This window comes from Hylobates moloch, unplaced genomic scaffold, assembly GCF_009828535.3.
Source record: "Hylobates moloch isolate HMO894 unplaced genomic scaffold, HMol_V3 SCAFFOLD_6, whole genome shotgun sequence".
Taxonomy (NCBI): domain Eukaryota; kingdom Metazoa; phylum Chordata; class Mammalia; order Primates; family Hylobatidae; genus Hylobates; species Hylobates moloch.
Genome location: NW_026652281.1, coordinates 13,248,268 through 13,320,356, shown reverse-complemented (window position 1 = coordinate 13,320,356; position 72,089 = coordinate 13,248,268).

Here is a 72,089-nt window from a genome sequence, read left to right as displayed (position 1 = left end):
TAATGCATTTGGATAAGTGTGATGATAGATACTGGGCTAAAAAGTTAAACTGGATGAATTTATTTAACTTTCTATTTCGTATACTTGGATTTAAAATTATTTCCACTCTGGAATTCTATTATAATCAAGTTGCAGTATCACAGGAATATCTGTATGATGCTTATAATCCATAAGATCCTGCAAAATTTGGAGAAAGTCCTGAGAAACAAACAAAATTGACCAATCTAGCGAAATTTGCCAAGTCTACCATGAACTAAATGCCAACACCTATGGTAGCGAACTCTCTCCCTCTTTCTCTTCTCTCCCATCTCAGCACCTAAGAATATTGTCTCAAAAAAAAAAAAAAAAGGAATGAAGTCACCACTGTAGTCCTTTGTAATCTGATATCAAAATTTTATGTTCTCATTCACTTTGTGCCAGCTTTAAATGTAACTGCAAGGGAACATTATACATCTGCCTGCATGAAAAAATGACCCTGTCTCCTTTTAATGCATTCCAAAGCTTTCTCACCTAAGAGTTATTTCTTTATTATTAATTCTGAGTCTCTGGTTGCCAATCATGCCATGGGAATGGGAAATAATAAGGCAGTATGTCCTCTTGCCCTGAATATCTTCTTATATGAGGCAGGCTGTGTTCTTTCAGCCATTCTTCCCCCCCCCCCCCCCCCCATTCCACTCTGGAGAACATTGCATTGAAATAGAAAATATGTGTTGCTTACATTATACCTCATCTCATTTCCAGAACCAGACACCCCTACTAGCTCCCAAAAGTTTTTGAGACAGCTCAGAAAATGTGAATAGAAGTGGAGAAAAAGCTGGAGAAAAAGAGATGCAATGATTCAGAGCCTGCATATTGCAGGTGCTAAGCTAGACACTTTGTAATGTGTTTACTTTCATTTGTATTCTCTAATATTAAGAGGATTATGATTTTAGTATCATTTCATAGATGACTCAGCTGTGACTCAGAATTTAAATAATTTCCGCAGTTCACATTGCAATTGACAAAGTCAGGATTCACAAACCAGATCACCAGTCCCAGCAATTAACTCTTTCTGCTCTGCCGCACTGTCTCAGTAAGTCCCATTTCTCCATTGTCTGCCCTTGTTTGTGGCTTACCAGCTAATCGATTAAGAACCCAAAGTTTCTTTCACAGAGTTTCACCATTTAGAATTACTGGTAACGAACTGAAATCCATTTAACATAGCATACTTTGAACAATGATGTCCAAGCTTTGTGTTTCAGAACCTTGACATTGGCCCAATAGCAAATACATATATAAAAATGTATATATACAAATATGTATAAATATATATATACATAAACACCTTAGAAAAATCAAAACAAGTTTGCTAATTTGCTGATTTCAATTCCCCGTAAAGCTTTCAGAAAAATAACATAAATAATTACAAAGTCATAACTCAACAGCATTTAATTCATTTTATAAATACAGTACTCTGAGAAACATGTAAAATGTTCTCCGTCCCTATTTATATTCTCCTGCTCTCAAGAGAAAATAAATAAACACGGTGTTCTGATTAAATTTCATGTTTTCTCTCCTTCCTTTCTGCTCTGTGCCATGCCTTGCAAGGCCAACATGTCCAGTGTATAACTCCCAGGCTTTCTTATCCTCCGACTACCAAGTAGATTTAGCAGGAACATAAAGTGTTTGAGAAGGAAAAGTCAAGGGATCATCTCCATTCCTGTTCCTTCCCTGCCAGATTATAACTTTGGCAGTAACTGCATTCCTTTATCTACAGCCCCTGACTTGGTGTGGTGGCTCACCCTCTGCTCCAGCTTCTTTCTCACTCCAGTAACAGCTTCCCCTCCACAGATCTTCAGGCCTGACGGAGGTAGCTTTCTGCAGTTCTTTCTGCAGTTACTAGTCCCTTTGGTGATTCAACAGCATATCATTAAACTCTCTTCAATGGACTCATTGTGATAACTGTATCCTGCGGAAAGCCCTGATTGAGCAATGAGTACCAGAGGTGGTCCCAAAGCACACCTTCCAAGTAAGATAACAGAATAGAGATGTCATATATTTCATCAATGCAGAGAATTCCTCTTCGAAGGGGAAAATACACCTTGGAAATCTTTGGCCTGCAGGGCCATCACTGTTACTCAATCCAAGATTGTTGGTAGTGTGAGGTGAAGGTCAGGTAGAGGGCAAGATTGGTGCTTAGTTACCAAAGCAACAGTGATATTCACCAAGATAATGAGGTGGGGAAACTATCCCTGACTGCCCTGGGAAATGTGCACTTGGAGGAAGATGCTTGCAAAGCATTGACTCATTAATTCATAGCATTCATAATTGCAACCTTGTCAGTCTTACAGTCTGATGTTCAGCCATGTCTGTCCTCTAGAGCCAAATGTGCAACTTGCGGGTCTCCTATGCAAAGGTAAAGCCTTAGTTAAAAGAAGTAGAATCCTGACACTTGTGATATGGAATTAGGTAAAGCATACTTGAGGTTGAGTGCTCAGAAAGTTCAAATCCCTCTTTCACCATCAGAAGCAAATGAAGGAATAGAATATTAAATTTGAGCTACATTTATTTATCTGCATGTGCAGATTCCACCAAATCTTGGGATTTGGTACTTAATAAGTTGACTCGAGCACCTGGAAAAGCTGTTAGCAGCCACCATGATTGATATTTAATTTTTTCATCAATGGACATCCACATTAAAGGTGAAAATATGAAATTTCCAAGGTAAATTGTGAATGAATGAGGCCAACAGCTTGGGGGAATTGACCTAATATATGCAAACTGCTCAGCCACCCCTCACTGTACTCTGGAAGGGACAGGATATGACTTCCAAAAGGGGTATAAATATTTCGTTATGAGGTTAACACCACTATCTTCTACAAGTTTTTCTGAGGCTACCCTCAATAATCAAAGGAACAGATGGCCTACTTCTTTGGCCATAAGGTGTGCTCTTTCTGTAGCTACCTGGGTGTTTGCTCAATTGTCCCGTATATGAAATGGTCTTGGTAGCAAGAATAAGCCTTTGCATGAGCCCAATAACATGAATTTCTCCTCTCCACACCCCAATCTGGCTACTGCTAAAGCTAAATGTCAATCTCCCAACAGCAGAAGTCAACACTAAAGTGTGATATGGCATCACTCTCCAGATGTGGCAGCCAGTTACTGTATTAGTCCATTTACATACTGCTATGGAGAAATACCCGCGACGAGGCAATTTATAAAGAGAAAGAGGTTTAATGGACTCAGTTTCACATGGCTGGGGAGGCCTCACAATCATGGCAGAAGGCAAAGGAGTAGCAAAGGCACATCTTACATGGCAGCAGGCAAGAGACCTTGTGCAGGGGAACTGCCCTTTATAAAATCATCAGCTCTTATGAGACTTATTCACTATCATGAGAACAGCATGGGAAAAACCCACCCCCATGATTCAATTGCCTCCAACCAGTTCCCTCCCATGACGCTTGAAGATTATGGGAGCTACAATTCAAGATGAGATTTGGGTGGGGACACAGCCAAACCGTAACAGTTAGAGGCAGGGTGGGGCTAACTTAGAGGCATGGGGGCTAACTTCTTCATGAAAACATATAACTTCTTCTCAAAAAAAAAAAAAAAAAAATATTGAGTCTGGATATGGATTTTCTTCCCTATTCACAAAGATTCTGCTAAAACCATAACATGTCTTCTTTATCATCACGATATACCAAGCAATATTGCCTCTGCCCAAGGGACTTATTTTATGGTGAAGGTAGTACAGCAACAGGCTCACCCCACTTGTCTCAATTTGTGCCTTATCAGCACAAAGTAAGATAAGGCACAAAGTAAGACCAGTGTATTTAATAGAATGATGTAATAGCTACTGAAGACTCAGCCACAATGCAATTAATGGGCCATAACCTGCAAGGCTGGTTGGCTTTCGTACAGAATGCAAAGTGGTGTTAAACCAGCAGCTCTTATATGATATCCTTGGTCGGGAAACTAATGGTTAAAATGGATATGAAAAATTTCACCCTTATCCCAGGTAACTTTCTGATGCAATTTATATTTCTTGCTCCCAAAAATGCTAGCTTTGAGTGTCTGAAGAGGGCAGGTTGTATTTCTGTTGACCTATGACTTAATTCATGTCCCTTGAAATAAAGCAGTAGTTAGTGAGGATTTTGTGTTTCCCCCACATTGGGGATGTCAGTTTTTTGGTTTTGTTCTGTTTTAAATGAAGTACAACAAGCAAAAGGCAATAATAGATTTAGAATGGAAATATGGGGGAACTGAGCTGGGAATTCTGTTTGCCTTCCCAGATGCAATCTATTCTTTCCGAGTGTGTCTGGGGGCAGAGAATAGACATTGGGCTCCCTTTCCCTTTGGCTTCAGTTTGGTCCTGACAATCCGAAGGTGAGAAGAGAGGGTGGTTGGGATATTTATTTTCCTGGCTCCCTGGCAACTAGGCTGTAGTTTCGCTGTGGCTGTCCACCTTCAGCCATAGCTCCTGTTACATAACACTCTTGCTATTGCTGAAGCTCATACAGCATTCCAGACTAGCTCCTTCTTGCCCTCAGGCCTTGGAATGGTGAAAAGCTCTCCACTGTGACCAGACTCTGAGAGATCCACCATTACCACTGCTTGCTTTTTAGCTTATCTGTACACCTGGTCTCTCCATTAAACTCTGTTCAATTCACTTAGAATGTGCCATCTATTTCCTACCAGGAGGCTGACTGATACAGTTGTTGAGTCTGTGAATAGCAAGTCAGCTGTAAACAGTGTGATCCAAGACCTTGGGAATAACGTACTTTCAGTAAGATATTACTACAAAATATTTCCTTTATGAGCTAAAAAATGTTTATATCTTTGTATGAGAGAAGGCTTTATTTCTCCTAATTAAAGAGGCTAATGTTTGATACTGTAATTTTATAATTATATGTTTATAATTCTTTGATCAATAAAAATGTTGGCTAATCATCTCCATGGTGGTTTGTACTAATGATACAGCAGTGAAGAAGATCCCTGCTCCTATAGAGTTTCCATTTTGGCAAGAAAATTTCAAAAATTAATGAACAAATAAGTACAGAGGATTTCTGGTGCTAGGAAAGGAATGAGTTGGGAGATGCCAGGAAGAGTAGTAACAGGAGGAGGCTACTCTAGCTCTGCAGGACAGGAGAGGTGTGGGAGCGGATTGGGTAGTCTCCCTCATATTCCCTTGTCTGCTTTAGTTCAGGTGTGTGTATCCCCATGTAATCCATGAAAATGGCTCCTCAGAGTCCCAGGAGGAAAATGTTGATGGCTTTAATCCAGTCATGGTTATGCCATGCCCTGTACATTGAATCAGCCAGGCCTGGGCATGAGACACAACCCTATCCAAGAAGAGGTACAGCGAAACCTGCAGGGCCTCTTCGTGGAAGTGTTTTGTTTTCCTAATAAAAAAAGATACACAGAGGTAAACGCCTCTTCTTCTCTGTGTGATTGTCACCATAAACACTGGAGATGCTTGAAATTGTAGCAAACAACTTCCAATCAATCACAAAGTGACAAGATTGTGTGTCCAGCTACATGCTGAGGATAGCAGAGCAGAAAGATGAACAGGGCCAGGTCCTGGATTGCACTTCTGGGCTGATAAACCTGGGACTTCCTTCTCCTTTAGTTAAGCCACCCTTAGTTAGCTTAGAAGCCTTTAAGATGGGTAAGACCTCAAGGGAGCTGTCAAATTTAAGTGGAGACCTGAAAGATGAGAAGAAGCCAGCAGTTGAAGAAGGAATGGACAGCATTCCAGAGGGAGGAAAAGATAGGGATAAAGACCTGATGGCTGGAAAGGACAGTGTCACAAGATGCTAAATAGCAACAACTTAAACATATGCATGAATTGTGTCTATCAGAAGTAGCCCTAGCTTTTACTTATCTTCACATTTTATTTTCTAAGATCCCTTCTCTAATATTTGTTATAATGTATGTTTGGAAGGTGTTTTAGGTAATTGGAAACTGAATACAAAACAGTATGGAAAGAAATCCCCCAAATTTCATGACTGCCCCAAGTTCAAATAGTATGTCCTGTTCTTTCCACTATATTTTACAGAACTGGAATCCCAGTGTTTGTTAGGAAAATATAATCATGAAAATATTTATTCATTTTAGACACCAAACCCAATATCTGAGATCAATCTGACCCACTGGGTCATAGTCCAATAAATATAAGCCATATTTGGCTGGGCTCAGTGGCTCATACCTATAATCCCAACACTCGGGGGTGCTGAGGCAGGCAGATCACTTGAGGTCAGGAGTTCAGGACCATCCTGGCCAACATGTTGAAACCCCGTCTCTACTAAAAACACAGAAATCAGCCCGGTGTGGTGGCGCACACCTGTAATTGCAGCTACTCAGGAGGCTGAGGCTGGAGAATCGCTTAAACTGGGAGGCAGAGGTTGCAGTGAGCCGAGATCATACCACTGCCCTCCAGCCTTGGGGACAGAGGGAGACTGTGTCTCTAAAAATAAAAAATATATTTTTTAATTAAAAAAATTATAGCATATTCAAGATGGTCAAAACTGGAAGCACAGCTGAGATCTCTGATTTTATCATTTACAATTGTCTAGATCATCATAAAATATGGCATATATAATGTATATGTTGTATATAGATATATGCCATATTTTATGATCATTTAGGCAATTGTAAAAGATAAATGAAATCAGACATCTCAGCTATGCTTCCAGTTTTGACCATCTTGACTATGCTATTATATAATTTTCCCTATCTATTTCCATAGTGCCCATGGGGTTGGCTGAATGCATGAAGACAGCCTTCCAGGTAGTCAGTAAATGCACTTACATAATCCTTTATGAATTGCCAACATAATCTCTCTAATAACTACTAAGCTTCAAAATTGTTGACCTGTTTGTGGTTTGTGACATTAAAGGATGTAGGGTCTTTAATAGTAAAACAAGCAGAAAATTTTCAAACTCTAACCTTTCAAGTTTTTAACAGTTTCCTGATTTGGTCCAAGACCACCATATTCAAAAACATTAGAAAAAAATTACCATTTTCAATAACAAATTTCAATAGAATGAATTTTGAAGCAAGACCTATGATCTTAAGACTGTGACATGTATTCTGTGGGGTTTTCTTTTTTTGGGGCGTGGGGTGGCGTTTTCTTGCTTTTCCCTCTTCTACTTTTCCCTTTATTTTGTACTTTGGTAATTCCAGGAAAGGTACTTTGCCATTAGTCCACAGTGACTCAAGCCTTCTAAAGTTTATTGTAAGTCCAATGCGATTCTGCAGTTGCACTGTGGGTATCTTCTTTATGCATTTCAGCTAAAGAATTATACAAACTATTTCCCCCTCGCCCGTACTTGCAGTAAAAACTTGATAAGGCACTGTTTAAATCAGGTTTGATAGAAAAAGAGCTATAAACACATTAGAACAGTTTTAAACAAACTATTTCAAAATGTACAAAAGCCGTATAAGTGCCAAGTTATAGCACTGCACACCATATTCTGCAGCTAAGAGCCTAAGAGTCTCTCCATTAAAAATCCTATTTTCAGTGCTTTATAGCACTTGTATAAAAATCCCATCTGAACCAAGATTAAGGATATAAGGCCTCAGTGAAAGAGCAAGATATTGTGGTTTGTTTAAAGCTTTCAAAAATTTTTAAAACTGTTCAGTTAATATAGACCAATAATCTACAGATTATATTCACTTTGGTTTCGTCTTTTTATTGTAGAAAATATTAAAAATGTATGTTTTGGTGATGCAAGTGGTCAAGACTATAAATAATAATGAAATGTATCTTACTTCTATCATATTATTTCTTACTCCAAATCGCTAGTTATGAATTAGTTTGTTAGGGATTAAAAGAAGGTATTGCTTTTGAAAATATCTTACCTAGCAGTTCAGGATATTTATGGCATATCATTTCAGTAAATGGGTAATGTATGCAATAAATGCATTTTCCTAGATTTTTGCTAGTTAAATAATAAAAATCTCTAATTATTCATGTTCAACTGGTGCCAAATGGTGAAGCTTTTAAAAGCCTGCTTATTAAGACCACTCTCAGATGTTTAATTTATACAATTTAATATTGTATTATATAATGTAAATAAAGATGTTTATATAATTTATGTATATAATCCATTACATTATGTTTTTACTCACAAAGAAATGGTAAATAGAAAAACGTGGGCTATCACCCATGTTTGAGAGATTGCCCTGGGGAGTCCCTCATTCCCTGTGGTTCCATGTGAATAGCATAGTCACTTCAGACACCATAGGGTTTCAGTTTTCTGTGTCCTGTAAGAATTGGTGCCCACTGGATTTTTTTTTAACTTAATCATGATAGGAAGATCTATCATGAGATCAAACCTCTGAACAAAATTTTCAGTGTATAATACATTCTTATTGACTATAGATACAGTATTGTACAGAAGAGCTCTAGAGCTTACCTATTGTATTTAACTGAAACTTTATAGTGTTGATTAGTAACTCTCCATGTATACCTTTCCCAGTCCTGGAAAACCACCATGCCACTTTCTGATTCTATGAATTTGACTCTTTCGGATATTTCATGTAAGTGGAATCATGCAGTGTGTGTCTTTCTGTGACTAGCTTCACGTAGCATAATGTCCCCAAGTTTCATCCACATTGTTACATAGTGTAGAATTTCCTTCTTTTTTTTGTTAAGGCTGAACAGTATTTCATTGCACATTTATATCACACTTTCTTCATCTGTCAGTGGACATTTAGATTATTTCAACATTTTAGCCATTATCAATAGAAGTGCTCTTAACACAGGAGCGCTAATATCTCTTCTAATATCTCTTCTAGGTCCTGATTTCAATAATTTTGGTTAAATACCCAGAAGTGGGCTTACTGGAATACATGATAGTTCTAGTTTTAATTTTTTATAAACCTCCATACTGTTTTCCATAGAAGCTGCACCATTTTGCATGTTAACCAACAGCATAGTTTCAATTTCTCTACATCCTCACCAATACTTCTCGTGTGTGTGTGTGTGTGTGTGTGTGTGTGTGTGTGTGTGTGTCTGAATAGCCATCCTGACAGGTGTAAGATGACATCTCACTGTGGTTTTGATTTGCATTTCCGTGATGATTTAATATACCTGCTGGCTATTTGTATGCCTTCTTTGGAGAAATGTCTATTCAAGTCCTTAGGCCATTCTTTAAAATCAGCTGATTAGGTCTTTTGATAGTGAGTTGTAGGAGTTCCTTATGTATTTGAGATTAACCCCTTATGAGATACATGGCTTGCAAATATTTTCTTCCATTCTGTATGTTGCCTTTTTTTTACTGTATTGTTTCCTTTGCTGTGCAAAAGTTTTTAGTTTGATGTATTCCACATGTTTGTTTCATGTTGCCTGTGCTTTAATAATGGTATTTCTTTTCTCTCACTAATTTGAATCAATTACTTTTACTATCATAATTACGATGTGTTAAAATTGTATATAGTGTTTCGATCTTAAAAATTGTGAAGGGACAGGAAGAAAGTTACTATGATCCCTTCTCAGAGGGAAGAGGCAAGATTCAGGTCTCCTGATGACTCAAGAATCTTCTAGAATGTCTCTTCTGGCCAGAACAGGTCGATGAAGGCAGAACCGGCATCAGGCACAGTGCAGGCAACGTGGGAACCACTGTGGCCACCTAGGGGCAGCACCAGATGGTATTAAGCCCAGGAATAAAGGTTCCAGGCCTTCAGGAAAGCCCAGGTGATCCTGGAGCCCCTCAGATACACATAGGAAAGACTTACAATATATTCCTATATCTGGCCAGGGATCCACTTTCTACACTGAGCTTGGCCCTAGGTCAGTGGTTGTGAACTTTACCTCCCAGATGAGTAAGATGGTGTTTGCTGCTGCCAAACCAAATGTCCGTGCTTTTGACATAAAACATGAGTCTTGCCCAACAACTGGGCTTGGCCTGACCTTGCTCACCTCCACCTGTGCATGATTTTAATTTTTTCCCATAAATGAGCACTATCTCTGCAAAAGATTGGAAGAAGATTCTGGTGATGATGTGTGGGCAGTCCAGTTTCCATTCCTGAGAAGTGTCAACCTTGAAGAAGACAGGTTCTCACAAAATTGCCTAGGGACCAAGTTCTCTTGCCAAAATTCTGGATGCTGCCTGAAAACTGCTCGTGTAACCAGAATAGCAGATACAGTGGGCACAGAATGGACAGGGGAAGCAGGACCAGTCATCATGAGTCAGCTGGCTTTCCTGTGAGCAGACACTGTGTGGGGCACAGGGAGACCATGAGAGCAAGGCAGTCTCTGTTCCTGCCCTCAAAAACAGCAAACAAAAACAGAAATTTCAATATGTAAAGTCTGCATTAGGGTATAATGAGAGTTTGATAGAGAATCAAAACAAGGACACATGACATAATCTCAAGGAGTTGGGCAGGTAGAAGGGAATGAAATGTTTGCAGGGAGAGTCATTCTGAAGGAACAGATATTTAGGAAAATACTGAAAGAATGCCCACACACTTTAGAGCTTTCCAACCAAAAATAATTAGAAATAAGCTTTCACTTCCAGCCCAACCCCACTATAGATCATTTCTCTGGTTACTATGAAAAGTCAGCTGTAATTAATTAGTGCCTTGAGTTGTTCTCAACTTGTTTTCTGAGTAAAAAAAATGTTGTCTCCATAATTAATTGATACCTCTCTGAGGGTGGTCACCATCCTGGTCATCTTTTGCACTCCCCGGCGTTTAGCAATGCTAAAAATAGAGAATTTAATTAATAAGCTCTCATTACATGAATGATTGAATCACATTTTAAAAAAGTAATGTTTGCTAATATTTTGTAAATGTCAAGTACTTTGTCTTCCTAAGACAAGAGAATCTCTACAAATGGGCGTAACTTGCGTACTGCTTTTTAGGCCCATTTATCATTTTTATGCTTTCTTTAAAAGTGTTTGAATAATGGATATAATCTTACACTTGGAACTCTAGATCATCACCCAATTCTACCAGAAACATTCTTTTGACTAGTGGAGATTTTTAGACAACTAGATTTCCCGGAGGGCTGTTGTTAAACAGTCACTGTATCAATGAGAATTACTATGATTCATATTAAAATGGTAAAGCACGCAGACTGGGCTCACATGTATTCAACACAGTGATGTCTTCTGGGCTTCTTGTCCAAGCCACCACTAAGCACAACCCTCTTTGAACGCCCTTTTGTTTCCAAACTAGCAAATATTTTTCAACAGTAGATGTTAGTCAATAGCATAGACTAATAATGTGAGCCTATGCTAAAAACAGCCAAATCAATATAAATAAAATTTATTTAGTAGCAGAAAATTGCTTCTATGCAATTATCTTGTACTCTGTTTTAACATTAAGGGAAAATTTTACAATTAGAAACACCTGTTGACGGATTCCTAACTCTGTCAGTGACAACAGATGCTGCTAAATTACTGTTCTATTCTTGTTTGTGTTTCCTAAAGTAATTATGGCTGCTTAAAAACATGACCCTAAAATAAAATGCAGACCCATATGAGAAAGCATATTCTCTGAAATAGTATAAATTAAAATACAAAATAATTATTTGATACACAGAATGGTTTGATTTGTCATTTCTTCCTAGACGTTTACTTTAGTGGCTTGATGTGGCAAGAGGTAAAACTGACACATTTTATTATGAGTGAAAATATTTTCTTTTCAGCTTTACACAAGTGCCTGAAATCTATTTTATTTGAATATTTATAATGGGTATATTTATCATATAACAAGTATATTTATAATATATATTTATCATAACTCCTGATGTGGTTTGGATCTGTGTCCCCACCCAAATCTCATATTCAATTGTAATCCCCGATGTTGGAGCTGGGCCTGGTGGAATGTGATTGGATCATGGGGGTGGTTTCTCATGAATTGTTTAGCACCATCTGCCTAGTGCCGTTCTTGTGGTAGAGTTCTCATGAGATCTGGTTGTTTGAAAGTACATAGCACCTCCCAGCCATGTGAAGTGCTGGCTACCCTTTGCCTTCCACCCTGATTAGGAGCTTCCTGAGGCCTCCGCAGAAGCAGAAGCCGTTGTGCTTCCTGTATAGCCTGTGGAACTGTGAGCCAAATAAACCTCTGTTTTTGTTTGTAAATTACCCAATCTCAGCTATTTCTTTACAGCAGTGTGAGAATAGACTAATACAACCCCATACCATGTTATATGGCTCACTGGGAAATGACCAAAATGTGGGCTATTATCCTCTTTATCTCATAACTGAACTTAGAAAACTATGGGTAAGTTATTTAACTTATCTCTTAGTACCTCATCTGTAAAATCAGAACACCACCAGTTAGGCCAGCTGGGCTGGGACTATAATCCACATTTCTCCCTAAGCCAGCTTTTCCTTAAGCTTTGCCAAAAGCAGATGCTAGGGAGAGACTGCAAGGCTGGGGGAGAAAGGAGGGACCCACTTCTTTCTTATCGCTTCCTGTTATTTCCCCCGGCAAGCCTGTCTCCTTCCTATTCATGTGAACATCAATCACCCTAGCCTTGCTGCTTCACCCTGGTAGAGGCAGTTCATTCCTACATCAGCAACTAAATCCAGTGTGGAGTTTTTCCAGTGTTTGCAGGGTCAGCTTCATCTTAGCCCTCTCCATCAGAGACACTCACATCTAAAAGTAATACCTAGCCTCAAGCCTCAGGAGTCCTGTGGAATTCATGCTTTGCTACCGGAGACATGAGCATCAGCTGAGCAGTGACTCTTCCTTGGAGGCCTGAGTTTCAGCCCCAAGAGTCTGTCCTTCATGCCTCCTATTTTAATAATTTTAAACTCAGTCCGAATGGTGATAACTGCTTTCTGAAATTACTGTGATAGCTTAGTTTTCTCTGGTGGCATTTTTAGTTATTTAGCAAACAATTTGTTACGGCGAGTTAAACAATCTCTAGATCAAAATTTCTGGTGTTACTTTTGTTTCCTAATTGGACTCTGACTGACATAACACTAATATCTACATCACATCGCTGCTATAAAGATCGCCTTCATTCCTTTACTATTCAGAGTCTGAATACTATGGTGGGGCATCTTCCTTGTGCCAGGTACTGTCTTTGGGCAGCAGACACAGAATAATGATTAAGACACAGAAGATTATGATGAATCAATTTAAACAGTATTGTATACCATATAGAGCTCAGAAATTTAGAGAACCTTCTGGTTTTAACAATGGTTGGAACACTTATAATCAAGTCTACTGAAAATAAAGCGTATTATACATGGTAGCATGGCCAAGAAATTTTAGAGTCTAGCCTTGGAAACTTTGAAGGCAAGAGATAGAAGTGAAGAAAGGTTCTAACAATTATCTAGCACCCTAAAACACTGCTACGAATTAGCCTTCCTTTGCAGGGCAGTGAAGTTCTTATCTTTATTTGCAGAGGCTGCTTCTGGCCTTTAGTTTAGCTCCTTGAAGTGACACAGAAGAGGAGATGAAGTGGAAGGAGTTCCAAGAAGTTAAAAAAGAAAAAGAAAAAAGACTCAGAGCAATGGAAGGGCAGAGTAATGAGGCAACAACTCAATGTATTTTTATCTATTGTTCAACTAAGTGCAATTGTGACATCTAAAAATAAGTGATGCAGAAAAAGAAAAATAATTACAGGGAAGATAATATATAATAATTACTGAAAAGATTATGCTTTAAATAATGAGGTAGGAGTAAAGGAGGAATAACTTGAGCTGATTATAGAGACTCAGTTTCTGACATTGAGGTGAGAAGAGTGTTATTTCAAATTCACGGTGCTTTAAAAAAAGAGAGAAAACGTGTAATTATTATCTGCCAACAATGTGGAGTAAAATGACGCAGAGGTGTTTGTCTGTTTTTAATTTATGAAGTTCTATATGTTTCACAAGTTATCCAACCTGTGCGTTTCTGTTTAAAGTACTGAGAAAATTCCTAGTCTTGGAAACGTCTATGTTCTTTTTCTGATAGACACTGGTAAGTGCCACACACACACACACACACACACAAATTGCTAAACTTTAGGGGTATCTATGGATACCACTTTTGCTATTTAACTATCATAAAACAAATCTCGAATGAAAATATATTGTAAGTATGAAATGTAATCTCTGGTTTAAAATGTAAACTTTGAGGTATGATGAATGTTAACATGACGTGAATATGGTCACAATCAAGTAACAAAAGCCAATATATTTCGTGGTCGTCTATGTTACTTTGTAATTTTTCATTAAAAAATTACCAATATTACAAGTGATTAGAAAAAGTATTTTTTTTCTGATATTCTCACTCTCAGCAATAAATGTACTCCAAAATATGTTCCCATATTCCTATTTATTTAACTCTATATTTTTTTTTTTTTTTTGAGATGGAGTCTTGCTCTGTCACCCAGGCTGCAGTGCAGTGGCGCCATCTCGGCTCACTGCAAGCTCTGCCTCCCGGGGTTCATGCCATTCTCGTGCATCAGCCTCCCAAGTAGCTGGGATTACAGGCACCGACCGCCACACCCAGCTATTTTTTGGTTTTTTTTTTTTGTATTTTTTGTACACACAGGATTTCACCATGTTAGCCAGGATGGTCTCTATCTCCTGACCTCGTGATCTGCCTGCCTCAGCCTCCCAAAGTGCTGGGATTACAGGCGTGAGCCACCGCGCCCGGCCCTTTTGTTTTTTAAGGGTCTATAAGTTAATCATCCTTGTTGGTCTTCACTATAGACATTGATTGTCTTTATGTATGAAATAACCTTTTAGAAATATGTCTTCAGAGCTCCCTGTCATGTTCAGCATACAAGGTCCTCTTCGTTACCAAGAGAAAGGAGTTCACTTCTGGATTGAGTGAAATATCAGGTCATTGTATTTGATTGACAACACAATTTCTCAGAGATTTTGAAGCATGTTTGCTTTTTTGCTGTTTCTTGCACCTCAGTCAGATTTTGTCCATTCTTTGAAAGGTCCTGGATCTGAGGTTATATATCTTCCTTGATAACTAGAAGCTGAAAAAGAAACTTTCAGAAACACAGTAAAATATAATTATGATGTCACTTTTTGATGTTTAAGTTTTATGCTTATATTTTTAAATAAAACCTCTGTATAAAGTATAAAGTAGTTTAGAAAACATTTTTAACCACAGAATTACCATGTAGAACAAAAACAAACCTGACTCTGGAGTTATAGTCATACCAGAATGACTCATCTAAACATTTATCAGAGATTTGGGGATAATTAGGCAAGAACAATTTTGTTTGGTTAGAAACCTTTCAGGGTGATGGTTAGTTCTCTGGTCCAGCTTCAGCTAAGCTAGAACCATAAAGCCTTTAATTTCATGAAATATGGGAGCCTATTTTCTTGCCTGGCTAATTTTTAAATTTTTTGGAGAGGCATGGTCTCACTATGTTGCCAGGCTGGTCTCAAACTTCTGGCTTCAAGCAATTTTCCCGCCTTATCCTCTAATGGTGGAATTACAGGCATGAGCCACATTGCCCAGCTAAAGCCTCTAAGTGGTGAGTTGCTGTTTGGCCTGAGAGTAATTTGGAGGCTGTGGCTGAGTCAACTCCTCTTGTTGGCTGAGCTGATGTCACTTTTGATCTTCATTGTTCCATAATTCCTCATGAAAGTCTTCTGAAGCTTAGTACAGCACTGAGAACCATCCACGGATTATATCAGCATGAAGTTATAGAAGTATAAGAGAACTTAGGAAGCTAACTGTTCCACCTTTTGAGAGGAAAATTCCTCTTGTACGTTATGAGAAGAAAATGATGCCTGGAGCTCTTAAATTAATTATTAAAGCTCTGCAGCATGTTATAACTATGAATAATAACAATAGTACGTATTGAATATTTGATACACATCAGTCACTAAGGGCTGCCCATACAAGATGTAATCTTCACCCTAGCCATGTGAAATAGGTATTATCATTATCTTCATTTTATAGAAAAGGAAACTGAAGTAAAGATGAATAGTGTAATTTATTGTAGGTCTCACATCTAGAATGTGGAAAGATTAGAACTCAGATGCCTGGGTCTCAGAGATTCTGCTCTTCAGCACTGCCATATACTTATTCATAGCTGGTTAAACAAGTAAGAGCTGGAGGAAAGTGTCAGGGACTCAGGAATGAATAAATCTCTGTCTCTGTACCCCTGAACGTCACAATTTAGCACAGGGCTTGGCAAACTTTGTCTCTCAGGGCCCAGATAGTAAATATTATAGGTTTTGTGAGCCAATACAATCTCTGTGGCAACTACTCAACGTTGCCATTTTACCATGAAACCAGCCAGAGACAGTACATGAATAAATGAACATGGCTGTGCTCCAATAAAACTTTATTTACAAAAACAGGCTAGTGGCCAATTTAGTTTGCAACATGTCATCAAATAGAATAATTACATAAATATATAATTTATATAACTGAGACATAAGTCCTGAGGGTGACATTTATAAATGGCAGAATCATAGAGGAGTGATAGATCCTGCCTGAGATATTTAGACACAGGAAGTAACATTTAAGCAAATACATTGAAGAATTAGTAGTAATATTAGAAGTAACATTAGAAGTAACACTAGGTAGGCAAGATGGAAAGGACATTTGCAGCAGAGATGACAGCATAAGTAAAACCTTGGAGGCATGACGTTCAGGAAACAGGGAATTTAACAAGATAAAGTACAGGTATGTGCTGAGGCATAGTGGGAGAAAAAAGACAGGTATATTAATAGATGGGGAAAAGGGGATAGTGTATGATAGCCCTAAAGCAGTGCTAAGAAACTTTATTTTAGATGGTACAAAAGGGAACGCATTAAAAAGTCTTCAAAAAAGAAAGCATTATTAGACTTATGCATTTAAAAAATTAATAACTTATTCAGCATTTTCTTCAAACGGAAAAATGTGATAAAACTTATTTTAAGAGTGCCTTCTTTTTATTGGACATATCCAAGTTTTAAAATACAGTTTAACTTCAAGAAATACACAGCAGAAAGAAAGAAAGAAAAATGATAAGGACAGTGTCAGCTTTTGTAACTTGTGATAATATTATAACTTTTTTACAATGCCCTAAAGCTATACTTTTAGTTTAATTAATCTTCACTTTTGGATTCGTACATAGTTTTTATGTTATGAATAAGAAATTTGTGTAATAATTTTTCCTCTCTTCTAGTGCAAATAAAAACATTTAATAAAAATGTTATCATTACAAGAAGGCTTTAAAAATATATTTTATACCCCAATATTGTTTTTTGGGAGGAATGTGTAGAACATCATGTTTATGTTTTGTTCTGGGTCCAAATGCAGTTGGCAGTAAGACTCTAGTAGATGAGGGATGTGGGCAGAAGAGCAGTGTCCTTGAAGTTAGGACATGTGACACCTCTTCAGACCCTACCACCGATTAGCTGCTTCACCTTGAATTTACTAATCGTCAAACTAGAAAGTAGATTACATGCTGTAACGATACATGAGAGTATTTCTAAAAACAGAGATAGCTTTGGTGAGTACATAACAATCGGCAGACCCAACTGTACTTTTATAGTTTCAACTCTTTGATTTTTCCAGTGACACCCCATATATCAAAATGAAAACTTGGGAATGAAAATAGGAGTCTTCTGCAAATTGGTGCTCTAATAATTGGAAAAGATTAATGTCTCTGAAACTTGTAAAATGGTCAATAGAACCTTGACCTTGGATTCCCCATGATTCTTAATCACCTTGGATTCCCCATGATTCTTAATATAGAACAATTTACTAATGTTTTCAAAAGAACTAACATAAAATCACAGTGGAAGATTAAAAAAAAAAAACTTTGTGGTTAAAATAGTCGTTCCTTCAGATCATAAGCCATGGTTTAGGTTTACTTCAACTTAAATCCAGCAACTCTCTTTGGTACCTAGGTCTTGGCATTTGACAGAGACAGCACTGCCTAGAAGTGAACAAAGCAATATTAATTAGATACAATCATTTTCATAATAGGTTTCCCCACCTGAACCATAAACAGATTATTAATTGTTCTGGAATGATCCCTCATGTTTCTGAGGACAGATACGGTGATTGGAGAAAAAGAAATTCTTAGTCTATTAAAATAGTTAATTATATTGACAGATTTGCTTAATGTTGAATCAACCTTGCATTCCCGAGTTAGAACTTACTTTTCATTACGAATCATCCCTTTCATATATTCCTGGATTCAAACTGCTACCATTTCACCAGGGATTTATATAGCTATGTTTAGAAAAGATAGTAGTCTACAATTTTCTTGTAATGTCTTTGATACCAGGGTATTGCTGGCATCATGAATCAAGTTGCGGAACTTTCCCTCCTTTTGTTGCTGAGAGAGAATTTGTACGATTGGTATTATTTCTAACTTAAATGTTTAATAGAATTTAACCAGTGAGACTACATGGGTTCACAATGTGCATGTGCCTGTCCATGTGTGTGTTTGAAGGTTCTTTGTAATAAGTTCAATTTATTGTGTATGGTAGGGGTGGGGGCATTGTTCGGAGTTTCACTTTGTATCAGTTGGATAAGTAAATTCTGACTTTTATGAATGTGTCTATAGGTTTTCAGATTTATTGGTATTGAAATATATTCTCATTATATGTAGTACTATCTCTTCTTGAGTCCTTTATATTGATAGTCTGTGTCTTTCATGCAAACCATACAACAATTAAGGCCAAAGATATCCATTGAATGTAAGGAGTTAACTTATGATATATGCATTAGAGTGACAATAGCTATGGAACATTTTGGGGGCAATTGAGAAAATAGTCCCTACACATTTTCTGTAGTATTGTATTATCTCATGGACTATGATTAGCAAAGGGTCCTTTAGGAGTTAAAATATTTTCCCTTAATCACGGTCTGCTCTTCATATAAACTATAAAGATGCTCTAACAACAGAGTTTCATTTATCCCCTGTCATTTGTGTTATTGTATTATTTGTGTCCAGCAACATTATCATCTTCTTAATAAGGTGGTATTACTTGATTTAAACATTTACGTTCCTTTTTGAAAAATTAAGAGAATAAAAAAACTTTATATTTGATCATATTTATAATTTCCAGTGTTTTTCATTCCTTCCTGCAACTGTTAGCTTCCATCTGCTGTAACTTTCCTTTACCCAGAAGACCATTAGTATTTCTTGTAGAGCTGATCCAACTGTAGAAAATTCCCTCGGTTTTTATTTATGTAAAAATGTCTTCATTTCATCTAGGTTTTTGAAGATCTTCGGAATGTATACAATTTAGATGGACTGTTATTTTCTTTCCGCATTTTTAAAATGTCACATTGCATTCCGGCATTTTTTTTTTTTTTGAAGAGAAATCAGTTATCATTTGTATTTTTGTTCCCTTCATGTAATGTGTCATTTTTCTTTCACTGCTTTTAACATTTCCTCTTCATCTTTGGTTTATAGCAGTTTGACTGTAATGTGCTTAGCTGTGCTTGTCTTTATATTCACACTCCTTGGTGTTTGCTGAGCATAATGGATTTATAATTTTGTGTTTTTCACCAAATTTTATAAATTTACAGTCATTACTTCCTCAAATAATTTTTGTGCCATTTTTTTCCTCCCTCTCTGGGACTCAAATTACACAAATGTTACATTACTTCATGTGGTCCATGAGTCACCGAGACACTGTTCATTTCTTTAATCTTCCTTCTCTCTTCTCTTCAGAGTAGACAATTTCTATGTTCGCTCTCCAAATTCACGGACCTACTCTTCTGCTTTTTTTCAGTTTGCTAAGTCCACCAACTACAATTTCTATCTCACTGTATTTTACTTTTCAGTTCTAGAATTGCTGTTTGATTCTATTTACAGTTTGTAATTGTCAGCTTACATTCTTTTAGTCCTTCATGAATGGCCGTAATTTCCTTTAGGTCCTTGAAAATATAATACATGTTTTAAGGTTTTTGTTCGCTAATTAAAATGTTGGAGTCATCTTTGGATGGGTCTTTATGTACAATTTTTCCCTTAGCTCACGGTCATATTTTCCTATTTTTTCATAGATCTAGTATTTGTTTTTATTATAGCTGCATTATTATGAATGATATGTTATGATGGCTCTGAAACTTATCTTCCCTTGATGTGTTAATTTTTAGTAAATGTTTAAGTTGACTGGCCTAAAAATTTTAACTCTGTCTCCCTGAGATGAATAGCAGCTAAAAATCTGTTTTTTGAGCAGTTTCTCTTTAGTGGCCACTTTGACATCTTTCCTATACATGCAAAGTCCAAGGCAGCCAAAGACTTAGGGATCTATGTGCAGATTTGAGGGAGCTTCTCTTTCTGTGTTTTCTTTTCGTAGGTTTCTCACCTTACAGTCTAGCCACTCAGGAAGCCCTGAACTCCATTTCTCTGACTTTCTAAGCCAGTAGGTCTGTGTTTTTCTGCTTGAAGCCTGGGTCCCATATAAAACATAATAGGTACAGCAAATTTTATACAGGGTGTTTCTCTTTTTTTTCAAAAAATATTTATAGTTTCTGACTGCATTGGACCATTTTCTAGTGCATTCAAATATTACTTTCTTATATTGGTTCAGAGTTATAATTGCTGTCTGCTGGAAGTTTAGTCTAATGAAAGCACTTGCCATTAATAGAAGTCATTCATATACTTTTTATTCCCAACTCTCATGTGAAGAAATTGAAAGACGTAGATCCCATTTTTATGGCTATTAACGTAATACCTCGAACATAGTAGGGTTCAGAGGATATCTGTTGAATAAATTTAGGTCCTCACACACAATCTTTCTTTTCCTTCAATTTTCTGATTAAAAATATAAGAGACAATTTCTACCTTAAATTCCGTTATACTGCTTACCCTCTACTCTATTTCATTTCACATGCCTGCATTATTTTAACAGCCTCCCTGTTCTTTCTCTAAACCGTCAGGTCTCCAATGTCTCTTTCACAATGATTAATTTACCTATGCACATACCACAAAGATAATGATTTCCAACTTCACTCTAAATAATAATAAAATCTTTGGTAACTATCAATACCAGAATAAGAAATCTAAATTTAAAAGTTAGCAAATTGGCCGGGGATGGTAGCTCACACCTGTAATCTCAGCACTTTTGGGAGGTTGAGGCGGGTGGATCACTTGAAGTCAGGAGTTCAAGACCAGCCCGACCAAAATAGTGAAACCACGTCTCTACTAAAAATACAAAATTAGCCGGGTGTGGTGGCAGGTGCCTATAATCCCAGCTACTGTGGAGGCTGGGGCAGGAGAATCACTTAAACTGGAGAAGCTGAGGTTGCAGTGAGCCAAGATTGTGCCATTGTGCTGTAGCCTAGGCAACAAGAGTGAAACTCTGTCAAAAAAAAAAAAAAAACTTAGCAAGTCATTTATCACCTTCCAAATTCTGATTCCGAATAAACATTTCATTCTTTTCATGTCTCACAGAACCTGAATTCAAGCCACATCATCCTACTTCATTCACTAGGCCCTGCATCCTCCCCACTCAACATCTTCCCTCATTATTTCTACTTGCCAAGTGTGCTAACCTTTTCCAGTTAAAAAATAACATTTCCCCTGTAAAGCCTTAGAATTGCTCAGACTAAGACGAATGAGCACTTTGAGCCGTGATTATGCTCCTTTATCATATTGTTTTGTCTTGTATTTCAGAAGGATTATCCTCTCACCTTTATAAACACTTTGTAGAAAGAAAGTATGTTTCGTTAATTTGTGTTTCAAGTATAGAGCCAATTGTGTCGCACTGATAATTCCCTGATGCAACTTCAAAGCGGCACTACTCACATACTTGTACCCCAGGTGGTTCCATCCATAGAGCAAAATGTAAATACCCTTTCCAAGTTGGAGAACTCAGCTGGTTCTTCATGTTGCCTGCTCAGCAACTGCCTACAGAATACGATTAAAACTACTTAAACTGTATTTTAATAAAGTTGAAAGGGACGTGATGACCTCCCTCCACGTACCTCATCTATCGTACTCTCGAGTCCTACATAGCTAGTAGATATTCTATACATTATCACTGTGCTCTGTACCATCTCATGGTTTATCAAGTTCACAGATCAAGTATGAAAGTTCAGAAAGTTTCACTACTGGTTTATGTCACTTTCATGTGGTGGCATCAGTGTTGCTAAAGGAGGATCTGTTTCCTGTCTGGATTTTGTCCTACCTACACATGCAGCTGAGCATATTTACCCAGCTATTAAACCTAGAGAGAAAAATAACCTAGTATTGGAATGAATTTTTATTTTTTCAACCATATTGAGGTATAATTGTCAAAAATTAAACAGACTCGAGGTGTGCAATGTGATGTTTTGATATAGGTATATAAAAATGATTACTGGCCAGGTGCACTGGCTCACACCTGTAATCTCAGCACTTTGGGAGGCCGAGGCAGGTGGATCACTTGGGGTCAGGAGTTCGAGATCAATCTGGCCAATATGGCAAAACCCCATCTCTACTCAAAATACAAAAATTAGCTGGGCATGGTGGCATGCACCTGTAACCCCATCTACTCGGGAGGCTGAGGCAGGAGAATTGCTTGAACCCAGGAGGCGGAGGTTGCAGCGAGCCGAGATCACACCACTGCACTCCAGCCTCGGCAACAGAGCAAGACTGTGCCTAAAAAAAAAAAAAAGATTACCACAATTGAGCTAATTGGCAAATGTGTCACCTCATATGCATCACCTCATCTGTGTGACACGCAAAGTATGCATCACACATACCTACATTTTTGTGTGTGACGAGAATACTTAATATCTAGCCTCTTAGCAAATTTCAAGAATGTAATACATTAACTATAGTCACCAGGCTATACCTTAGATCTCCAGAATGTATCCATTTTATAACTGCAAGTTTGTATCCTTTGAGCAAGGTCTCCCCATTTCCTCCAGCTCTTGATCCTTGGTAACTATTGTTCAACTCTGTTTCTATGAGTATGATCTTTTTTAGATTCCCCATATAAGTGAGATTTTCTGTTTCCAGTTTATTTCACTTAGCATAATGTCCTGAAACTTTATGCATCTTGTTGCAAATGCCAGGATTTCCTTCTTTTTTAAGGCAAAATATTTTATTGTATGTATAAGCCAAATTTCCCACATATCACTGAGATCCTGATTTCAGTTCCTCTAGATATCTACCCAGAAGTGGGATGACTGGATCACATGACAGTATACATATTGCAGAATCTTGATACTGTTTTCCATAATGGCTGTGTCAGAGGCACGTGAACCAGAGCAACTCCATCTTGAACAGGAGCTGGGTAAAGTGAGGCTGAGACCCAGTGGGCTGCATTCCCAGATAGTTAAGGCATTCTAAGTCACGGAATGAGGCAGGAGGTCAGCACAAGATACAGGTCGTAAAGACCTTGCTGATAAAAACAGGTTGCAGTAAAGAAGCCGGGTAAAACCCACAAAAACCAAGATGACCACGAGAGGGACCTCTGATCATCCTCACTAACACCCACCAGCACCATGACAGTTTACAAATGCCATGGCAACGTCAGGAAGTTACCCTATATGGTCTAAACAGGGGAGGCATGAATAATCCACCCCTTGCTTACCATGTAATCAAGAAATAACCATAAAAGTGGGCCACCAGCAGCCCTCGGGGCTGCTCTGCCTATGGAGTAGCCATTCTTTTATTCTTTTACTTTCCTAATAAAAGTGCTTTCACTTTACTGAATTCTTTCTTGCCCTGAATTCTTTCTTTCCCTGAATTCTTCATTGGATGAGATCCAAGAACCTGCTCTTGGGGTCTGGATCAGGGCCCCTTTTCTGTAACAGCTGTACCAGTTTACAATGAGGGAAATTATAAAAGTAAAAAAGGTAGAAATGTGAAAAAAATTAGGCTTCCTTGAGAAAAAAAAAAAAAAGACATCATCACACCCTTCATCCTTCTGTCTGCAACAATAGAGACTAGAAAAATAAAAAGTGTCAAAATATATGTTCTCAGCCTCGTTGGCCATGAAAGTGGCCATGAACTTAGTTGTTTCCCACAGGGTAAAGAATGATGACTCATCTTCCTCATAAAAGCGGGAGCTGCTGTGCCTCTACCCGCCTCTTTCAACTTTGAAGGCAGCTATAGTATTTGCAGCGGCAACACCTATTCTGCAAACAAAGACATCACCAAACAAATCTTACAAACGTCAGATTTTACATGGTTGAACTGCTGAACAAACTCCAGTATCTGCTTACCTTTGAAACTTTCTTTTCAAAGTATTATTGTATTTATTTATTACTTTTCTTTTCTTTTTACTTTAAGTTCTGGGATACATGTGCAGAACGTGCAGGTTTGTTACATAGGTATATATGTGCCATGGTGTTTTGCTGCACCTACCAGCCCGTTACCTACGTTTTAAGCCCTGCATGCATTAGGTATTTGTCCTAATGCTCTCCCTCCCTCCCCTTGCCTCCCACCCTCCAATAGGCCCCCATGTGTGATGTTCCCCTCCCTGTCTCCATGTGTTCTTATTGTTCAACTCCCACTTATAAGTGAGAACATGCGGTGTTTGGTTTTCTGTTCCTGTGTTAGTTTGCTGAGAATGATGGCTTCCAGCTTCATCCATGTCCTTGCAAAGGACATGAACTCATCCTTTTTTATGGCTGCGTAGTATTCCATGGTGTGTATGTGCCACGTTTTCTTTATCCAGTCTATCATTGATGGGCATTTGGGTTGGTTCCAAGTCTTTGCTATTGTGAACAGTGCTGTAATAAATATACATGTACATGTGTCTTTATAATAGAATGATTTATAATCCTTTGGGTATGTATCCAGTATAGGGATTGCTGGGTCAAAGGGTATTTCTGGTTCTAGATCCTTGACTATCTGTTGAAACAACCAAATTCAGATTTATTGTCACTTGCAGCCATATGCATTTCTAACTGAAATGTGACCTATTAGTATGTAACTTTTCTTATGTCCCAAACACTGTCCTCTGCCTTTTTTTTCTCATTTAACCCTTATGGTAACACATTATACCTCCATTTTTAAGTTGCGTATGTTAAGACTTATGACATGTAATGATAGAGTGAATAGTTAAGAATACAGACTTGGGTATCGAACAGAACTAGGCTTCATCCCTGGACCTTGCCACTTCCTATTTAAATGGTATTTGGCATGCGACCTCTTTAAGCTTCAGCTTCCTAATCTGCAAAACAAAGACGAAAGAAGTCACTAATTACAGAGTAGTTTTTTAGGATTAAGTGAGTTGATATGTGTAAGTGCTGAAGAAGGGCCTTGCATATAGTAAGTAATAAAGAAATATTAGCCATTGTCATTATTTTTGTTAAGATATGTTATTACTACTCTACATCACAGAAATAGAAAGTGATGTGTTACTAATCAAAAAATAACATAAAACAATAACTAATTGATGATACGGAACTTAAATGAATTATTTTTTTATCCCTATGATTGTCTTTTTTTCATCTACACTATGGTAAGAATATTTAGATAGCTAAAATTTCTCCAAGAAGTCATAGGAATTCAATTGACAGTCTGCTGTGACATTTTATATTTCTAAAACCGTGATTTTTATGAGGTCAGAAAACAGTAGAGTGAGACCTTAACATGTAAATTCGTACATTTTTTGATGTTTATGGTATTTTTATCGTCGAAGTTTTTTTTAGATCAGGGCAAGTCTTAAACACACTTAAATTACTCTGTGCATGCCTCGGTGCATTAACAATGGACACATATGCATGTGCATGTAGACGTACATATGAATATCCATCAAAACCCAGGCCAACCGCTGGGTAGATGGTGATAATTGTTATGGTTGTTCGGGTGATGAATATACTATGATAAGTGAGAATTCGATTAAGCTGGCACATGAGTCAACCCTGATGCAGGCAGCAGGCAGGGTGCTAGTGATGATGTATCTTACTTTTTTTGTTTACAAAAGAGAATGTTAGACAAAGAACACTGCCTACAAGTTTGCAATTAAATCTTTGAAGAGCATGTATTACAATATCTCATTTCAGCCAGCATAGAAATAACAACCAAACTAGAATTAACTAGAATTTCAAATAACATTAGTAGCCCTGTCAGTAATACCACAGCCACTGAATCCTAACATGTATGTTTAGTGAAAAAGCTTCCAACACAGTGCCTGTTAAATCAAATGGAGACGGGGAAGGAGCAAAGTTTCTTGGGTAGAATAGTCTGGAGTTCTCCCAATTAGAATATTTGTGCATCTCTTTCTCCTTATATCACTAAAAAGATGGTACATAGAGGAATACATGAAATTATAGCAATAAATAGTGATGCATCTCTAACCAATTAAAGTGGCCATCTGGTTACCTGCTTTACAGAATTATCCAAACGAAGTCACCTTACAGTTGATTTATGCCATCATGGGAGCTTTACAGCAAATGGAAACCACAAGTTTATTTTCTTCTGATTTAAGAAATATTTTCCATGTGAAAACACATTTCTTAAAAATGGGATTGATGATAGAGCATTTTTTAGAAACTGATTTCTAAAAGATCTTTTATGGCTAGTCCCTAGAGAAAAGGCATTATAATCTGTTGAAAAATTAAATGATGATCTGGATACAAATCATTATAGACCTAATTTATATGAAGAATAAATATTGTCTGATGGAAGCTTATGAAAAAAGTTGAAAGGAAAAGACTAGCACCTGACTGTGAATCTGAATGTAGAGTTGCTGCCTGGCTTTGGAGCATGTCAAAACTGTGTTTACATTCTAACTGCCACTGATCAGCCATATGACCTTGGGCAAGTCCCTTGGCTTCCAGAAAGATGATGTTAAATGGAAACAACTCATTTACTCCCTGAGATCATGAAAAGGCTGAATGAGATTCTCAGCAAAGGTCCTGGCCCATAGAATTGGATCAAAATGGTAATTCTTAGTATTAGTGCAATCAAAGCCAATGGAAAAGTCTGAATTTATTTCTACAAACCTTCAGTAAATTTAGATTGCCAAAATATGTGATACAGAAAATAAATTACAGTTCTTAGTAGTAAAGACTTCCCAGCCTATCTGTGTAAATGGATAACTGTAAGTTTATTAGTGTAGGTAAATAGGTGTATTCCTCAAGAGTGTCTTCCATGACAAAGAATGAAGTGGCTCTCTTTAGTGTTAATTGTTGGTAGTTTTAGTACGCTCTCTCTCTCTGTGAATATAAACAAATATTTTTAAAAACCCACAATTTCACAAGAGAAGCATTGATCATCATTTTCTTAGTTTATAGTTACTATATCACAGAATAAAATCTAACTCTGAAAATGGCCTGAAAATCTTTGATCATATTAACTAATGTTCATTTAGTGTTTACGGAGAAAATAATCTATCTTTTAATACTTAAAAGGCCTATGAGTTCTTATTATCAATAACCGCTTTACAGATAGGAAACCTAAGAAATAGAAGAGTTGTATGGCTTTCCAAGGCATAGGACTATTCAATGGAAAAGCCAAAATTCAAAGCCAGGCAGTTTGGCTCTGTGATGACACCCTCAAAACAGTTTTACTGAAATAAACTACAATGGTAGACCCTCGAATTATTGTATGAGTCACAGTTCTCCGGAGAAGCAGAATGAAGAGGACATATATATATATGTATATATATGTATATATGTATAGATATGCATAGATATGTATAGACATGTGTATATATATATATGTATATATACGGAGAAGACTGAGAGACAGAGGGAAGCAGAGGCAGAGAATGAGAGAGAGAGGCTAACATTTATTTAGAGCTGGTGCCTAATTAGATAACCATTTATGTCAATAATTTACTGATAAAAATTCAAAGTTGTCATTTAATCAGCTAGTTTATTTACAAAGATACCATAATTGAGCTTTTCAGGCTTAAAGTGGTTAAGAATAATATCATTGTTCTTTTTTTTTTCTCTGCAAGTTTTACAGTCTACTGACCAGAGGTTAATTGTATTCATTTGAGGTGTAAAGTTTTGAAATAGATTCTTCAAAGTGTTGTATTCATTTGAGGTGTAAAGTTTTGAAATAGATTCTTCAAAGTGTGGAGAACTACTTGGAACTCCAGGGTTGGTATAAAGATTATTGTAAGCTGAAAATATTTGAGATCCAACAGAGACAGAAGGAAGCCTTCTTGGAAATTTTCTTATTTGACCAAAAACAGAAACTTCTCAGAAGTGTGGATGGCATCTTTAGGGCAGCTTCTACTACCAGAAGAGAAACCTAGAGTAAACTAATCATTAAACCCCTTCTCTGAAGGAATTTATGGCCCTGAAGAAGACTGAAAGACTATTCATGTTTGTATAGACCAATATCATCACAAACTATTTTTATCTCTAATTTGTTCTGCTAAAAATCCATTTGTCTTTTCTAAAGAAACTTGTTTGTAAGCTGTTTCTACCCTCTCCCTTTCCCCTGCTCAGAGATATAATCCTTTAATATTAACCATTTAATGAGCCAGCTACTTTTTTGTTGGCTTCTGTGTGCAAGTGGATTCACTTTTTTCCCTATTAATTTGTCTTTTGTCCATTTAATTCTCAGGCCTCAGTTATTAAACTTAAGAGGGTACAGGAAAAAAAAGCAGCATCTTAAGAGATTTCTGGAATATGCTGCTCTGGAGAAGGGAAGGGGGTGTGAAATTGGAAGGACATCAGAGAGGTACTGTTATGAAAGATCTCACTGCATCTATAAAATTGTTGGGAAGTCTCATTCTCTGAAACAAGCTTGAGATGGGCACAGGATTCTTGTCTTGTGGAGGTGCCAGATTTTCACATTTCATTTTTAATTCCACTTTTATATTCCTTAGTAGATTACATTGATCCAAAAGTTTGACACTAAAAATGTTCAAAATTTGAACTATGAAACTGTTTTCCCCTTGGGTATTTATTCTCCAGATGTGTATGCTGCAAAACGAATACCCCTATGTTTAATTTTAAAGTAAAAGTAATTTCACCCTCTTCCCTTCCCCTTCCCACACAGAGATTTTCTCATATTTAAAATGCAGCTAACAACTTTTTCTCTCTTGGAATTTTCAGTGGCATCTGCATGAAAATTAAGAAGTACTTTGGGAAAGTAATTTAATTTTGCAAATGTGAAGCTAATCTGTGCTCATCATAGAGGCAGTAAAACTTAAGAGATTTCTATAAGAGAAATTTCAATTTAAAAAAACCTTACAGAAATACATTATAATGAAGTAAACAGTCTTGGAAGCAAATCCTCAGTGGCAGAGCATCCCAATGACACATTTGTCTGGCCAAGAATTTAAAACCACAGAAGCCTGAAATGCCACTGTCCAGTTGACCAGACTGTTTGCAGTGATGTTGCAGCTTCTTAACTTTTTTTTTTTTTTTTACTTACAATACTTCTGGCTCCTGGCAGAAGACAAAAAGCTTCAAGTTGAGAAAATCAACTCAGAAAAAGAGGGAACATTTAGGCTTTGAAGAAATATGTGTGTTGTTTACACACTTTCATCCTTTAGAACGTGGCTATATTCCCAGCCTTAAAGAAAAAGCCAAAAGTCAGCACCATCTGCTTTTACAAATAATGTCTAGTGCACCTCCACATTCTTCCGTGGGGAAAGGTCCTGCCCTCCCTGAATATGGTAAACACATTGACTTCAGCGTGATGAAATAGCTGAAACAGCTTTTCTGTATCTGGCAATTTTTCTTTGTGAAATTAATTTTGCAAATGCACATTGCCCTGTTCGAATTACCAGTATTTGGAAAGGATTTGTTTTTCTTTTTTCTGTACTATGGCTAAAAATCTGAGCAGTGTCTCAATAAGGTTAGGTAAGATTAAGTAGTCAAAAAATAATCATTACTGGAGCTTCTGTGCCACGTGTTGATTTTATCTACAAAAATCACTTCAAGGATGATTGCTATTACAGTAGCATTTTAACTATTTATTGCCTTCAATAAATAAATGATGCAAGACCCTTTTATAAAGGGTTGCTTTGGATCCTAGAGATGGAAAATGTACTCTTATACCATTAGGACTTAATTTTCATTCACTGATGTCTAACCATAGTACTGTTGTTACTGGTGGAGGGTCGTGACTATTTGTTGTCCAGTTCTTGGTGTTTTAAACAAAGAATTGGATAAAACACACAAAGCAATGAAAGAATGAAGCAACAAAAGCAGAAATTTACTGAAACGAAAGTACACTCCACAGAGTCGGAATAGGCTTGAGCAAGCGGCTCAAGAGCCTTGGTTACAGAATTCTCCGGGGTTTAAATGCTCTCTAGAGGTTTCCCATTGGTTACCTGGTTTACGCTCTGGGTACCTGAAGGAATGACCCTTGGCCAGTCTGATTGGTTGCACACGGTGACCAATCAGAGGTTGAAGTGAAATTACAAAGTTACACCCCTATGCAAATGAAGACTAGGCCTACAACTGGTCTGACTGTTTGCCAGAGGGGACTAATCAGAGGTATTTTCCATTTTTACCTGCTATGTACAAAGGTGGGTGGGGTTGCAAAGGGAATAGCCTCTGATCCTTTTGTTATTTGGGCATGGGAAGTTGGACTTCTCCTTTTGATTTAGTTCTAGGAAGTCAGCGTGAATTGGCCTTGGGTTCCCTGTCTCCAGACTCCGTTCTCCTGCCTCATTATGAAGAAACATTTGTCTCCTCTTCATGGTGATGGTGACGATTCAGAACCTTAATAATTTTAACCTTCCAGTTACCCTTTTCCTAATCTAAGTCTGAAATGTCGGGATGTTTTTCACCTTTTCTTCTAATCAACGTATTTTTAAAAACTAAATGGTCGAGATTTATATAAAAACAAAAGAAGTTAAATGAATTGCAAATAACCATTTGATTGCTGGGCCCTGATTTTTGGACCAGATTCTACTCAGATATTGAACCATATGAGCACAGATTAAACAAACTCACAGATACTGCTGGCTTTGGATCTTCCCTTATTCTTTCTCTTTTAGCCGTGACCATCACATCCTTCCTGTCCATGATTCTAAAATTCTTACTCTTTTCAAGGTTCTGTTTAATAACCTATAATTCTCTCAAAGCCTAGATTATCAAATACAAATGTTAATTACCCGTCTCCTTTCCTGAAATCCAAAATTAACTTTTCACAAGAAATAATGATACATTTTAGTTATGTGGCTCTATATTATTTTGAAATTGTTTTCAGCATGAATTTTATCCACAAAGCCTAAAATATTAACTCTTTCTGAAGGTAGGCTAACTCTATTACACTTTTTATAAACTTTCCACATAATACAGCAGCGATGACAATGCCATTTTCTTATGCCACCCCCAATCCTTTTTATGTCCACGTATTAAGCTTGCTTTGTCTCCCATATTATGCAGTAAGAGATTTCATTTTAAGTTTGATATATTCCAGAGTAATTCTTTCAGGAAGTTTTGAGACATGCAGACAAGAATTAAGTAACAATACAATTTGGTTAACATGATTTTAAAGACTGAAATTTCACACCTTATCAACAGAAAATGCAAATTTATTAAACACATCTTTTAAAAAATATGGCCATGTATTAGATTACAACAGAATTCTCAATTTTAAAAAACTGGAATTATAAAGACTGTACTATTAGATCATACTGCAGTAAAATTTGAAATCAGTCATAACATAACTCTAAAATCCCAGGTGTTCTGAGAAATAAAAGAATACTTGTTATCTGTCAATACATTTGAAATTTAGGTAAAATGCATAATGTTGATTTAAAAATTAACACTCAAAATTGACCTAAGAAGTGGGAAATTTGACTAGATCACAAAATAATCAAGTAGTAATAAATGTTCTTTCCCGAAACTCACTTTGCTGCTATAGTTCTACATGGAAGTTTTAACAAACTTTCAAAATCCACATAATAATACAAAATACCTCCTGAGAATTTTTTAATGATGAAGACTCCGCTACATTCAGCAATTTGCCCATTTATGTTTGGGCCTAGGGGAAAAAGAGATGAAGATACATTCTGAGGCTCTACTTCCTTAAAAAAAGAAAAACAGGCCATTTATTCACTTTTAGAAGTAATGTATACCAATCGAAGTACAGTCATCTGAGAATCAATTAACATGCAAGTTTTTTAAAAAGATTGTATTGTACTGAAGACAATATCATACCATGGAAGTTTGGGTGTCTGTTCCTACTAGAAAATCAAGACACTACAACTTATAGAAGAATTCATGCTGAACACTACCTGCAAAAATAAATAGGAAGATGTAATTTCAAAAATCACAGTCCTAAAATTAATTTCAAAATATTGAGAACCAAACTCACATTGTGTAAAATGTTTATGAAGTACACCGTGAAACTTTATTAAAGGACATAAAAGATACCTTAATAAATGCAAAAATATTTCATTAGGAATATTCCAGTGGTTTTCCAGTGGGGAAAAGTCCACACTATGAAGATAACATGTCGGTTAATGTGGAGACTCTGGTTAATTGAAAACTGGATGCAATCCCAGATGAAATCCTATTGCATTTCTTGAGAACTTGACAAAGTGCTGGTATATTTTACATCGAAAAATTATTGTCTCAGTAGCAGTCTGAAAGTAGCTTAAGAATAGTGAAATCAAACCAGATAAACTCACAATGTCACAGTAATTAAAACGGTGTGCATTTGGCACTGAAACAAAAACAACAGACCAATGGAACTGAGTAAAGAGCTTAGATTATGATAACTAAGTATATTAAAAAAAATCATGCCGAGAAATATATCATTTTGGGAAAAATTAAATCCCCCTTTACACAATATGTAAGAATATATTTCAGATAGGTTAAACCTATTAGTGTGAAAAGTTAAACTCTGCAAGATTAGAAGAAACTATAGAATAAAAATTAATGACTTTGCACTAAGAACAGATTCCTTAAATCTAAAGAAGAAAACATGAGTATTAAAGAAAAGACTGTTAGATTTGGCTGTATTAAAATTAGCAACATGTTGTGAATGCCACAGACATAAAGTAGCAAGCCTTGAGAAGATATGCAAAACATATATTTCATAAAGGATTAGACTACCAAAAATATCCTAAAATTCAGCAATAATAAAAAATTGCAAAATAGAGGGATGGGAGGAGAAAGTTCATTCCCATCTCATAGGAAAAAAAAACTGGCAAAAAAGCATAAAAAGATGATAATCCATCAATAATAATTAATGAAATAAAAATTGTAAAATACAATTTCTTGCAGAAAAAAAATTTCTGCAATATATTGTTAAATAGCAATTAATGTTCCTGGGTCTTTAGGAAATAAAAGTTCCTAACACATTGTTCTCTGCAAGATAAATGGGTGCAGGCACTCTGCAAAGCACCGGGGCAGCATTTGACAAAACTGAAAATACAAGTAAGTATCCAATTGTGTGCATTTCATTTTTGTTTCAAATAGCTAGAAGTTGGAATCAAACTAAATGGACAATAAAGTGAAATGGGGAAATGAAATTTGCCAAATTTATGAAGCAAAATACCATACAGCAGTAAAAGCAATGAAATAAATATATATGCATTAATATAGACACATAATCTTGAGTAAAACAAGCAAATTTCAGAATGATATTTAAACTATAGTATAATCTGTGCACATTTCTAAAGCAACATAACATAATATATACATATTAGAAGGATATTAAAACTGTGAATTGGAGGCATTAAGGCAGGGAGAAAAAAATGGAGTTGGCAATAAGAATAAAAATGTCACAAAGTGGGATTTAAGTATAAAAGATTTAGACCAATAATACATTTCATCTAATTGAGGAGCATAGTGAACTGAATCAATTGTACATACTGATATCCTGCACAAAGACAATAAAATCATTTCAAAAACAAACCGAAAGAAATGGTTGAACAGGAAATGTTAAGTATAGGAGAATGCAGAAAGGAAACCTGTTGTCTAGAATGAGAGAAAGGCATCAAGACATAAAGGCAAGTAGACATAAAGAAACCAAGTCCCTAAATTTGGAAGAAGAAATTAAAAATACTAATGTAATCACCTGATGGGTTCCTCTTGCTTGCTGCACAGACAAAACCAATTCACTGGTACAGCAAAATTGTAGTAGGAAAAAAGTTTAATTGACACAGGACTAGCCAAGCAGTAGTTCATTACTCAAATCAGTGCCCCCAAAATCTAGGAGGCTAGGGTTTTTATGGATACCTTGGTGGGCAGGGGGCTAGGGAATGGGTGATGCTGATTGATTGGGTATGAAATCATAGAGTTTTAGAAAATGGTTCTTGTGCACTTAGCCACTGGGTAGGGGCCACAGGACCTGTTGAGTCATGAGTGTTGCGTTTGGATGGTGTCAATTGGTTACCACATTGCAAAAGTCTGAAAAATATCTCAAAAGATCAACCTTAAGAGATCTGCAGTAGTCGAGCCGGGCGCAGTGGCTCATGCCTGTAATCCCAGCACTTTGGGAGGCCGAGGCAGGCGGATCACTAGGTTGGGAGATGGAGACCCTCCTGGCTAAGACAGCGAAACCCCGTCTCTACTAAAAATACAAAAAATTAGCCAGGCATGGTGGCGGGCGCCTGTAGTCCCAGCTACTCGGGAGGCTGAGGCAGGAGAATGGCGTGAACCCGGGAGGTGGAGCTTGCAGTGAGCCGAGATAGTGCCACTGAACTCCAGCCTGGGTGACAGAGCAAGACTCCATCTCAAAAAAAAAAAATCTGCAATAGTGATGTTATCTGTGGGAGTAATTGGGGACGTTAAAAATCTTGTGGCCTTTGGACGATGGCTGATTATCCTTTCTGCCTACATCTTAGCAGAATCCAGACCCCTCTCATAATCCCAAACTTGCGAACTTTCGCCGGTTTTACAAAGGTGGTTTGGTTCCTCCTTTGGAGAGAACAAGGAGGGTGTAGTTTCGGGAAGGGCTAGTATCATGTTTGCTTTAAGGTTAAATTATAAATAAATTACCCACTATGTTAGCTTGACCTACACCTAAGAATGAACAAGGACAGCTTGGAGGTTAGAAGCAAGATGGAGCCAGCTATGTCAGATTTCTCTTACTGTCATAATTTTGCAAAGGCGTTTTCACTAATACGACTGTATTCAACTGCTGGGTATAGAGAAGATTGGTATGTAATTGAGCTAAATCATTCTCTACTTGAGTTAATTTTCTGTAACTGCTGTAACAACCAAAAACTTAGTGATTAAAAACACAAAAATTTCTTTCCTGGAGGAAATAGCTTAAACATTAAAAAACAAAACAAAACAAACTTATTATCTTACAGTTCTGCAGATGAGAATTTCAAAATGAGTTTCAGTAGGTTAAAATCAAGGCACAGGCAGGGCTGGATTCCTTTCTGGAGGCTGCAAGGAAGAATCCATTTCCTCCCCATTCCCGAAATCTAGAGACCACATTCTGTGGCTCATGGTCCTCCCTTTTCATCTTCAAAGACATTGTATCTTTCTGACCATATACCTCTCTGCTCTTCTGCTTCTTACAACGTTACCATCATCGGATTAGCAACCTTAATTCCATTTGCAACCTAGTTCTCCTTTTGCCATGTAAGGTAACACATTGACAGGTTCTGGGGATTTGCATATGGACATCTTCGGAGAGCCACTATTTTGCTCACTGCACTACTAATGAAGAAGATTAATAGATTTGATATGAATTTGATAAAGCAAGAAACCCTGGAAATCCTATTATTTAATTACCTCTAGGCAACCACCAGAACTAAAACAAAACAGAAGAAATAAAGTTTGAAGTTATATTCCTCTGCAGAGCAGGACTATAAATAGTACAAGGTAAAGCAAGGCATTCTTGTTTTTCATTAATACTCCTCTGCTCTATTTTTCATATTTTAACATCCATATATTATACTACATTTTATTTTAATCCAAATATCCTTCATTGATCCCCAAGACCCTTGTCTCCAACTTCATTTTAGCCACTCCTTTCTTTGCTACCAATCATGTCACCCTCATTTTAGTTCCTCAGACAGACTGGTGTTTCTGCCTCCCATCATTTCCACTTGCTCTCTTTTCTGGCAAGAAAACTTGTCCCCACTGTCTAGATTGATAGCTTCTTCCCTTTATTTTGGTGTAAATTTACACAGTGCCTCCTCTTGGAGGCTTGCCCTGTCTAGACTATCTCAAGTCAGTTGCTCTTATTATTCTCTGTCATATGCCTTATTTGCGTCTGTCTTAATGTTCATTATTATATGAACTTCTTTTTTTTTTATTATTATTATACTTTAGGTTTTAGGGTACATGTACACAATGTGCAGGTTTGTTACATATGTATCCATGTGCCATGTTGTTTTGCTGCACCCATTAACTCGTCATTTAGCATTAGGCATATCTCCTAATGCTGTCCCTCCCCGCTCCCCCCACCCCACAACAGCCCCCGGTGTGTGATGTTCCCCTTCCTGTGTCCATGAGTTCTCGTTGTTCAATTCCCACCTATGAGTGAGAACATGCGGTGTTTGGCTTTTTGTCCTTGCGATAGTTTGCTGAGAATGATGTTTTCCAGTTTCATCCATGTCCCTACAAAGGACATGAACTCACCATTTTTTATGGCTGCATAGTATTCCATGGTGTATATGTGCCACATTTTCTTAATCCAGTCTGTCGTTGTGGGACATTTGGGTTGGTTCCAACTCTTTGCTATTGTGAATAGTGCTGCAATAAACATACGTGTGCATGTGTCTTTATAGCAGCATGATTTATAGTCCTTTGGGTATATACCCAGTAATGGGATGGCTGGGTCAAATGGTATTTCTAGTTCGAGATCCCTGAGGAATCGCCACACTGACTTCCACAATGGTTGAACTAGTTTACAGTCCCACCAACAGTGTAAAAGTGTTCCTATTTCTCCACATCCTCTCCAGCACCTGTTGTTTCCTGACTTTTTAATGATGGCCATGTAAACTAGTAAATATCTCTGGAGTGAAGGAAGTGGGGGGAGAGGAGAGAAGAAAGGGAAGAGGAATAATTTTGGGAATCAGAAACAATTCTGACAAGTCATTTTAATATCATCGTGAAGGGAAATAGGTTGGGAATAAGTTTGTACCATGTGCTTAATCTCCCTAACTTCAAGTCTATGTTAAGTAAAATAATAGATTCTAAGGAAAGCTGGGAAAAAAAAACACTTTCTATCAGGTTGGATGATCAATTTTAGGATATGAATCAGGTCGGTTCTATCCTCAGGACAGGATATAATCCAACTTCCTTTCAGGTTCAAGATATCATGTTTTACATCATCCTTTTAAAAAAAAAAAGTCTATGGAAATACTGATACCAGTTTCTAACTGCTATTGAAATACGTAAGGTAAAACCATGAAAAGCAGGTGCTTTTGCTGAGGAACTCTTTAGCTTTTCTCTTCCTAAACTTGTGAAGAACTTCATAGTACAGATTAACTGGTATTCTCCCAAAAAGAAAAAATATTTTTGAACTGTTTTCTTTGGGGATGGTTGATGACAAATGGGGCTGTTTTACCAAATTTCTACCTGCTTCTATGTTTCTCTTTGGTGCGTAAAAAGTCAATTTACCACTCAAGCAAAATCTTTTTAGGGTTTTATCTTTTATGTGATCACTGAAACACTGTCATCAGTTCTGCATTTCTGATTACAGTTAAGGACCTTTCATGGATGTCATTCATTGTAAATGTGGACAATATCAAAAGAAGCCAATTTTAATAAAAGTCTGTCTCCAAAAAAGATATTAGAAGCTTCTTCCTTCTGTTGTGATAAATACTTCCAGGTGGTATTTGATGGACAATAAGAACTCTGTGCAGCTGGCATTCATCGCAGAGTTTGGAATTAGAATTTCAGATCGTGCTGGCAAGCCTAAGTAATTCTTTGATTCTTCAAATGCAACGCAATTTGCTCAATCTTACACAGCATTCTGACTTTAATTAAAATATACTATACCATATAGAAATGTTACATCAACTTGCAAATCCCTACTTGATGGAAGTTGGAAGAGGCATCAAAAACCACTATTTAATTTTTATATGTGTTAGACTTTGTCAAAAGAATAAAACATTACCAGAGGGGCTGTAACAGTTCATACAGAGGTTCTAGGAGCTGAGCATTTCAAAGGGATGTTAGAGTGCTACAAACCAGATGTGAATGGTCTTTATTTTCATAGAAAAGCTTTAAAAGTAGAGATCTGCTTCATGAGTGACTAGGTTTCCCCCAAGTATTCTAGTCAAATGCTGTAAGTGAGATTTTCAGGAATAGCCACCTAGGGAGAATAATGTCAAAGTTAAGACCAGATGTGTACTCATTGTTTTAAATTGATAATTGATGCTTACTGGGAATATATTTTTTTAAAAAGCTGAGGTGACATGAGAAGTGAACCACTAGCCTTTGAAATATTGCCCGTGCATCAGTAAATATTTTATTTAATTGGAGAGAGGAATTATGGATAACAACAGGTGTTCTCTCTAGACCCTGCTGCCTCTTTGGAGTAGAAAATGGGACTGCGAATTTGTTGTCAGTATCTGGACTACAGAAATCTCAGAGCTCCTAGAAAGCAAATACGGTGGTGCTTAGTACTGCTAGATAAATCTCAGTATTGAATTTTTAAGTGCTCCAAAAGCAATTTTTATTCAGGCTTAGAATAGAGAATGGCACTGTGGGCTTCTGACTCAGAAAAGGTGCATATTTTGAGCTCTCAGACAAGTATAAGATATTCTTCTTGGTTGAGTCTATAAAAGTGTATTAAAGACACTCACATCTCTATTAGGAGAATATTACCAAGTGACAGAAGCATCCCCAAACTGGAGTTTTCATAGGCTTTGTACCTTTCTGAATTCATGAATGTATTACATCCTGTATAACCAGCCAGACTGTATAAATCTTTAAGACAACTACCTCTAGAATCGGATCCAGTGCTGTGACAACAAGTTTCTTTTAGTTTCATCATTTAACTGTGAAAAATGTGGGGACTTTACTTATAAATTCTACTTCAATAAAGTAATTCTGTCAACCCTATATTCTAAATACCCCAGAATCCAAGTCACACTAAGGCTACATTTGAGAGTAATTGCAATAGATAGTATTATTGTTTCCAGTTAGTTACTCTCCCACACACCTAATCATTGTTATGTGACATACAATATCTCTTAATTGGAGTAATATACTTCTTTGTCCCATAGATAACAGGCTTGGTCATGTGACCTGTATTAGCAATGAAACATAATGGAAGTTGTGTACTCTATGTCAAGTGGGAAGTCATAAGATTTGTTGTTCCTTGGTCGTTTGCCATTTTTCCTATGCCATGAGTACATGTTCCAAATAATAGTAGCTCCTTTAAACTGAATCCTGGCGCAATAGAGCAAAAGCATGCCTAAGCGGTAGCCACCACAGTGAAAATGCAACATGAATGAGAAACATAAATTTTTGTTCTAAATTATAAATATTGTCAGTCCAAAACTTTAGCAAAACCTGGCTAATATACTATTTTTAAAATGTTTATTATCAATTGAAAGTGAGCATGTTGCCAATATATTCCCACATTTACTAAATGCATTCACAGAAGTCATGTTACTGTAAAAACTTATATAATTTAGAATCTGTAAAATCTGATAGCAAACTCAGAAATATTCAGAATATGACCTTAGGCTTTTACATAAAAGATAACATTGTGATGAGGTTTTGGAAGCCAGCATGCTTAATTATTTAGCCACAGTGAGGCCCTTGAAATTTTCTGAAGACATCCTAGACTCTCCTGCTTTGAGAATGTTTTGACATTCAGAAGGTCCCTATCTCCATACAACTCTTCATTTCCACCTGTCATGGTTTCCATGTCATGGATTTGAGTTCAGATATCACATTCAGCTTCAAATCTGTGATCCTTCCAGTGGAGCTAATTTTACCATCTCTTCTGCTTCATGCTGCTTGCCTTCTTGCTTCAGAGAACACTAGAATGTAAGATCCATAAAGTCAACGACATCAGCTGTTTTGTTCATTCCCCTTTCCACAATGCCTAGAACAATGCATGGCTAAGAGCAGTTTTGCAGTACATGTTATAGATGAATGAAGTGTAGCACTTTTTACAATCCATTTTGCATTTCTATCACCATAAATACTAAGAAAATGTCTGTGTCTTGGTCAACCTTTTATCCTCACAGAGCCTCACACAGTGATTTGAACATACATAAAAATTGCTGATTAACAGTTGTCCTACCAATTAAATTGTCTGATTACCAATTGGCCTATTAGATGTATGGGAACAATATTAAAAGATCACAGACCATTTCTAATATGATCATTTTTATACATGCCTGTAGTGAATTCAAGAAATGAATGCGTCTTGACTCTAAATTTTTCTAGCTCTATGATGATACTCATTCACAGCACTGTAAATTCTAGATGTTTGGCTGCATTTATACTGAATCACAATATTCCTTTGGCTGTTCTTCAGTATCTCTCCCTCTTTGTGTTGGACTTGTCTGCCTCGACTCACAAGTAGAAGTTCCATAATATTGCACTGGCATAATTGGCTACTATATCTGAGACAGCTAAAATTTCAGCAGATGACAGAAAGAAGATGTATTTGCCCAGTCCTGGTGTCTGTGAGTGATTTTCTCCTGTGTCTATGACAGCTGAAGACTCATAGGCCCTAATCCTAGCAAACATTATCACAGCCTACACATGGAGCTATGAACGGCCTACACTTCAGTTTGGCCCCCGTTAATTTACCTCATTTATTTGACAGGTAGTCACTGTGTATGCACTATGGGAGTTGGCTGTGACTTCCCGCAGGCCATATCCAGAGTGAAGCATCTTGTTGCAACTTGGATAGTGTTTCACATTCAAGTACTTGATCAGCTGGCACAGTTTACGATCAGAAAATATTATATAAAATATAAAAGCCAAAATTCTGATATCTCTTTAAAAATTAGATATGACTATACTGAGGCTTCATTTCTGCATGACAGCATCAACTGCCATGGAGAAATATCTTTTTTCCTTCCAGATGGAGCACGTGCACTCAGTTTGTTGCAATCCTGAAAACTTTCTACTGACAAGACACGCATTTAATCTGCATAACCATGTAAACATGATTTTGTGATCCCTGACTACTATGACTCAATACTGTGCAAAGTGCCTTGATCCATAGTGAGAAGGAGTATTGGTGAGCACGCTTATCTTTGGCACAATAGTTCTCAAACTGTAGACAGTGAGGTCCCCATGACTCTGCCATGGCATTCCAGGTCAGGACTATTTTGGTAATAAAGATACTAATTGACTTTTATTATGCCAATATTTTCACTAGCAGTGCAAAAACAATGATTGGTAAAACTGCCAGAGCTTTAGCACCAATCAAAACTGTGGCACCAAACAATAATAGCAGTTGTATTTTTCAATGCCACACACTCATCAAATAAAAAAAATCCAGCTCACTTAATAATCTCATTGATGAAGCAATAGATTTTAATAAAGTTGTTTGATTAAATCTTGATTCTTGTGTATGCAACTCTTTAATAATCCTGTGATAAATGAGATTGCACATAAGGCACTTCTGTTGCTGTCCAGAGATGATGTCTGCCTAAAAGAATAGCTCTTGTGCAATTGAGTTTTGAGTTAAAATAGCTTCACTTTTTCATGATGCATCATTTTTCTCGAAAGAACAACTGATAGAAAAACTAAATGCCCAGAATTTAGCAGATATTTTCTTGAAAATGAATGAAGTGAGCTGTCACTTTAAGGAAAACAATTGACAATATTTGTTACCAATGATAAATTTGAGCTCTAACAACAGCAAAAAAAGTTGAATTTGGAAAACTTTTATCTGTCACTGTGAGCTTGGCAGCTTTCCGAAATTTAAAGAGTTTTCTGATGAGAATGCTCATAATATTAACAAACAGATTTTTTTATATTGCATGAAGTGTGTCAATACTTGGAAGAGTGAGCCAATATTTCCCAAAAGTCTAATGCCTCGTGTTACAAAATCATGCATAAGTAAAAGGTATATTGCAAGGCAGAACAGCGTATTAATGGAACAAGATACAAAAAGTCGGCTGGGCGCGGTGGCTCATGCCTGTAATCCCAGCACTTTGGGAGGCCGAGGCAGGTGGATTACCAGGTCAGGAAATCGAGACCATCCTGGCTAACACGGTGAAACCCCATATCTACTACAAATACAAAAAAAAAAAAAAATGAGCCTGGTGTGGTGGTGGGCACCTGTAGTCCCAGCTGCTCAGGAGGCTGAGGCAGAGAATGGCATGAACCTGGGAGACGGAGCTTGCAGTGAGCTGAGATCATGCCACTGCACTCCAGCCTGGGCGACAGAGCAAGACTCCATCTCAACAACAGCAACAAAAAAGTTAATTTACGTGTTTTCAGATTCCATGTTGCAACCAACCTTTAAGAAATTATTTGTCAAGGTTTGATATAGTATTAAAGAAGAATATCTGCAATTATCCAAAAAGGTTATTAAAATACTCCTCACCTTTCAACTACATATCTGTACAAGGCTGAATTTTCTTCACATACTTTAGCCAAAACATTGCAGAGATGGAAATCAAGCTATTCTTCTATTAAGCCAATTATTTAAAATATGCACAACTTTCAAACAATACCATTCGTCTCACTATTTTTTAAAAATTTTGAATAACAATTATTTCTATAAACTATATAATTTATGTTAACAAATAATTGGTTCATTCTTATTAAATGGTTAAGTAGATACATTTTAAATTTACCAGTTTAAATTTCTAGTTCAATGAACATCACCATATATAATCCATGCTGATAGACTCTTTAAGGGTGGTCAATAATTTTTAAGGCTATGAAGTAGTCATGAGTCCAAAAATGTGAGAATTGCTCCTTTAACACAGTACTTATGATCTCATTTATCTTAATGGACTATACATTATAGTTGTTCATTTTGTTGTCATTTCTGAAAATGAAAGAAGAAAAATTTATATTTTCTGAATCACGATCAATAGCATTCAGAAAGTTTTAATCTTTCAAAGGAACTTATAGTAACCAAGTGGATCTCATGAATAACTAATATGATATTGGTAAATATTCAGAAAGACCATTTTTTAGTAATTGTTATTCATAGATAAGGGAATTATCCCAGTTTTACTCCTTTTATATTTTGTTTGCTATATAGATTCCCTCTGCTGAGGTATAAACTCAGTAGAATTTTCCTTTAACAATTTGAAATTACATATATAAATAGATACATATATCTGTGTGAATGTGTGTGTATATATCACCTGTATTATATATATATATATCATCAGTTTCTTTGGAAAACTTATCCCTGGCTGTAACAATAATTAATTTGCAGTTTTGTGATTCCGTTCCAAGCATCTGAGGTGCACAGTCTGTATTGCTACTATAATAAATTACAAATTCAGTGGTTTAAAGCAACATAAATGTGCTATCATAAAGTTCTGTAGGTCACAAGGCCAATATAGTTCTCATTGACTAAAATCAACATGTTGACGGGGCTGCAGTTCCTTTTCAAAGGCTCTAGGGAAGAGTGTTTTCTTGCTTTTTCCAGCTCCTAGAAACCTCCTTCTTCATTTTCAAAAGAAGCAAATGGTGTACCCATCTCTGTCCCTTTCTTCCGGGTTCCCATTCCCTCTGATCATGGCCAGGAAAGGTTTAAAGGTCCCTCCTGATTGCATTGGTGAATCTTGGATAATCTCCCCAATCTTGAGATCCTCAATTTATTAACATCTGCTAAATCCCTTTTGCCTTGCAATGTAACAGATTGAGAGATTCCGGGGATTAGTGTGTGGTCTTTTGTGGGGAGCCATTATTATGCTCATCATAGAGTCAAATGAAGTGAATGAGCTGCTTCCTCGTAGATCCTATCTGTGCGTTAACCTACTACATCACAGCCGTCCTCTGGAATGGCAAATCGTGGTTTGTAATAAACAATCATTCTCTCTGTTCCACTAAACCTCCTGAGACTTACGTAAGAAAAAAAGCACTAACACTCTGCAAACTAGCTGTATGTTAGAGAAAAGCTAGATATCTGGTTCTTGAAATAACTAAGCACCATGTGTACAAAATTATTTCATGGCATCACATTCCCGTTGTAACGTCTACTGCTGTGCTTCTGGCCCTTTGAAACCACTGAAAGAATTTATCTCCCATTGATACATGTTTTTTATTCCAGAGCCACACTGTCCAAAAATTTAAATTATGGAAAAACAGAAAGCCCCACATGCTTCGAACATATATACCTACCATCCTTACCCACTTCCACACATACACATATACACATTTGTTTTCAGCTAAGTGGAATCTTACCTGTGTGTTTTTGTTGTTGTTGCTGTTGTTGTTTTGGAGGTTCGCTGTTGTTGCCCAGGCTGGAGTGCAATGGCGCAGTCTCGGCTCAGTGCAGTCTGCACCTCCCGGGTTCAAGCGATTGTCCTGCCTCGGCCTCCCGAGCAGCTGGGATTACAGGCATGTGCCACCATGCCCGGCTTTACCTGTTTTTTAAAATAAAATTTGACTCTATTAAAGTCAGTTTTTTCATTGCATCTAAAGTTGCAGTTAACATTTGGTGCATGTTTCTAACCAAGTTGGTCAATTATGGAAAATCATATTTCAAGACACTAATGGCAAACCCTACTCTGGACAGAGCTAGGACCTGAGGAAATTGCGCAGGGACCGGATCATGCATTCTCATCCTTTCCTGACCTGGCATCTTCCAGTTGTACTCAATTTAGTATAGACCAGTCATATTTGAGCAATAGGTAAATAACAGCTGGTGTAGTGAAGATGAAAGTAAGGGTGGTTTTATAAAAGACAAGAAAAGGAGCTTTGGTATCAACTCAAGTGCTGGGCTGACCTCCCACTGCAAACTGCTCTATCTGTAGCACCACTTGAGTGGTGTATGCAGCCCCCTCCCGGTGGTATTTGGCCTCCGCAGTGGACATCAGGGTCCTGACTGAGATCCTGGGCAAAAGATCTGACTGTCAAAACTGTGATTTTCATCATCTAATGAAGAACTACAAATACAAGTTATTTTCACAAAATGTGCTTCTTTCTCTCCTTTATGCATGGCAAGTCCAAAAGCTACACTCAGAAACCCTAAGAAATCCACTGGGGCCTTGTATTGGTCTGTCCTCATGCTGCTAATAAAGACACACCCAAGACTGAGTAATTTATAAAGGAAGGAGGTTTAATTGACTCACAGTTCCACATGGCCAGGGAGGCCTTGCAATCATGGCAAACGGCAGATGAGGAGCAAAGTCACATCTTAGGTGGTGGCAGGCAACAGAGTGTGTGCAGGGGAACTGCCCTTGTATGAAACCATCAGATTTCATGGGACTTATTCACTATCACAAGAACAGTATGGGAAAAAACCCTCCCCCATAATTCAGTTACCTCCCCTTGGGTCTCTCCCAAAACGTGGGGATTATAGGAGCTACAATTCAAGATAGGATTTGGGTGGGGACACAGTCAAACCATATCAGGCCTGTATTCCTCTGACTGAGAATTTTGCAAATATGAAATGAGGAGTTTCAGGAGGGTGAGCTTCATGTGACTGGAGACATTCCAGAAGAGGCTGAGTGTTGTGTCTAGATGTCCTTAGAGAGTTTCTACACAAGGTTAGACTTTTCTGTACAATCTCATTTTAATGAAAACTGGTGTCTATTAGCTAGTTCTAACAGTAACAGTAATACTATACAAGTTAGATTTATGAAAGAAGTCTTTTTAAGATAATGGTGCCAAATCAGCTTGACAAAAAGGATGATAATAATTCAAAATGAATCATAGACCTAAATATAAAAGCAAAATCTATACAATTTAAAGAAGAAATATAAGAGAAGATCTTTGTGATTTTGAAATTATCAAAGATTTCCTGGGACATACAGCCAAAAAAAAGGACACATTGGATTATATTAACAAAATTTAAAACCTAAAGGTTTCTTCTTTATAGGACACTTTGCAGAATATAAAAGGACAAGACATAGAATGGGAGAAAATGTTTGCAATGTGTCTATCTGACAAAGCACCCGTGTCCAGATCATATAGATGACTTTTACAACTGAGTAAGACAAAATATAAATTAAAATTGTCACAAAGTTGAATAGGTGCTTTACCAGAGGAGGTGTAGGGATGGCCAATAAGCACACAAAAAGAAAATCAACTTCACTAGTAATCAGGGAAATTAAAACCATGAGATACCACTATCTAATTAAAAGAATGGCTGAAGTTCAAAAGTTGTCAAGTGTTGGCAAGAATGTGGGTAGGGGGTGGGAAATGTGGTTAGAAGAACAGTGATTAGTCCCATAAGAAAAGATCAGAAAATGTAACATATGGGGAAGTAAATGCAGAAAATATATACTCAATATAACAACTTAGATGGCCTTTCTTGGTGGGATATGGTGGCTCACACCTGTAATCCCAGCACTTTGGGAGGCGCAGGCAGGCAGATCACTCAAGGTCAGAAGTTCGTGACCACCCTGGCCAACATGGTGAAACCCCATCTCTACTAATAATACAAAAATAGAAAAATTCGTTGGGCATAGTGGCCTGTGCCTGTAATCCCAGCTACTTGGGAGGCTGAGACATAAGAATTGCTTGAACCAGGAAGGCAGAAGTTGCGGTGAGCCAAGATGTGCCACTGCACTACAATCTGGGTGACAGAGTGAAACTGTGTCTCAAAAAAAATAAAACAAAATCGGCCAGGCGTGGTGGCTCAGGCCTGTAATCCCAGCGCTTTGGGAGGCTGAGGTGGGTGGATCATGAGGTCAGGAGATCGAGACCATCTTGGCCAACATGGTGAAACCCCATCTCTACTAAAATACAAAAAATTAGCTGGGTGTGGTTGTGCGTGCCTGTAATCCCAGCTACTTGGGAGGGTGAGGCAGGAGAATCGCTTGAACCTGGGAGGCAGAGGTTGCAGTGAGCTGAGATTGCACCACTGCGCTCCAGGCTGGTGACAGAGCAAGACTCCATCTCAAAAATTAAATAAATAAAAATAAAATTTACATGGCCTTCCTCAATCCAGAAATAAAAGCTGGAGACACTAAAGCAGGATCCTTACCCTACGTTGGGTCCTGACCACCTCTGTTTTCTGAAAATCCAGTAAAAGCTACACACTCTTTTCACTAAAAAGTACACAAATCCACAAAATGTTCTTCTAGCCTCCCTTACTTTGCTCAAATTAAACCACTTACATTTCAAATTTTCATAAAATGTTTGTAGTCTGCATTTTAAAAAGTGTGTTTAAAATAAAGCTGCCTCAAAAAATAATACATTTTATGATACTGTGAGGAAGCATACCATGAGTAATGTTCAGAGATGTATTTGAATCTAACTAGGTAGGGAAGTATATATAAAATAACGTGCTGAAGAAATTCCACTCATAGGTCTTTATAAAAAAAAATAAAAACGTGAAATGCTTATACAACAATGTTTATATCACTTTTACACATACAAGCCAAAAAACGAGACACAAATGTCTGTCAACATGTGAAATGATAAACAAATGTTGCATAACCATGGAATAGAATACCGATCAGCAATAAAAAGGGAACTACTCATATATGCGATGGATGAATCTCAAACTATATGCTGCCTGCAAGAAGCTGGATACCAAATAGCGCATACTATATGGTTCCACTTACATGAAATTCTAGAACAAGCAACATTAACTATAGTAACAGAAAGTAGGTCAATGATTGCCTGGGGCTGGAGGTTGTAAAGGTATAAAAGGGAACTTTTTTGGGTGATGGAAATATTCTGTATCTTGCTTATGGTGGTGGCTATACAGGTATATATCATTTCAGAAGCTCATTGGATTGTATACTTTTTGGCTAGTTTATTTTGCTTAAATTCGGTTTTAATGGATTTGATTTAAAAGCTAAAATAAAATCTTGTAAGTAAATACATCTCTTGTGATGGTTAATTTTAAGTGTCAACTTGACTGGGCTAAGGGATGCCCAGATACCTGGTAAAACATTATTTCTGGGTGTATCTATGAGGGTGCTTCTGGGACAGATGAGCTTTTGAATCAGTAAAGTGAAGAAGATCACCCTCACCAATGCCAGTAGGTATCATCCCAATGCATTTTGCAAAAGTACAGAATTGGGTGAATTTGCTCTCCCCTTGAGCTGGAAGATTCATTTTCTCCTGCCCTTGGAGTCAGTGCTCCCGGTTCTCAGGCCCTCACACTTGGACTGGAATTATACCATCAGCTTTCGAGGACCTGCTGCTTGCAGATGGCAGATCATGGAACTTCTCAGCCTCCACAATCACCTGAGCCAATCACTCATAATGAATCTCTTTCTGCATATCGTTATACTTCCTACTGGTTCTATTTCTCTGGAGAACTCTGACAAATAGACCTCTACATTCATGATTTCAAGGATGATGACTCTAACTTGTTTGAAACATGTCATTATCACACATATCTTCTTAAACACAAAGCACATGCACTGAGGCTTTTTTTATAATATAACAAAATCAAGTGCATAATTATGTTCACTTCCCTAGGTATAAACAGTCATAATATTTATCACACAATTAAACAGGCAAGATTTATTCCTTTGGGCATCAACCAGAACATATTTAAATATTGTCTTTGAATTGTGCTATATACACAAATGTACTTTGTATTTAAGGAAAAAATGGCTTATCCCTAATTTTCTCAACAAAATGAAGAGAATAAAATAACAGGTAATTTTTCATCTTTAGCTTGCATGCGGAGAAACTGAATATAACTATTAATTTAGTGGGTGCCGGTAGGTCACTAATGAGTCAGAAATAAAATAAAAAACTTAATTTCCATTCTGCTGATTTTTAACGCCATTATGTCTAACTCTCAAAGACTTAATAATAAAACATCAACAAAGTCACTTGTAGGTAATAACATTTCTTCAGTGCTTCTGTGTATCTTCGTCTAAGGATAAACAGGCATATCTACATGTATTTAGTAATAATTCTAAATTGCACAAAAGAAATAGCCCTGATGTCACTATTTTCAAGCTCAAAAAAATATGCTGACATTAATTTCACATTTAACATTTGTGTGCAAATCGATCCTATCAATACACGTGCTAGTCTCAAACCAGAATTTAAATTAATAACCCATCTCACATTCTTATTAATAGCTAAACAACCGTGAGGCTTCAGTGACCTCATTAGAGGCAAATAGCTACATTTTTATTATAAATTTAAGCAGTTTGACAAGAAATAACCCCACAAAATACATAAACTGTAAATTCTTTGAATTGCCATACTGTATTAGCGTACAAAGGCTGCTGTAACAAAGTACCACAAACTGAGTGGCTTAAATAGCAGAAATTATTTTTCACAGTTCTGGAGGCCGAAAGTCCAAGATCAAGGCACTGGCGAGATCAGTTCCTTCTGGGGTGTATGAGGAAGAATCTGTTCCATGCCTCTTCGCTAGTTTTCTGATGGTTTACTGGCAATCTTTGGCATTCCTTGGCTTGTTGCAGTATCGCCCCATCCCTACCTTAACCCTACCTTAAACTTCTTATGGCGTTCTCCTTGTGTGCATGTCTGCCCCCAGATTTCCCCTTTGTAGAACACCAGTCTCATTGGATTAGGAGCCACCCTGTTCCCATACCATGCCATATTAAATCATTGTATCTGCAATGATCCTAATTTCTAAATAAGGTCTCATTCTGAGGCATTGGAGGTCAAGACTTCATATAAATTTCGGGGAGGAGACACAATTCACCCCAAAGCTTCAAGTTATCTTTCTGGCTTCCCCTTAGTACCTCCTCATATGCAAATCTCAGGCATCTTTCCAGGTGTTCATTTGTAAAATTTAAAAAGATGAGGTCTCCTAAGGCACTGCTCCTTCACTTGTCTTCTTTCTGAGACCCTGGTATGGTCCTCACTTTGGGGAGAACTGAGCTAGAGAGCTCCACCCCAGCAGCTGGAAGCCTGAAAGACACAGTTCAAGGATACAGAGAACACACCCACTCCTGGATTCTACCCCTTCCACCTTCCTGTGTTAGCAGCTGCTCATCCTCACCCCAAACCCCTCAAGGGCGGGAAGGTATCCCCTTTCCTAGTAGGAGGGGACAGGGATGAGGCTAGAGAGGTATAGAGTGCCTGATGGTCCAAGAGCAAGAGGCAGACATAGAGCTGAGTTCCCTGCCCCACACACCTGCCCCTGCCTAGCCCCATGCAGCTGCTTAGAGGCAGACAAACACCCAGGTTTTAGGCAGTCTGTCTAGGTTTACTTTTCTGCTCTCATCTCTCACTGTACCCCTCCTCCAAACTGAGCTGAAGGTCTTTGTGTCCCTGGACCTCATCGTGGTGTCTTCCCTTCACACAGCCATTCCCTTTGCCTACACCCTAGCCATCATCACCACTGCCACCCCACTAACACTTCCTCTTTTTCTTAAATTTAACTTTTATTTTAAATTCAGCAGTACATGTGCAGGTTTGTTATATTGGTAAACGTCTGTCATGAAGGGTTGATGTACAGATTATCACATCACCCAGGTAAGGCTAGTAACCATTAGTTATTTTTCTTGATCCTCTCCCTCCTCCCAACCTCTACCCCCGGATAGGTCCCAGTGTCTGTTTTTCCCCTTTATGTGTTCACGTGTCATCATTTAGTTCCAACTTATAAGTGAGGTGTTTGGTTTTCTGTTCCTGTGTTAGTGTGCTAAAGATAATTGCCTCCAGTTCCATCCATGTTCCTGCAAAGAACACTATCTTGTTCTTATAACATCTCCTTTTACTCTCAGTTTAGATGCTCCTGCATCTAACACTGACAGCACCTTAAGCTTTTTCACAACAAACCTGTGCCGTAATAACCGTTCACCTAAGCATAAGCTCTGTAACGGCAGACAGACAGATGCCCCCTTCACTCCACTAGTCCCGGCACCCAACATAGACTTGGGCCATGCTCATTGCCCAATAAATATCTTTTGGTGAATAAATGAATGCACAGTGTTTGCAGATGACCTTGAGGACATGATTTAAGAGCAGCACTTAATTATTTTTGTTTTTACTTCGTGTCCTGTCTTCTCATGATTTTGTTTAAACATTTTGTTTGATGAGTCCTTTCCTTACAGCAAAATGTCAGCCTACAACTAGTCTCGGGGTGTTTAGAATTGGAAGTTCCTTGGAGAACATGTGGACAATCACCCCTGACGGAAATAAAGTCCAGAGAGGGGAAGTGATGGACCCAAGTCCAGCCAGCTCTTTGACAAGACTGAAGCTAGACTCTGTCTCTTGAGTCAGGCCTGTGCTCTTCCTAATTAATAATGTCTAACTCTGTTTCGGGAAAACCCAGGAATGCATGCATGCTTCGCAAGTCCACATTGTGTCTAAGTGGAAGTCCAAGGTTATACCACTGGCTTCTGCTGATTTTATCTTGCATTCCACAGGCTACCTTGCCTTAAAATAAACTACTAAAACTGCATCCCAGACTCATACACTTCTAATAACATTCAAATAATGCAATTCAAGCTGTTTTCCCAACCCTCAATTCTTTTGCTTCCACTGCCTTAGGCTCGCTTTAAATGCGTCTATTTTTCTGTGATTCCAACAGGAATATTTCCATCTCTGGACTGCAGAACTAGCCCCATGTGCATGTTTATATCAATGCGCAATCAATCATAGTTTGTTCTTTTTAAAATAGTTTTCTTTTTAAAGACCCAAAGCCATTTTGCTCATTTTCTTCCAATATCCAAGTTTTGAATGGCTGGTTCAAATCAATTGGTCACTTAGGAAGGAAATTAACAATCTTTCTGATTGCAGATCAAGATTTTTTTCTCCTCTTAATTCCTATTATTTTGTCCTGAACACAAAAGTATTCTAGGACTAGAGAATTATGCAACAACAGTTTGGTAATGATTTTTATGTGAATTGCTGACATATAGCATAAAGAAGGAACATCTGAGAAAATGGCTCTTCTAAAAAAGCAAAAGTTGAATAGGACTCTACAATAAAATACAGTCATGACTAGAAATACATTATGCTTTTGCAGTATTGTGATCAAAATATTCTGCATCTTCATGCAAGATAAATAAGGTTTAAAATTCAACAGCAATATAAATCAATAAAAATAGTACCCCTTAAATACACTGACTTGATAATCACGTGTTCTATACATGTAATGAAATATATGTAGCCCATAAATATGTACAGTTATGCATCAATAAAGTAAAAGGCAGATCTAAGCATAATTCGTGTGTGTGTGTGTGTGTGTGTGTGTGTGTGTGTGTGTGTTGTGTGTATAGCCAATGTTTCTTGGCAGAGAAACCTGTGAAATTGTACTTTCCAAACCCTTTAAATTTTTGAAAGTTTTGGTGTTTACAGTTATACTTCTATGGCTTATCATCTTCATTTCAACTTTTTAAAAGGTATATCAATATTTATCTAAACCGGCCAGGTGCAGTGGCTCACGCCTGTAATCCCAGCATTTTGGGAGGCCAAGGCGAGTAGATCATGAGGTCAGGAGATCCATACCATCCTGGCTAACACGGTGAAACCCCGTCTCTACCAAAAATACAAAAAATTATCAGGGCATGGTGGTGGGCGCCTGTGGTCCCAGCTACTCGGGAGGCTGAGGCAGGAGAATGGCATGAACCCGGGAGGCGGAGTTTGCACTGAGCCGATATCACACCATTGCACTCCAGCCTGGGCGACAGAGCGAGACTCCTTCTCAAAAAATAAAAATAAAAAAATAAAAAATATATTTATCTAAACCATAAGAGCAGAAAAATGACTTGTTACCTAATAAACCAGAGCAGAGAATCAACCAGAATAAAGGATTCACAAGTACAAGCAAGATAAGCAAAGAAAAAAAAAAAAAAAGACAAAAAACCAAGGCCCACTAGCATTGCTCCCCACCTAAACTATTAACAGAAACTCAATTTGTGATGAATGTGTTGGAATCACTGAATTACTGTTAAATACAAATGCTTGGGCTTGCATTGAGAAACTCCACATACATTGGCTTCTTCTCTGAGTTTACAAATTCTAATTTTAATTTTTACCTTTACTACTAATGCACTTAAAATATCCTTAAAATATACTCAACTCCCTAAGGCATCATATAGTGCCCTCTTTCCTGTACAGTGAAAAGAACGCATATGTAATCTGTCTTTTCGATTCTCCCGTAATCTTGATCATTAGACGATAATAATTTTAACTAAAAAAGTATATATTAAAAAGTCCACTTGTTTCATTCTGTCTAATGAATCTGACTATCAGTACAGCAAATTATTGGCTCCTTTTAAGATATTTCTAAGATAAATCACCTACCATGAAAGTAAATGAAAATCCAAAATTCTTCACTGAAAGTTTATGAAGCTTGGGGGCCAAGTGAGGACACTGAGTCTGCTAACTTGTAGTTCACTCATTGCCACAGAAAATATTTTTAAAAACAGAATGTGTAGATGTAACAATAATGTATTTTGTCATATTAGCAGTATTAAGACTTACCAATTTACTGACTACTCCATATTCTGTAGCACAAACCCAAATCACTCTCTAGAGATTCCAAACCAACTTGGCTACAGGCGCCCAGAATGCAGATTCAGTACAATAGCATGCTCACGTAGCCTGCAAGTCTTACCCGCTCTTCCTGTTTTCTGCCTTGGTGTACCATAACTCATCTACTTGAATGGCCAACCCAGAAATCTGGGAGTCGTACTGGTCTCTTCGCTCTGCCCTGTCATAGATGATCAGTCATGATGCCCTCAAAATTTGGCCTTGTAACAGGTCTTGAGATCTGTTCAGTGGTATGCCAGAAAAACCTTGCTCTGTGAGTAACTATTTCTCACGTCACATGGAAAATGACCTGAAGCATTAGAAGAAATTTTGACAAGTCTAAATTTTGGGGAGCAGCAAATCTAGTGAGCTCAGGAACAGGACCAAGAAGTCTCTTCCACACAGAATCTAAGAGACTCAGAGCCTCGTGCTATAAGTCTAGATGTTGATCTTTGCTTGCCATTCAATGATTTCCAGGGAAATATTAGACAATTTTATTATAAAATGCTTCCTTTCTGCCTAATTGTGCCTTCTGTTCTCATAAAAAAATAAAGATCTTGACTTAATTAGCTTTAAAAAAAAATGTAAATACTAGCTGACATTTTCTTCCATAGTATATCTCTGCAGGATTCAAAAAATGTCATGACTTTTTTATCTTGGAGTTTATTTTTCTCTTCCTCTAACTTTAAGAGATTCAACAACTGAAAAGTTACTATAACTTCAAACCCCCATGGTACCCTTATAGCTGCTGCTCCACAAAGTATACCCACTATCTTGACTTCTAACATTAAGAATTATGTTTGCGGCCGGGCACGGTTGCTCACACCTGTAATCCTAGCACTTTGGGAAGCCAAGGTGGGTGGATCACAAGGTCAGGAGTTCAAGACCAGCCTGGCCAAGATGGTGAAACCTCGTCTCTACTAAAAATACAAAAATAAGCCAAGCGTGGTGGCAGGCATCTGTAATCCCAGCTACTCGGGAGGCTGAGGCAGGAAATTGCTTGAACCCGGGAGGCGGAGATTGCAGTGAGCAGAGATCAGGCCACTGCATTCCAGCCTGGGCCACAGAGCGAGACTCTGTCTCAAAAACAAAAAGACAGAATTAGGTTTGCCTGTTTTGGGACTTGATATAAAGGAGAACATAAAATTATATACTCTTTTTTTATCTGACTTCTTTCACTTATCATAATGTATGTGAAGTTGGTCAGCATTGTGTTGTAGAAATGCTTTGTTCTTTTTCATTACTGTACAATGTTCCTTGAATGAATTTACCACAATTTATCCCTTGTAGTGTTGATACACATTTGAGTTGTTTTCAGTTTTGGGCTATCAGAAATAATGCTTCTAAGAACATTTGTATCCATGTGTTTTGGTGAAGAGATATATACATGCCTGAAGAAAAAGGGCTGTACTATAGGATATGCAATTTTTTAACTTTGAGGGCTATTGGCAATTTTCAAAGAGATTGTACTGATTGACATTCCTCTCAGCGGTGTATGAGAATTCCAGTTGCTCTATTTCCTTACCAACATTTGAATGTTTTTAGTATGATTTTTATTTTAGCCATTCTGGTAGGCATATACATTATATAATGTTATGGTTTTATTATTTTTATATTTATTGTTTCATCAATGAATAAAAGACATTGAACATATTTTCACATGTATTGATCATTTGAATATCTTTTTATAAAGTGTCTGTACACTTTTAAACATTCTTCTTTTTTTTACTGTTTTGTAGGAATTCTTTATACAGTTTAGGTATAGGTCCTTTGGCAGATAAATGCATTGCAAATGCCTTCTTCCATGCTGTAGCTTGCCTTTTCATTTTGTCAATGATGTTTACTGATGGACAGAATTTCTTAATATAGTTCAGTTTATCAACTTTTTCATTTAAAGCTAGTGCTTTCTGTGTCCAATTATAGAAAATATTTGCCTACTCCAAGGTCATGAGAATATTTTCCTTCGCTTTCTTCTATAAGCTTTATTATGATGTCTTTCAAAAAGGCCGCATGTTAGTTGTAGGTTTAGTTGTGAGGAAGACATTTTAATAATAACAAGCACTAATACATGCTGGAACTTTAATCATTATATGAAAAGTCATGAAGCAGAGACAAAGGCAAATATTATTTCTCTTGCTTTACTTTCTTGCAAAAATAAGAAGAAAAGCAGCCCAGGAAAAAGAAAAATTTTTAAGAAGCTTCGCCTTGAAGGTATTCAAGTGGTGTGTTTCCGAAGTCCTTGTTGACGTTTCTTCCCCATGGAAACCCTCTGTAGATCTCCATGTAATGATTCTCTGGGGGCTCAAACATCTTCCTCCCGGGGGTGCTGATGGATGTTTCCGGGAAGCTTCTGATCAATTAAGTGCCAAAGGTGAAAAAAAGATAAGGCCATTAATGACTATGATATCAAGGTCTATGCTGGAAAAAAATACCCTAAGTGAGCAATAAGATTTTCTAGAAATTTCTGAGACATTCAGACTTCTTTAAAGAGTACAAAGACTTTTAAAGGTGAACCAGTTACAATATAATCAGAGCATCCTGGTGCCCCTGCTTTTTTTTTTTTTTGCAACATTGATATTTTAAACAAAGAAAAAATACAGGACCCTGTGAGTTTCTTGAGTTACTGAAAAGCAGGCACTGAAATAAACTATGAAGAATTTTTTTTTTTTTTTTGAGACCGAGTTTCACTCTTGTTGCCCAGGCTGCAGTGCAATGGCACCATCTTGGCTCACTGCAACCTCCACTTCCTGGGTTCAAGCAATTCTCCTGCCTCAGCCTCCCTAGTAGCTGGGATTACAGGCATGCACCACCATGCCCAGCTAATTTTGTATTTTTAGTAGAGGTGGGTTTTCTCAACTATGGAGAATTTTACAAGTGAGAGCAGGAAAAACCATGGGAAGAGTCCTTGGCATGTCAGAATTCCTATAGAACTTCATTCAGCAATATGCTGAGGGTTTTTTTTTTTCTTACATATGTGGTTTGCTGTGATTTTGCAGTTGGTTCCTTTCAGATAAGAATGATCCTTAGAATTCTCTTTCTTGCAATCACATTTCAAAAAATGTTTATTTCCATGCTCTGAAAAGTGGTAATGTGGCTAAATTCCTCATCTATCTATGTTTGTAAGAAATGGAATGAGACTGTTATAAAGTGTGGAAGGGGAATTATTTGCCAGCAGTAACATGAGTAAATTTAGACAACTTTTGATTGATGACAGTGTCTTGCCTGGTGAAGAGGGAAAGAGAGAAATTCACATAGCTGGACCCTGACATGCACTGCAGGTGCCCAACTACATAATGCCAGCTAATCATAGTTGGTGAGGGAAAACAACTGTTGTCAGACAATCCTAATAAAGACACTAAATCAAACATATTTTAGTGTCAAGGTGATGATGATGACAGGGAAAGAGTCTCCCAGATATGTGGAAAGTGATTAGTTATATAATAAAGGTGAAACTATGCCTGATAAACTATCAGACATAAGATCTCTAAAACCTACAGCACTAACAGGAGGGGAAAAATAGGCTAAGTAAATCATCAAAACACAAACAGACCTTCATTTTGTGGTTCTTTAGTCTGGAGGCTTTCAACTTCTCTGTTAAACATTTTGCTCAGCTGGAAAAAACTCAGTAGCAAGACCAGCCACGGTCCTGATTCCTACCCATGATGTTATCTCAAGAATGCCCTACACCAAGCGCATTGGAGCCCAGCCAGCTCTGCACCAGGCCTGATAGCAGCCATCAAAGGGGCAGTCTTCAAATGCCACCATCACAGGACAGTCCCCACCTGTTTGCTTTGTCCTTCCCTGTGCCTGTTTAAAATTCGCAGAATAGTGGTTCATGCTCTGAGGATCATTATCTGAGTGAAGGCAGGCTGCTTGAATTTGAAACTGAGTGTCTTGAATAAAAACGTTGTGGGTTTTTTTATGAATAAAAAAGCTTGTGGTACTAACTTGAAGCAGAGAGAAGAACCCAGAAGCCAAGGCAAGACGGTCTGTATGGTTTTGAGCCTTTATATCAATGTTAAACGTATTCTGTAGAGGCGCCCTTTGGTAAGGCATTACTCTAAAGAAATAATTCTGACTTCCAAAAACAAGGTTAAAGTGGCTTTTAGTTTTCGGATTTTCAGAATTCCAAAGACAAATTATGATTATAAAACTGTTAGAATAATCCATGTAAAGACAGAAGAGTTTCATGTTGTTAGTATATGTATTCCCATGTTTGGGACACTGTCTCTTCCTCTCACAATAAGTTGAACCGCTTCACAATGGCAAGTTCTCTATAAATATGTCTTATTTCCCTAATGAACCTAGTTAATGACCATCATTCAGAACAAATCTCTATTCTTGTTTCTCCATGATCCAGAAGCAATCTTCAAATGTCCCTCTCCTCCCTTGACTACCACCCTCAGGAAACTCTCCCCCACTTCCAATTCTGGTTTAGAGGTGCCTTCTCTCAGCTCACAGGACCCCCAAGGGCTTTAGCCCTGAACCTCCTGCACTGTCATTTGAGGTTTGTCTCCGCCACTGAATTTCACGAAGCCCGGAGGGGTGCCCCCCCTGGATTTTGTTTTAATCTTCAGTACCTACTATCACATGACTTATTTACCAATAGCCAGGTGTGATGGCAGATGCCTATAGTCCCAGCCACTTGGGAGGCTGAGGCAGGAAAATGGCGTGAACCCGGGAGGCGGAGCTTGCAGTTAGCCATGATTGCACCACTGCACTCTAGCCTGTGCAACACAGCAAGATTCCGTCTCAAAAAAAGAAAAAAGAAATGCCACCAAAATTTTGCTCTAACTGGTGTAAGGGTTAATTTTGTGTGTCAGCTTGGCTAGGCTATGGTGCACAGTTGTTTGGTCAATCACTAGTGTAGATATGGTGCTGAAGGTATTTTTTAGATGTAATTAACATTTAAATCAGTAGGTTTTGAGTAAAACAGATTACTCTCCGTTATGTGGGTGGGCTTTGTCCAATCAGGTGAAGGTCTGAAGTGCAAATACTGAGGTTTCCTGAAGAAGAAGGAATCTTCCTTAGGGCTGCAACGTAGAAACCCTGCCTGAGTTTCCAGCCTGCAGGGTTACAGGTTTCAAACTTGCCAGCTCCTACAATCACACGGCCTACTTCCTTAAAATCTTTCTCTCTCAATATATTTGCAATATATAATAAAATATATAATAGATGCTTTATATATTATACGGTATAATAATATGCATCCTATAGGAAATATAATTTAATATACAATACATATTATACCATATATCACACAGTTATACCAATATACCTATAAGTTCTATTGATCTGGAGAACCCTGACTAATAAATACAGCTAGTAATTCACCATTTCAGATTCAGGCTTGACCCTTTTTCCAGTAACCAGATGTATGTATCCCACCACATACATCAGATGCCTTATAACACCTCAAACTGAAAACATCCCAAATGGAACTCCTGTCCTCCCTCTTCCAAGACTTCCCATGTCAGGAACAGCATTGCTACATCTCCAGTAATGCCAACCTGAAATGGGGGAGCTCTCTGATACCTCCTCCCATTTATCCCCCTGCGTTTGACCTACCCCGAGTTTGCCATTTTGCCTCCTAAATACTTCTTGAATCCATTTGGTTTTCTTCATGGTCATCAAAACTTTCCTGATCCAAACTGTTGTCAACCATTGTGATCTCCTGGAGTGGCCTACCTCATCTACACTTTCTTCCTCCAATCGGTTCTCCATGCCCAGCCAGAGTGAGCTTTTCCTGAATGGTGGCCTAAGCAAGCCAAGCTCCTGCTTGTCTTAGAACAAAGATAAAATGGGCCAGGCATGGTGGCTCATTCCTGTAATCCCAGCACTTTGGGAGGCAAAGAGGGTGGATCGCTTGAGGTCAGAAGTTTAAGACCAGCCTGGACAACATGGTGGAACCCCATCTCTACTAAGACCACAAAAATTAGCTGGGTGTGGTGGCTTACACCTGTAGTCCTAGCACTTTGGGAGACTGAGGCGGATGGATCACTTGAGATCTGGAGGTCAAGAATAGCCTGTCCAACATGGTGAAACCCCATGTTTCTAAAACTACTAAAAATACAAAACTAGCCAGGCATGGTGACAGGCACCTGTAATCCCAGCTACTCGGGAGGCTGAGGCATGAGAATCGCTTGAACCTGGGAAACAGAGGCTGCAGTGAGCCAAGATCATGTCATGGCACTCCAGCCTGGGAGAGAGAGAATAAGACTCTGCCTCAAAAAAAAAAAAAAAACTGACAAAAATAAAATGATCATCATGGCCTTTATGGACAGACAGACTGGCAAGGTCTGTCTCCTGTCCACCCTCACAAACCTTGACTTGACCTATGTTCTCCTCCCTCCCTGTCACATTCTGTTACTCCTTGGACACACTGTATGCAGTTGGCCACTCAACACGTCAGTTTTTTTGTTATAAAACCTAAAACTCCATTTCCTCACCCTCCGCCTGATTAATAGATTCTGTCTTGAATAGCACATCCTCAGATCCTTCTGCTATGTTCCCCATGTCCCTTTTCTTCGTAGCACTTATCAGATCTGTTATTTTAAAATCGTTCATTAAATTATTTAATCATTATATTTCTCCGTCTTCCCATTGCATTGTAAACTCCACAATGGCAACGGTAGGATACACTTTTCCTTAGCATTGTAGCCTTAGGATACAATGATATTAGTAAGACTGGGGTTATCACTCCTCTTTGATAGATTTTTTTAGAAAAGCTCAGAATGGCTAAATTTAGTAGCCATGGCAGAACTTGGATATGAGTACTGGCCTTTTGTTTCTAAATGACAGTGGTGCAGCTTTTTCACCCCTGTTGTTTGGTGAGTGAGTGGGAGTGTTATAGCTGTTTTACTCCCACTGCCAGCCAGCAAGCTCCAGGTCCTTGTTCCATGACCAAGAAGAATAAGGCATGCAGACACTGGAGAGTGAGTACAACAGAGTTGGATTTATTAAGCGACAGAAAATCTCTAAGCATGGAGAGGGGACCTGAAAGAGGGTTACCAGCTCTGGGACAAAGTTTTGGGTTTTTATGGACTGGGAAGGGGGAGGAGTGTGCTGACTGGTCTGCAGGTGGTCTTGGAGAAAGCACCACTTAGAAAGAGATAGTGAAAAGAACCAATTTGGGGCTGAAATAAAGGTTTGGCCCAGAACCAATCGAAGCTGAAGTGATGTTTCACCCTATGTCATGAAGATTCAGCTAACAGCTAAACATAGAAAGGTAGGCATATATAAAATAGGTTAAAAGTAAGAGATAAAGGCATGTGCCAAGGAGAGAGAAATGTGTCCAAAAAAGGAGTGGCATTTGTTCATCTGGGTTTACAGAGTAGGTGTTTCCATTCAAAGACATGGGCTCGCTCTTATCTGGGTTACCAAAGACCCACCCTAACTCCCTGCCTAACTGGTTTCTTCCTTCCTCCTCTCTCAAAAGGGTGTTCACTCTCCTGTGCTTTCCTGCTTCCCCATTTTTATATGTGATGTAGCAGTTATCGCGTTCAAAAACACCACACTTACTCTTATGTCAGATCCAACAATAGTTCATCTTGCCTATGGATAATCTTTAATCAATCGAAGAAACATGTTAAATCCAACCATTCATATACGTACCCCAACTCAACTTTTTCCAAGTACCCAAAACAATGTTTCTCCATAAGTACTTCAGAATGCGTGTAAAGCCCTTTTCCTCTGATACCATTCTACGAGGAGAAGCTGCAGAGTACAGTCACTGATATGTAGGTATTTTTTTAGTCTAGTTTGTTTTCCTATTCTTTAGCTTCAATTCCAAATAAGTTAAAAGATAAAGATTTAAAACTCTAAATAAATACTCAGATTCACTTTTGTGTCCTCAGACTGTTTGATCACAAGGGAACAGGACACTGCCTTTGGAAAAAAAGTGAATAACCTCATAAAATGCAGCAGCTCAGAAGGCAGCCTGGATTGGTGAGCTCAGCTTCTGCTTACTCTGGGATAGGTTTTACAGCACCAGATGGAGCCGGCCTGTTTGTTCATCCCCACAGGCCCACACGTGGACTAGAGAAGAATTAATTACTATATTTTTGTGGTTGTTGCCCATTTAGAATAACTGTTTCTGTGGGTTTCATAAAACCAGGACAACATGACGTCCTCATTGGTGAGATAAGGGCCATTTATCAATGTTGGGAATGTGCTTTTTAACTCCAACTCCTATCCCTGAATGGCCCTTGTGTCAATTCATGATTTAGGCCATCTGTCTTCCTGACCATGTAAGAGTGGAACCCCCCCAAGCTCTATTTCCGTACATCCCTAAAGCTCTATTTCAGTAGAGTCTTCTTCATTCATGTCGTTGCTCACTACCTTCAAAATAGTCTCCAATTTTTCAGTTTTGTGCCTTTGCCTAGCACAAATAACCTCTGTCTGTAGCCATTTTTCTATTCCCTGGAAGGTTCCTTGCTCTTCTGCTACCAAGAAGATGCAAAATAATATTCTACATATATTTGAGTTACTCAGCCAGAGCAGTATCTAATACCCATCCAAAATAATTTCTTGAATAAGTGCAATATTTTAAAGCCCCAAGCATTAAAATAGATTTGCTAAAAATTTTATGAATCTAAAAACATCCGCATTCCCACCAGTCAGATGAGTCCTTTGTTCTTAGCCAGGCCATGATTCATATAACTGAAAGGAAATCAGGGGCACGGGATGTTCAAACCTCAAACCTTCAGGCTTTATTCTACTTCTTATACATTCAGTGACCCATCAAGCAAATTAACACAGACATGTTTTTAAAGCATGCTCCAACAATAATTACTTTAAAACATGAGAGATGTCCTATATAGGTACTATGAGGAAGACCAGGTCATGTGTGGACTGTCTCCTTGGCCATGGACAAGGCAAGGGTTAGACTCACGAATCAAAAACCCCAAGTTTCACAAAGAAACATCAGAGTAAATAAATATAGGGCATGGCAGTACAGGATGGGTGGGTTCCAGTGCAGCATGCATGGACCAGTTACTGAACCGAAGTCTGTTTCTGTTTTTGTTTTTTTGTTAAAGAACTGCGCTAAGTCATTGGTTTGGTCTTAATGTTTGTGTCCCCCCAAAATTCATATGTTCTAACTAAATTCCCTGTGCAATACTATTAAGAGGTGGAGTCTTTAGGAGGCAATTAGGATGTGAGGGCTCTGCTCTCATGAATGAGATTAATGCCTTTACAGAGAGGCCCTTGCAACCCCTTATACCATGTAAAGACAAAATAAGAATGTACCATCTACGAAGCAGAGAGCAAGCTCCTAAAAGACATGGAATCTGCTGGCACCTTGATTTTTGAAATCTCCAGTTTTAGAACTGTGAGCAATAAATTTCTGTTGCTTATAGATTACTCAGCCTAAAGTATTTTGTTATAGCAGCCTAAACAGACCCATTGAGTCTATTAGATTGCCTCGAAGTAGTATAACTGAGTTCATACATTTTATCATCTCCCTCTTTTTCTGTTGATTCTGCTCAGTTTTCCAAGAGAGGGTAGCTCTGTTTTCTCCTCCTGGTGCCTGATTACTTGGTTCTATTTGTCGCCGTTTATGTAACTTTAGGAAAATTAATGAATTGCACTAAGCTTCTTTCTGAGAAGTGGAGATTGCAACTTGCTCATGAGATGGTTCCTAGAATTAAATGAGTTTATACGTGAAAAACACTCAGCACAAGTAGTGAAGTAAGCACCAATGAATGATTCCTATTATTTTGATACTGTAATTATTAGCACCTATTATTATCCAAATGTACAAATATGTTAGTGAGACAGGGGAGAAGAAAATGAGGAGAAGGAAAAATAGAGGAATCTAAGGGCAGAAGGAGAAAGACCAAGGAAGAAACACTAACCAGGGAAGGAAGCAGAGGGAGATTTAAAAAGAGATAGAGAAAGAAAGGAACACTTTGGAGTGGTGTTGTCATTGATACCTCATTCTTATCAAAATTCCTCCAGTTCTCCTCATTGTTCTCCATTCTTATCAAAATTCCTCCCAGTTCTCCTCATTGTTCTCACTAATGCCTCATTCTTATCAAAATTCCTCCAGTTCTGCTCATTGTTCTCATTGATCCCTCATTCTTATCAAAATTCCTCCAATTCTCTTCATTGTTCTCATTGATACTTCATTCTTATCAAAATTTCTCCAATTCTCTTCATTGTTCTTATTGATAATTCATTCTTATCAAAATTCCTCCCAATTCTCCTCATTGTTCTCACTGATACCTCATTCTTATCAAAATTCCTCCAGTTCTCCTCATTGTTCTCGTTGATACCTCATTCTTATCGAAATTCCTCCAGTTCTCCTCATTGTTCTCATTGATCCCTCATTCTTATCAAAATTCCTCCAGTTCTCTTCATTGTTCTCATTGATACTTCATTCTTATCAAAATTTCTCCAGTTCTCTTCATTGTTCTTATTGATAATTCATTCTTATCAAAATTCCTCCAATTCTCCTCATTGTTCTCATTGATATCTCATTCTTATCAAAATTCCTCCAGTTCTCCTCATTGTTCTCATTGATACCTCATTCTTATCAAAATTCCTCCAGTTCTCCTCATTGTTCTCATTGATACCTCATTCTTATCAAAATTCCTCCAATTCTCTTCATTGTTCTCATTGATACTTCATTCTTATCAAAATTTCTCCAATTCTGGCCCAGGCCGCCGGCACCAGAATTTTCTGGACAAAACAGTCCACTCATTTTAAACATGCAGATTCCTGAGTGCACTCCAGACTTGGCCAAAAATCACTGGGTGGTGAAAGCAGGGGATCTACATGTTCACCACATCCACTAGTCAAAACGTATGTCCACGCAAGTCTGAAATACACCACAAAACTCTGTGCCATGATTCTTTTCAGAAGGTGCAGAGAGTAGATGGAAATCGAAATATCCCTGCAAGTTTCCACACTCCCACTTGCAAAGGCAAATAACTACTCCATGTCCTAGACGAATGGGTCACCCACAATTTGTTCTGATATCTGATTGAAACCCAAATGCTGGACTTTTGACTTTGATAAAGATGACACTCCAGGGGTAAAAATAGAGAAGCAATTAACTGGAGGACATGAAGGCCATGGTAACATCTCTGCTTCATGTATGCAGCGGCAGTGCCCTTGTGAAGGAGCTGGGCCAAGAAGAAAAAATTAAAAGGATTAGGTTGAGAAGGAAGACAAAGAGGCTAAGACATTTTTGAGAGGAACTGTGAGTTTCTTTGCATGGAAAGGCATACTTATAGCCAAAATGAAATACACTGTTAATTGACTTAGAAGAAATAATCAAACCTTGCAGTTTAGTTTTAAAGGAAAAAGGCTCTATAAATTTGGTGAAATTGTTTTATACCAAATCAGTTTTAAATAACTTTTAAATATAATCTCTCCACTCCCATAAGAATATTCACTTATGGTTTTAGCTTAATGTAAATTATATGCAATCTGGTTTTATACACACACCCACACACACACAGAGGACAGCTTTTTTTTAATACAGTGGTGAGTTTAAAATAGTCATAGTTTTAAAGGTAAGATAAAATATGCAATCACAAAAAAAAATTTGGTTATTTTTACCAAATTAGATTGAAACATCATGTCTTATTAAACCAAAAATGACCATTCTTCACACTATAGCAATATCAACAGTCCTCTGTCAGGAAAATTTCCAAGCTCACTTTATCAGTTTATCACTCAGAACTGATCAGAAATCAGTTCTCCTAACTGCTTTCGTTTCCCCGGCTTGTCCTTTACTTTACTTTTAACTTGGTAATTATCATCTTTGACACAATGAAGTCTAAAAAGACAGTCAAATCTATTGAGATGTTCCTTTATGGTTTTCATCTTTAGCAACATTCTTAGAAAGGTCTTTCCCACCCCTCAAATGCAGAGCCAACTCTCTTCAATTTCAGAATGTCTTCTAGTTCTGCTTTCTTTCCTTTATTTCATGCTGCATTCCACAAAAGCTCCCTTTGAGACAGTTTTTCATTCAATATGAATCTAGAAACATGGCTGCTTTGGAGAATATTGCTAACTCCATGTCTGCCTCTGCTTTTTTTAGCAGGTCTTGGAAGGGTGGTCATGTTACAGCAAATAGATAGTCACCCTGTCAATCAGCAGGTGTTTATGGAGCAGCTACTCTCTAGAAAACCCTGAGGCAGGAGAAAGGGGGCAGGGAAGGAATAACTGACTCAGTCTCTATACTTTGGATGCAAAAGTTACAAATAGGAAGTAAAACAAATAGGCATGAAATATTTTAGTACATCTTTTGTGGATTGAATTGTGTCCTCCCAAAAGATATGTCTAAATCTTAACCCCTAGTTACCTGTGAGTGTAATCTTATTTGAAAATAGGGTCTTTGCAGATGTCATCAGGTTGAAATTAGGTCACACTGGATAAGGGGGTGGGGGTGTTCCAAAATCCAATGACCAGTGTCTTTATAAGAGAAAGGAGAGAGAGATTTGGATACAGGGTTACAGAGGAGACACACAGAGAGAAGACGACCATGGGAAGATAGAGGCAGAGCTGGAGTGATACTGCCACAAACCAGGGAATGCCAGGAGCCATGAGAAGCTGTAAATGGCAAGGGGGATTCTCCCCTAGAGCCTTCAGAGGGAGCATGGCCCTGCAGATACCTTGATTTCAAACTTCTGGCCTTCAGAGCTGTGAGAGAACAGATTTCCGTTGTTCTGAGCCACCTACTTTGTGTTATTTGGCTATGGCAGCCGCAGGAAACCCATATGGCCTTCCTTGCTCTCCTTTGACAATCTGCCAGGTATTTCAGATTTTTCTAAGGATGCGTTTGAATGCTCCAGGCTGAGCCACTAAGAATTGAGGATTTTCATATCAAGATGGCAAGGCATATTTATAATGCATAACGCTCACTGCTCTAGACTCTTAAAGAAAGATTGAACATAAAAATAGAAAGTCACGAAAAGACATAGGTAATCTAAAATACGAAATAGTTGGCTGTCTGAATTACAAATGGAACAAAACTCCAAAATGATGACAGGTATTAAGACCCCAGCTTGCTGGTCTCCAGTGATGGCTTCTGACCTCCAGAACAATGAGATAATAAATTTGTGTTATGTGCACCATGATGTTTGTGGTATTTGTTACAACAGCATTTGGATAGGAATATATCCAGCACTTAAGCAAAGGAGGCATAACACAACTGCCCTTGAACTCCAACTGGGACTGGGGTTCGTAGTGCCAAGGAGGCAGAGACACAGGACATAGGTACAATCTGAGCACAGCTGCTTCCAGGCTCTGAAGATGAATTTGCCATGACCCCCACAGCTTCTGAAGCAGTAACTCCCCATGGCTACTAGCATACCCAGACTTAGAAAGGCAGCCTGGAAGGGCCCAGACAGGTCAACTACAAAATTCACCGACACAGAGTGAAAGGCAGAGAAGAGAGAAAGAGAGAGAAAGTTGCCAAAACATAAAAGAAATACCAACATGGCACATGGATACATATGTAACAAACCTGCACATTGTGCACATGTACCCTAAAACCTAAAGTATAATAATAAAATTAAAAAAAGAAATACCTACACAAAATATACATCCAAACCCAAATTCTAAAGCCACGTGAAGAAATTTAATGCTAAGAAGAGAGCCAACACATCTAGTATTCTAAATAGGAATTCTCTCCTGGTGACATTCATATTTTTAGAACTGTTGGACAAAAACTTTAAAATGAGTATATTGAAAAGTGCTTAAAGAAGTAGCTCAAAGTGCTGAAAGCTTTTTCTAAAGGATACTAAAGCACAACCAATCAAGAATAAGATAACATAGTTATTATGAAATATGCCATATATAAGATTAAACTCAAGTAGGGTCAGAGTTCAAAAGTAACTCTCAAAAAGGAACCTCGTGTGAAACAGCAATGTGGCACAGAAAGATAAAAATCCTTAGCATAAATCAATCCCTACGATGAATATGTATGTATGTTTGTATGTGTGTATTCTCTAGTTTTAATTCTGCAGGAGCAAATAGGGTCTGAGATTGGTTTTCCTGATAACAAACATCTTCCTTACATCAGAATATATTGTTTACTCCAGAGAAGGCTTTGGATGTGGAAAGTCATGACAGATTCTAAATTTGAAGTTCCAGTCCTAACATATGACAAAGGAAAGCCTGGAATTTTGAAAGTTAGAAGACAAGAAAAGGCTCCTGTTTTTCTGCCTTCTGTCGTTCATCCCTTCCGTGAACCATTGAGCCTGCAGTATCCTGACCAATGACCAAAAGGGAAGTATGAGAGGGTCACAAGTGAAGAAACAAAAGACCAAAATTGATAGAGAACCCAAAGGTTAAAAAAAAAAAAATCATGCTGAAAATAGTATCCAGCCACACTAGCAATATGAATAGGGAGAATCATTCATTTAAAAGATTTATTTTTTTTTCTAGACAGCCAATTATGTCATGGCTTCTCTTGAGAACCCTATAAACAAATTATCTTGAAGAGAATTTCACCTGTTGGGTTCTGCAGCTTAATAAGGCTGCAGTGCCATCAGCACAGAGTCCTAACACGCCTCACAGGAGAATGTGTTGGACACACTCCTATAAATTAATTTTCTAATTCTGGCTCTGCCACCAGCTAATTTGGTTTCTCTGGATTAATGATGCCACACCTAAAAATGCTGGGAGTAGACTAGATGTTCCCTGGCATCTCTTACATCTCTTACGTTTTTTAGTTCTCTAATTTTTATTCTGTTTCACAATGAAATTAAAATATTCTACATCCACAAAGTCATCTTATGTATGATTTATAACAGTGTGCCTTGGGGAAAAAAAAGGCTATAGCAGAATTCTCAAAATAAGTTGCAATTAAAATAAGGCATTATTAATGTCCTGAGTATACCATACAATATATCCTCAGACAAGATAAGAAAGTATAAGTTTTTAATTGTTATTAATTACTGCATACTACACACCTGCAAGAAATGTTCAAAAACTGCAGAAATAGATACTACCTATTATGAGCTACATCAAGGAATAGGAAAGCAAGTTTTAGTTTGGGTAAGTTTTAAATATTGTTCCATCGTTTCTCCTTAATCAATATAAATTAAAAACAGATTGATATAATCCACTTCAAGAACTTAGTAATGGATTTGGAAGGCCAATTCCAGGTCTCCCAGGCATTGAGCAAAAAATAATGCATGAATGCTGTTTTGTCAATGAAGCTGAGGTATATAATAAAACTGTGACTCACTATAAAAACTGAAAGCATCCCCAGCTCTAAGGGTATGTGGACTCCAGAGAGCACCTGTCTCTGGGCACAAGGAGTACAGGAGAAAAATCAGAAAAGTTCTTCATCGTTTCAAGAAAGTGAGAAGCAAAACATAAGGGATAACTAAGAGCAAAATCGGTTAGTGTTGGTATACAAACTGTTGTCTTAAGGTTAAATACAATGTAATTACTTACTGAATAATCGGCATATGTATTTTCTTACATCTAGTATTAAAATCACACAGCTTTGCGTAAAATTCATTTAAAATTACATTCATAGCCCAAAATATATTTCTAGTTATTTATTGTTCCATAAAAAATTACTCCTCTCAAAGTGGCTTAAAACAATAATAATAATTTATGTTATTCAAGAATCTGGAATTGACTAGATTTATCTATAAAGTTCTGGCTCAGTTTCTCTGCATGGCCATAGGCAGATGGTGGTTGGCGCTGGGTTCTCTTGAAGGCTTCTTCACTCACACATATGGTACCTGGGCTGGGAAGACTTAGACAGTTGGGGACTAGAATGACTGGGCCCCTATGGGCATCCATGTCTATCTTGGAGAGGTCAGTCTGAGTCATCAGTCCATATAGCAACCTCAGAGCAGCCTGATTTTAGACGGCAGCTAAAGGCTCCCAGAGTGAGTGTCACAAGATAAACCATTACAGGCAGCATGGCCTTTCCTAACTCAGTCTTAAAAGTCAAGCGGCATCACTTCTGTCATTCCTTTTGTGGTGGTCGTCACAAAAGGCCACCCAAGTTCAAGAGAACAGAGATTCCCCCTCCTCATAGAGATGTGGCAAAGCTCTCAAGAGCAAATGGGGGAAAAAGAAAACTGCAGCTGATTTAAAAAAAATACAATCTCCTAAAAGCTGGTTGGGATAAGACCCCCAATGAGTTTAAGATATCATTTCCAGTTTATTGGGAGAAAACAAAGACTTTGGCATTTTATTAGTTTTCTTTTGCTGCCATGAGGAATTAGCTCAAAAATTTATTTTTTTGCACTTCTACAGTTTACAAGTCCAATATGCAATACGGTCTCACCAGGCTAAAATCAAAGTGTCATCAGGGCTGCGCTCTTTTCTGAAAACTCTAGAGGAGACTCAGGGATCCTATTCATTCAGATTTTTGTCACAACTCAGTTCTTTGTGACTGTAGGACTGAGGTCCCCACTTTGTTGCTCATAGCTAGCTGAGGTCCATTTTTAGATTCTAAGGTCCCCTGAATTCCTTGGCTCATGGCTACTTCCTCCATCTTCAAAACCAGCAATGGTGAGTGAAACTCACTCTCAAACCTCATCTCTCCTGCGTTTCTTCCATCGCATTTCCCCAACTGATCCTTGATGGAGAAAATTCTCTGCTTTTCATGGCTCATGTGATTAGATTGAGCCCATCTTGAAAATCCTGAGTAATCTACCTGTCTCGAGCTCTTAACCTGAATCACATGTGTAGAGTTCTTTTTCCCTTGTAAGATAGCATATGCTGTGGACTAGGGCTTGAGCATGTCAGGGAGCCATGATTCTGCCTACCAAAGACATAATTTGTTTGATTAAAGAGAGCCCATGACAATGGAATTAAAGAAATTGATATTAAAACTAGGTGGTTGTGGGGACTCTGTGAAGTGACTCCACATTCATTAAGCACATCTGTTTAAACAAGTCATTTCACTTCCCACACATGGTCAGAAACATAAGATTACAAAGTGCATTGCCCTTAGGTTCATGAGTATTTTCTCAGTGGAAAGACCTTATCACTAAAATTTAATTGACTTTATGGTGTATGCAAGTACAATAAAGGTTACTTGGTTTCTAAGACCAAACTAACACAGCAGTTACAAATTAGAAGTGGCAAATACCAATCAACAATGACAAGTGACATCTGGCAACCAAGGAGAAATTTCAAGAAATGTATTACACAAAAATGCAGTATCTACCACACATAAAAACACAATTAGTCAAAAGTCATTTGTGGGCAGGCACTGTTATACCAGTGATGATCACTACATGTCATTGAGAAATGACTAAGTTATATTCAAAATATTCTTTTTATGAGTTTATAACATATTATAGAAAAACTTTACATCATTGAGGAAAGGCTAACTTAGGGCCGGGCATGGCGGCTCACTGCTGTAATCCCAGCACTTTGGGAGGCCAAGGCAGATGGATCACATAAGGTCAGAAGTTCAAGACCAGCCTGGCCAACATGGCAAAACCCCATCTCTACTAACAATACAAAAATTAGCCAAGCATGGTGGCAGATGCCTGTAATCCCAGCTACTTGGGAGGCTGAGGCAGGAGAATCACGTGAACCCAGGAGGCGGAGGTTGTAGTGAGCCAAGATCACACCATCACACTCTAGTCTAGGTGATAAAGCAAGACCCTGTCTCAAAGAAAAGAAAAAAGCCTAACTTGAAGAAAAATAAAAGTGGATGTATATGCAGTGTAGTTGACATGTTGGCAAATTAGGCTACTCCCTCCATTCCTGCTGGGAGGGAAATGGACCATGAGCCCACCCTATCTGGACATTTGTGTTTGAACCATGGGATGTGTGATTAGGCTAAGCAGGTTATCATCAGTTCTCTTGGGGCAGACATGTAGGCACTCACAGAAGATGAAGCAATTCTTCAAGAGAAGCCAAGATTTCAGACAGGCCTGAGTCCTAAATAGCTTTGAAGGTCCAACCCCACTCCCTCCTGAGAACCCCCAGGGAATTTCAGTCTTGGAGTCCCCTAGTGTCCTTCCAGTCATTTTCCTTTATTTATTTTGGCCCAACTCAGTTGCATTGAATTTCTCTTCCTTGTGACCAAACAATTCATCACTAAGACTAATGGGCAAAATCTCAGTCATTTGAAAAACAATCCAGCTATCAAAAAGGATCGATTCTCTAACGGCTCTAGATGGCTACCAAGTTTTGCAATTTGTGTGGTTTACTGAAGTGATTTTTGTTCAATATGTGCATTTCAAGAAACACTCCAAGCTTTGATTAAGAGAATATGGTTTCCCACCTCAATAACTAACTCTTCATAAAACAGATGTCTGTAATTTTATTTCAGATATGACCCAATAGTGGAATTTGATCCAAAGGAGTTGAAATAGAGTGTTTTTAAAATAACCTGTTTATAATTGGTTTTAATGTATCTCAACACACACCTTTTTGAAGTTGAGAAATTAAATCATCTTAGGAACTACAGATTTCAAAGAAAGCCTCTATCTTTTATTTTAAACCAAAAAAGTCTATATTTTTAGAAAAAAATAAATCACATTAGCATTGTAGGTAATAGAATTTATTCCTGGAAAATGTTATTAGTAAGGTTAGAATTTCAGGATTTTGAAGTGCAGTGATTTTTATCAGTTATTATCAAGCCAGGAATATGGAGGTCACCTCAGGTAATTCAATAGAGGGAAATTAACATGGAGCACGAGTAATGATCATGTTGGAAGATGTGAACAGGCAAATGAGGAACAGAGGCAAGCCAGAGATTCACAACAGCAGTTGGGACTGCACTACCTACGGCACACAGACCTAAAGTGACCAAGAAGGAGGTCAGCACTGCTGGGTGGGAACTAGAATCATAAAGGAGATATAACTACAGCTAAAGGTGCCATATGAAGTGAAGAGAAATGGAGATGGAT